This window comes from Equus asinus, chromosome 25 (assembly GCF_041296235.1).
Source record: "Equus asinus isolate D_3611 breed Donkey chromosome 25, EquAss-T2T_v2, whole genome shotgun sequence".
Classification (NCBI taxonomy): Eukaryota; Metazoa; Chordata; class Mammalia; order Perissodactyla; family Equidae; genus Equus; species Equus asinus.
This window is the reverse complement of record NC_091814.1, coordinates 34020282-34092370: the sequence shown is the minus strand read 5'-3', so window position 1 is coordinate 34092370 and position 72089 is coordinate 34020282. Positions and strand designations below refer to the sequence as shown.

The 72089-nt window shown below is 43.1% G+C and overlaps 1 protein-coding gene and 1 long non-coding RNA gene across 3 annotated transcripts in view; one reads left to right on the top strand and one right to left on the bottom strand.

The window, feature by feature from the left end:
* Positions 1 to 25592: 25592 nt before the first annotated feature.
* LOC123280829 (uncharacterized) lies at positions 25593 to 40514 on the top strand. Its single transcript, XR_006520080.2, has 5 exons — positions 25593 to 25681; positions 25816 to 25956; positions 26454 to 26669; positions 28752 to 28926; positions 36445 to 40514. It is a non-coding gene; the product is annotated as an uncharacterized lncRNA (long non-coding RNA).
* Positions 40515 to 56121: 15607 nt separating this feature from the next.
* The window catches only part of DTL (denticleless E3 ubiquitin protein ligase homolog), an 84459-nt gene continuing 68491 nt past the window's right edge, over positions 56122 to 72089 (bottom strand). Inside the window, exons 16-18 of one of the 2 annotated variants that reach the window (XR_001397063.3) lie at positions 60876 to 61341; positions 58766 to 58884; positions 56122 to 56724 (exon numbers count right to left, since the gene is read on the bottom strand). The gene's annotated coding sequence lies outside the window, so the exon portion shown is untranslated. Of the gene's footprint in view, positions 56725 to 58765; positions 58885 to 60875; positions 61342 to 72089 lie in introns of those variants that run through there. The other variant, XR_006519526.2, reaches the window with a different exon arrangement.

The window sequence follows — 72089 nt, the reverse complement described above, 5'->3', positions numbered from 1 at the left end:
AACAAGATGTATAACAAAATAGCGTAAAAAGTGGAAAGTCTCCTTCTTCCTCAAGCCTTGGAAAGTCACTAATGACCTGGTAATCCTGGAGAGCAAGTTGGAGAAGCAGTGGTGATCAATAAGAGGTCATCGGAGCATGCTGCCCTTCCTTCTGGGCACAGCGCACTGCTATCCTAGAGGCTGCTCCCAAGGTTAGCAGCTTGCCCCATTTTCTTCGGTGCTAGAATGCCTGGATTTAAACCATGGCTCCACCACTCAAATCTGAGAGACTTGGAGCAAATTACTCAAATCTTCTGTGCCTCAGGGTCCTCGTGGAAGATGAGGATAGTAATACAACCTACAGTGGGGTTCTTGTCAAGGTCAAATGAGTTGATATTTGCAAATCACTTGAAATAGTGCTGGCCCATTGCTAAAAGCAAGTCTCAGCTAGACCTGCTTATTACTCTCTGCATGACCGAGTGGTCTATTTTCAAGCAAATTTCAATCCAAAACAGTATCACTACTTCCCCAAAAAGTGCTAGTTTCTTAAACTTTCTCTTTGCTATTCCTTTCTACCCACTGTTTCTGGTGGACTCCTGGAAGTAATACTGTATGAGGGGGTGACACAGAGCAAAGAAGTTGGAGGTGAATGCCAGGAATCAACGGGGCTAGCTGTCAGCAGAGGAATTGGCCTACGTATAGAATCTGATTAGAGGTAGGAGAGAAAGGAAATGTTGAAAATTTTGTTTGTCTCAAAATATCCTATGAGCCTCAGCCCTGTGGTTAGTGAGTTATTCACACTAGTCAATTCCTTTCACTGGAAGGAAGGCATTTTCTCCAGAAGACCCCATTAAAATGTAGCAGAGCAAGTGGGGGAGCCATGTGGAGTGGTAGCCAAGCCTGTAACCTCTGATGCTACATGTCCTGTGTTCGATGCCCTGGTCTACCATTTTCCAGCAGGGGCACCTTCTACGGTTTATTGAAATTTCTTTACCTGATAGGGTTTTCAGGGGAGTTAAAGGAGATGAGGAACACAAAGTTCCTGGACAGTTAGCACTCGATAATCTAGTTGTGCACATAGCATGGACTTAGAGAACGCCTAGTTCATTAAGCAGTCCTTGACCAGAATTTCACATTGCAACCACCGGGAGTTTATTAAAATACAAGGGCCCAGGCCTTGCGCTGAAAGGGAAACCCTGGGGGCTAAGCAGATTTATTTTCCCAAGAGGAGGAGGGGTTACAAACAAGCCACAATTGTCCCCTGCCCCAGCTGGCACTAGTGCACCAGAATATTAAGTTGTTATCCATGTGGTGCCAAAAATACCGAGGCCAAGCAATATAGTGGGAAAGGCACAGGTTTTGGAGTCAGACAGGACTGTGATGGACCTTGGGCCCAGTCACTTGATGGCTGTGTGACTTTGGGGGAGGCACTTCATCTCTCTGAGCCTCAGTTTCCCCATTTGTGTAGTAGACATCACTATGGCTTCCTTTAAGCTTGTGGTGAGGATTGACTTAGGCACAGCAGTGCCTGGTCGTCAGCCAATGTGAGCATCACTTGCCTCTTCAGGATGGAGCCCTCACTTCATTCAACACCAAGGCCCTCTGAGAAGATGGGAAACGGAGCTTCTGGGAGCAACCCTGGCAGCAATTGAGCTGTCCTAGCCATGCAGCTGGCCTTTAGGCATTAAATGGGACTGAATTTTCTGCAGGAGAAGCAGCTGCCAGGTCACTGGTCAGAGTTCCTGGTGGGTGGGTTACTGAGGATTGGGACCAGCTCAGAGGTGTCAGTAGGAGGGAAGCTGAGTAGGGCAGAGACAGGGAATGGGGAGAGGTCTATTGGCTTCGTCCTCATTAAAAAGTAAACTCCTGTCCATTTGCAGAAGTTAGAAGCCTTCATATTAGACCAAAGGGTATTCCCTCCCTACCAGTGGAACAAAAACATCCCACCTGGGCTGAACCCTACTGAACAGGGAGGGGAGCTCTGTGGTTATTGGTGGTGATGTTCCCTTCTACCCAACCAGGGGAAGAGTCCCTTGATGTCTCCCTCCATTCATTCTCTGAGTTACAGTCTTGTGATGGAATGATCTAATTCTCAGCGTTAAATGCACAGATTCATACATGGTGTGATGCAAAAGCAATAACACACAGCCAGACCAGAAGAGGTTCCGAGACCTAATCAGTGGAGATGACAGACACAGCAATTCTCCCCTATTTCCCATATGTCCCATCCCAACACCCCAGCAGTGCTCCCCGATCTGTCCAGGAAGCCCCCAAAGGGAAATCTCCCCTGCTGCTCTTGGGGTCAGCTAGCTCAGGGTATGGCCAGTCTTTACCAAGATTTTCTAGCCACAAGACTTTTTAATTTTTTTTGAGGAAGATTTGCCCTGAGCTAACACCTGTGTCAATCTTCCTCTATTTTTGTATGTGGGATACCAACACATCATGGCTGATGAGTGAAGTAGGTCTGCACCTGGAATCCAAGCCTGCAAACCCTGGCTCCCTAAGCAGAGCGGGTGAACCTAACCACTATGCCACGGGGCTGACCCCCTAGACACAAGACATTTTAACAGGAGATACTGGGAATGGGGGCAGAGATCTTAGAAGTCAAATCCAGCATTCTTTGCAATTGCCTCTTTGTTGTTCACATTACGACTTTTCTTGCTTTGGGGATCTTATTGACATTTTGCTTTTATTCTGGCCATTGCTGCCTCCTGCCCTGTTTCCAAGAGCACATGCACCCCACCTCTCTCTCAGGTGTGCAGCAGAAACATCCAGAAACCTCTACAGGAATGTGAGTTCCTTGCCTGTCTTATTCCTCTTTACATCTCCAGCAATCAGCAGAGTACCTGGCACCAAGATGGTCCTCAGTCATGCATGCTAAACGAGCGGAGTGGCTTGTTATTGCTCTGGAAGTGAGACGGCTTAGAGAAGGGAAGCTTTGTTATGCTTTCTCTAAAAGGTGGCTCTGTCCATCTCTGGCTTGACTGGGCAGAGGGCAAACGACGGGGGCTGGGAGGAGAGGTCCCAACAGCTTTCCAGCTCCTCCCGCAGGCGATGGGAAACACTTGGGATCTGGAACCTGAAACCTGAATTCAAGAGGCAGACCTTCCACTTAGTAACTGCATGAACCTTGAGCCATTTACTTAAACCCTCTGAACCTCAGTTTGTGTATTTATTTCCAGGAAAAATGTAAGATTTTCCTTTCCTGCCTCACAATCAAAGAAGTTGTGACAATTAAAGAAATAAGGTTTATGACAATACTCTGTAAAGAAGTATATGAATGTCGGCTATTGTTTTTTGTAAAGTGCTTTCACTAGTGGGCTCCAAGTGTTGTGGTTCAAAGGTATTAGGCACCTACTCTGTGCTCAGCCCTGTGCTAGGGGTTTCAAACAGTAGCTGATCGAGAAGTGAAAAGAGTGCTGTGAAGGAAGCCCAAAGAAGGGAGCCATTCACAGACCGCACTCAGCCTGGGGGTGTCCTGGGTGTTTCTGTTGCTAAAGCAGCAGCAGAGGTTGAAGCTGTAAATAACACCCAAAGTCATTCTCTTTTGGCTTCAGGACACCCCCAGGCTGAGGCTGTGAATGGTTCCCTTCTTTGGGCTGCCCCCATTTGCACCGGTTCTGGCCACCATCTCTGTGACTATTGAGAGATGACCAAATATAAACACAGCTGAAGCCACATATGGATCATGGACACTGTGTGATTTCAAGTATCAGTGTCCATTCTAACAATAGATATTGGAAGAGGAAACATTAATAAACAAAACTTCTGCTATTTCCCTCCTCTCCCACCTTACCTCAGATGCTATAGATCTGCCAACTTCCACGCTGAGAGCTGGCCCTACTGATGCCTGGCATTCACCTCTTACTTCTTTTCTCTGTGTCACCCCTCATACAGTTTTGTTCTTAGGAGTCCACCAGAAACAGTGGGTGGGTGAAAAGGAACAGCAAAGAGAAAGATTAAGAAACTAGCACGTTACTGGTGTCGATGAAAATAATCCATAACCAATCTATAAATGAAAATTTGGGTGAGTTTATTCTGAGCTGAAATCTGAGGACCATGGCCCGGGGCCTTTCTTCCTGAAGGAAGAAAGGGCACCAAAGAAGTGGGGTGCACAGAGTGGTTTTATACCCCCAGAGAGGATGTTTCACATAGGATTGAAATGTCCCTTTTACAAAAGTCGCGAGTCTGCTCTGTCGGCACAGTGATTGATGGAAATAGCAGGTAGGTCTTCTGTCTCAGTGAACACAGCAGGGTAGCAGTCTGTTGTCTCCAGCTGACTGGTCACAGGTGAGCTGGGTGGTCAAAGGTGAGTGCAGCAATCAGTTCCTAGCCTAAGGAAAGATGCTTATCCCTAAGGAAATGCCAATGTGGGAGGGAGAGGGAAGTTGCACCTTTATCTCAAGGGCCTTTGTTCTGGCCATAGGAAATGTCTAAGCAGATATACAATACGTGCTCAATAGCCACAGTCAGGCCCTTTTGGAAAACACAAAATCAGGCCGAATTAGGTTTATACCAAATGGTTTCCTCATATACTCCAATATATCCTATTGCTTGCCATTTTTATTTGTCACTGGGAAGCAGTGATACTATTTTAGATTTAAATTTGCCTGAAAATAGACCATTCAGTCATGCAGCCGGTAATAAATTATATGTAAACACCAAACACTCGTGCATATTTTATTCAAATAGCCATGTGGCCCTCCTTGACATTTGGAGATGGTCTGAGAACATCCTAGGTATAGCCCAACGATTAAGAACTAAGTATTGAAGTCTATCAGAGCTGGGTGTTGACCACTAGCCCTGCTGATTACTAGCTACATGACCTCAGGCAAGCTACATGACCTCTCTACGCCTCAGTTTCCTCCACTATAGAATGGGAATAATATAGTACCCACCTCATGGACAGATGGTGAGGACAAAGTGAGTAAAGCACTGTAGACTCTCCTTTAGAGTGGTCTGGAAGGGAACAGTGACACTAATGGGTCCCATTTCTCTTCTCTGCTTTCTTCTCTCCTTGTCAATGACTTGTTTTCTCCCCCCGACACAGGAGCACCTGATTCAGTGCAAACTCTTTCTCCTTCAAGGTGTCTACCCAAAGGACTTGCCTCCCCTCCTTGGATGTGTTCTTGGATTTGAGACAGATTTCTTAAATTGTCTTCCTTGGGTGCAAGTGACTCAGCCGTTGCTTAGGGATTTAATTAACCAGCAATAGGAGGCTTGAAAGAGACAAACCCCTGGGGACTTGCACTCTTCCTTGGTTGGCTGTGAGCAGGGTGAGAATGGAACAACAAGGAAGCTTCCAGAACTTCACTGTCCAATACGGTAGCCATATTGGCTATTTAGCACTTGAAATGTGACTGTCCAAATTCAGATGTGCTGTAAGTGTAAAATACACACCAGATTTTGAAGATTTGTATGAAAAAAGGAATGTCAATATCTCAATAATTTTTTATACTTGTTACAAGTTGAAATAATATTTTTGATATATTGGTTTTACTTTTGTTAATGTGGCTACTAGACAAGATAAAATTTCCTATATGGCTGTTCATTGGTGCTTTTCTAGAGTGTTCATGACTTACTAATGTCTTAATAACGTACCAACACTTTTTAAAGGTGACTTTAATATAGATCTCCTTTTACCTTTATGAAGTACGCATTGTTATAACCAATTTTTCAGGTAAGGGCGCCAAGATCACAACTCAATCTGTGTTTGGAGAATCGGTAGATTTGCTTGGCTGGAGCAGATCCAAGCTGGGGGATAATCAGATGGAAGAACACTGACTTGGAAATCAGGAAACTTGGCTTCTTCTAGTCCTTGCTACCCCACTAAATAGCTGTGTGGCCTTGGGCAAGTACTGCTGCTCTCTGGACCTCAGATTTTTACTTAAAAAAAAAATGGATTGGCTGGATTAGAATTTAAGAGTGAGAAACTAACAGCCTGTGGGCTGAATAGAGCCACAGATTTGTCTGTGTGTTTTGGCTAACTCAGTGTTTTACAGTTTATTTTATTTACATACTTTTAGGTAGGGGTCAGGCACTCTCCTCTTGACAGGGCTTCCTACTGCTCGGCTTAGACTCACACTTCACACACTTTCATCACCTGCCTCGAAACCTTTGATTTGGCTCATATGTGGAAGATAAACACACAGATAAGGAGAACAGATTAGTGGTTACCAGAGGGGAAGGGCCTGGGGATGTGGGCAAAAGGGGTAAAGGGGCACATATGAACGGTGATGGATAAAAACTAGACTACTGGTGGTAAATGCAATGCAGTCTACACAGAAACTGATATATAATAACGTACACCTGAAATTTACACAATGTTATAAGCCAATATGACCTCAATAAAATAATTTTTAAAAACCCAAAAACCGGGGCCAGCCTGGTGGTGCAGCGGTTAAATTCGCATGTTCTGCTTCTTGGCAGCCCGGGGTTCACTGGTTTGGATCTCGGGTGGAGACATGGCACCACTTGGCAAAAGCCATGCTGTGGTAGGCATCCCACGTATAAAGTAGAGGAAGATGGGCATGGATGTTAGCTCAGGGCCAGTCTTCCTCAGCAAAAAGAGGAGGACTGGCAGTAGTTAGCTCAGGGCTAATCTTCCAAAAACAAAAACAAAAACAAAAACAAAAAAACCCAAAAACCTTTGGCTGCAAATTTTAAACTCTGGGTGGAATGACTCCATGGAGGGACTGCTAATTCCTCTTTCTGTTCCTGCTAATACTGACCACTGTTAGAACCCATCCCAGGCAGGCAAGGCTAAGTGGTGATCGCCAATCTACTCCAGGCCACTTTTTTTTTCTTCTTGGTGAGGAAGATTGGCCCTGAGCTAACAACACCTGTTGCCAATCTTCCTCTTTTTGCTTGAGGAAGATTGTCACTGAGCTAATATCTGTGCCAATCTTCCTCTATTTTGTGCGTGGGATGCCTCCACAGCACGGCTTGATGAGTGGCATATAGGTCCTGGCCCCACATCCGAACCAGTGAACCATGAGCCATGCAAGAGGAGTGTGTGAACTTAACCACTATCTGCTGGGCTGGCCCGTGGGCCAAATTTTTGTCTCTCCCATTTTTTTTTTAAATGATGTTACCATCTTGAATTTCCAACAAAAACAGCACCATATCCTCCTGTAGAATCATAAATATTAAACTAGAAGGAAACAAAAATTATTCAGGGCAAACCTTTCATTTTACAGACAAGGAAACCAACCCAAATTGAGGGCATATAGTGCTTTTATACTTGTCTGTGTCAGCGATTTTATCATCTGTCTTGGAAAATAAGATAAAAAAAAATAAGATAAAATACAATTATTTCTTATTCAAATCTTACATTTATTTGCAATTCCTTTACATGAAATCAGGTAGAATTGTCTTCTTTTTCTTTAACAAAAATTCAGTGAGCTGACTGGCTAGAAAAAGAAATTGTAGTATAGAACTGCTTCCCTTTCCTTGTGATTATGCCATATAAAACTTGCAACAAAAAATAGGTAAGTGTAACCCACACAATGAAAGTAAATAGCTAAAGGATTTTAAGGCTTGAAAGAAGTCTTTTTGCAGGGAGAAGAGCAATTTGGATGTGAGCTACTGCTTCTGCATATTAAACACGAAGCTTTGTCTCGTTCAACTCAGTAGTGTGAGAAAGCAAAATCTGATTTGATGGGGGAAAAGGAAAAGACCGTAAATAAAAGGGTGTGTTGCTTCCTGAGGGACAATCTTCCTAATGGCATTCTGCCCAGAAGTCCTTTCTTCTTGGTTGAACCATGTGATTGGAATAAGTTGAGTAACCAGACTGAGATCCCAAACCAGGAGAGATCACAAAGTTGATCAATGCCTTCAGGGTCGAAACTTGAGCCAGTTCTGACCCTGAGGCCAGACTGGTCCCTGAGGCTATCGAATAAACACAGTCAGGGAAACTCCAAATGTGATCTTTGTCTGGAGAAGCTCAAGGTCAGTGATGGGGGAGATCCTCCCCAAAGTTAGCTAGTCACAGGCACCCCAGATGTGTCTGAAGATACGATCACCCCTCAACACTATTCCTAGGCATTTCTTGCCAGCGGAGAAGTCTACCCTTGGGTACATGGCCAGATTCAGGAAGGGAGCACCTCCCTGTATTTTTCCCAGACACATCGCTCATCATGGCCATGACCTCTACCCTCAGGAAACCAATGTTCAAGAAGCGAAAAAGATGGGGCTGGCCTCGTGGCCTCGTGGTTAAGTTCGTGCGCTCTGCTTCGGTGGCCCAGGGTTTCGCCAGTTTGGATCCTGGGCACAGACATGGCACCGCTCATCAAGCTACGCTGAGGCGTCCCACATGCCACAACTAGAAGGACCTACAACTAAAAATACACAACTATGTACCGGGGGACTTTGGGGAGAAAAAAGTAAAAATAAAATCTTTTAAAAAGAAGGGAAAAAGACATGTGTTTCTCATCCACAGAAACATAAAAAGTAAATGCTGGAGGTTGCCTTAGAAATTTGAGGAGAGGTGGAAGCAAAAAACAGCCTTTGCAAATGACGAAAGCCAATCCAACCAACTCAAGTTCAGGCGAAGATGAAAATTAATAGTAAAATGATTTGAGGAGATAAAGGTTTTCTTAACATGCCCTGTTCATTTCCTGCTCTGCTTATATGCTTTCCCTGGCAGCAGGCCCTTAATTCTCTGTTTCTCTGACAATCCATCCATCTTTCGAGGTGCAATCAGGAATTCCACTTCTCCCATGAAGCTTTCTCTGATCCTCCAACCCACAGAGTTTCCGCCTTTACTATCTGTTTCATTCATTTGCCACTTAAATATGGCCTCGAGTTGCTTTTTAATATATTTATATATGTGCATCTCACCTTCCTGACCAGGGTGTAGAGGCTTCACAGGCAGAGCTGTGTCAGTGACAGTGTCTAGCTGAACTGAGCACAGAACTTTCCAGAGGAGCCCAGGGGAGCAGACTCTCTATCAGCCCTGGCTTGGGTGGAGCCTTCCCAGCGTGCCCTGGGAGACTGTCTTTCGCTGACTCCCTACCTGATTGCTTTCTGGCCAAACAGGAACTACATTTGTCTTGCTTCTTTTCTCACCAGAAGGACAAGAGAACCTAAGAGATATTTATCTTTTATTCAAAAGATAAGGTAGCAGGGAATCAGAAAGTGTTATGAGCTGTCCAGGGAGGTTTATGATGGCAATTACCATTATCCAGATTGTTACAGTTTTCTTAGAAAACCAAACCTTTTCTTGTTGAACAGAGCTGGACTATAGGAAAAAAAAAAAGGAAACAATGAAAAACCTTCCATAGCCTCTTTCTGGATGTTGTTACCAGGCATCTGAGGACTCGTTGTTTTTTTTTTTAAATAGATAAGTATACATTGTGTTTACAAGTTCACAAGTTAAATGTGGGTAGGTCCATAAAGCAAGCATTAACAATAAAAATACAGTCCGTACTGTACACTGAAAATGGTTCAGATGATAAATGTTACGTCACGTGTATTTTATCACAATTGAAAATTTTAAAAAATGCTGTCTGTGTGTGATACCAAGCACTAAAATGAGAGTAGCAAGTTGAAAATGGAAAATGTGAGAGCACAAATTTATGGCGGGAGATGGGCTAAGCCGTTTTAGCCCAATTGAAAGGCAAGTGCCGTCAATACCTATGACATACCACAAGTTAGGTAAGGAAGAAAATGACCATTAAAGTTAACCATGGAATAAAGGGAGGCTTTTGTTAAGAAATCAAAATTTTACTTGGAATTCAAATGGAATTGAATTGCATAGCTGATTGCTATATTTATCAGATGTCTGTTTTTGTTTATATAATTCACTGGTTTTGGAAAAGAATATGACGTGAAGCCAAGAACTCTGATATTATATAGTGGAATATGTAACCTCATCCTTTTTCCCCTAAGTTAAGTCAGAACGTGCCAAGAACATAGAATTCCAGCTGGACAAAGGAGGTGAGGAACAAAGGGAGGAAATGGCGACTTTGGCCGGTGTCTTTGATGGGCATCTGCAGAGAAAGTAGAACGCTGGAGGCAGACCTCCCTGCTTAAAACCCTCCTCAAAAGCTTCCCCATAGTTTGTTGCAGCATTTCTCAAACATAGCTGACTGCAGAATACTTCCTATACATCATAGATTGAGAAAAATGCCAGTAGGAGCTCAAGAACGACTTCATAATAATGATAATAGCTCGTGTTCACTGATACTTACATGCCGAAACTGTTCTGAGCACTTTATATACGTTGACTCAGAGCAACCTGCACGGTAGGTATTGCTAATAGCTCCCATTCTGCAAATGAGGAAACAGAGGCACAGACAGTCACAGAGTAAATTGTTCAAGGTCACAGAGCTAGTAAGGGATAATGTCAGGATGTGAATTGAGGTCGTTTGACTCCAGGGCCTTAATCACTGTTGTGGACTAAATGGCAGTGTTCCCTCAAAATGTACATGTTGAAGTTCTAATTTCAATGTGATGGATGGTATTTGGAGGTGGGGCCTTTGGGAGGTAACTAGGTTAGATGAGGTCTTGAGGGTGGGACTCCCATGATGGGGTTAGTGCCCTTGTGAGAAGAGACACAAGAGAACTCTCTCTCGCTGCATGCCCACAATGAGGTGGAGGCCGCCTACACCAAGAAAAGAGGTCTCAGAATGAAATCTACTGCCAGCCTCCAGAACTGTGAGAAGTAAACTGTCGTTTAAGTTGCTCAGTCTATGATATTTTGTCATGGCAGCCCGAGCAGACTAAGACAACCACTACACCACACAGCTCCTTCTGCCCAGCATGGAATTTTAAGGAATGGGTGTGTAAATGTTTAGGCCACAAGAAACATGGAATAGCATAGCAATGAATGCTGAAATCACAGGATGCCTAATGAGAGATGATTGTAGATTGGGAAGTGTTGCTGCCTCCCTTAGGATCCCACTGAGCATAGGCCCCCACGATTTCTAAAGGCAAGTGGACACTTACAGGGTAGAAACCATGTAAGTGTGTTAGTGTGTTCAATATCATTTTCAAAAATAAATTTTGTTTTTCAGAATACTTTTACATTTATAGAAAAATTGCAAAGATAGTATGGTACATTTGTTACAATTAATGAACCAATATAGACACATTATTGTTAACTTACCTAATGTCCTTTTTGTGTTCCAGGATGCCACATTACATTTAGTTGTCATGTCTGCTTAGGTTCCTCTTGGCTATGACAGTTTCCTAGACTTTCCAGGTTTTTGATGACCTGACAGTTTTGAGACATCCTCGTCAGGTATTTTGTAGACGGTTTCTCCTTTGGGATTTGTCTGATGTTTTTCTCATCATTAAACTGGGATTATTGGTTTTTAAGAGGAAGACCACAGAGGTAAACTGTCATTTTCATTACATCATATCAAGGGCACATACTATCAATATGACTTATCACTGTCGATGTTGACCTTGATCACCCAGCTGAGGTCACGTTTGTCAAGTTTCTCTTCTCCCCCTTTGCACAATGTTCTCTTTGGAAGGAAGTCACTATATGCAAGCCACACTTAAGGAGTGGGGAGTTATGGTCCTCCTCCTTTAGGGTAAAGTATCAACATAAATTATTTGAAATTATTCTGAATGGGAGACTTGTCTCTTCTCCTCCATTTATTTATTTATTGACAATATCTTTGTTCTTCATCCCCAAACTTTACTTCTTAGAGCATTCTTAGGTTCACAGCAAAATTGAGCAGAAAGTACAGAGATTTCCCATTTACCCCCTGCCTCTCTCCAACCCACCCCATCATCAACATCCTGCACCAGAGTGGTATATTTGTTACAACTGATGAACCTACGTTGAAACATCATAATCTATATGGGTTCACTTAGGGTTCACTTCTGGTGTTGTGCTTTCTACGGGTTTTGACAAACATGTAATGACATGTATCCACCACTGTAGTACCTACAGAATAGTTTCACTGCCCTAAAAAATTCTCTTTGTTCTGCCTATTCATCTCTCCCTACCACCACATCCCTGGGAAACACTGATATTTTTATTATCTCTACAGTTCTGCCTTTTCCAGGATGTCATTTGGTTGGTATAATACAGTATGTGACCTTTGCAGATTGGCTTCTTTCACCTAGTCACATGCACTTAAGATTCCTCCATGTCTCCTCCATGGCTTGATAACTCATTTCTTTTTAACACGGAATAGTATTCCATTGTCTGGATGTACCACAGTTTGTCCATTTACCTACTGAAAAACATCTTGGTTGCTTCCAAGTTTTGGCAATTATGCATAAAGCTGCTATAAACATCTGTGTGCAGTTTGTTATGTGGACAAAGTTTTCAATTCATTCGGATAAATAACAAGGAGCAAAATGGCTGGGTAGTATGGTAAGTGTATGTTTAGTCTTATAAGAAATTGCCAGACTGTCTTCTGAGGTGGCTGCACTATTATGCATTCCCACCCAGCAAGGAATGAGAGTTCCTGTTGCTCCACATCCTGGCCAGCATTTGTTGTTCTTGTCACTGTTCTGGATTTTGGCCATTTTAACAGGTGTGTAGTGCTAACTTATTGTTATTTTAATTTTCAATTCCGTAATGACATATGACGTTGAACATCTTTTCATATGCTTACTTGCCATCTGTATAACTTCTTTGGTGAGATATCTGTTCAGGTGTTTTGTCCATTTTTAATCAGGTTTTTTCTTTTCTTATTGTTGAGTTTTTTGTTTTTCCAATTGCGGTAACATTGGTTTATAACATCATATACATTTCAGGTGGACATCATTATATTTTGATTCCTGTGTAGATTACATCATGTTCACCACCCAAAGACTAATTACCATCCACTACCACACACATGTGCCTAATCGCCCCTTTCATCCTCCTCCTTCCCCCTTCCCCTTTGACAACCACCAATCCAATCTCTGTCTCTATGTGTTTGTTTGTTGTTGTTTTTGTCTTCTACTCATGAGTGAGATCATACGGTATTTGACTTTCTCCCTCTGACTTATTTCACTTAGCATAATACCCCAAAGTTCCCTCCTTATTATCACGAATGGCCAGATTTCATTGTTTCTTATGGCTGAATAGTATTCCATTGTGTCTATATACCACATCAGCTTTATCCACTTGTCCCTTGATGGGCACCTAATTTGCTTCCAAGTCTTGGCTATTGTGAATAATGCTGCAATGAACATAGGGGTGCATGTATCATCACACATTCATGTTTTTATGTTCTTTGGATAAATACCCAGCAGTGGAATAGCTGGATTGAGGGGCCAGCCCCATGGCTGAGTGGTTAAGTTCACGCGCTCTGCTGTGGCAGCCCAGGGTTTCGCCAGTTCAAATCCTGGGTGCAGACATGGCACTGCTCATCAAGCCACGCTGAGGTGGCATCCCATATGCCACAACTAGAAGGACCCACAACTAAGAATATACAACTATGTATCAGGGGGCTTTGGGGAGAAAAAGGAAAAAAATAAAATCTTAGAAAAAAGAATAGTTGGATTGTATGGTAGTTCTATTCTTAATTTTTTGAGGAATCGCCATACTGTTTTCCTTAGTGGCTGCACCAGTTTGCACTCCCACCAGCAGTGTATAAGAGTTCCTTGCTCTCCACATCTTCTCCAACGCGTGTTGTTCCCTGTCTTGTTAATTATAGCCGTTCTGACGGGAGTGAGGTGATTTCTCATTGTAGTTTTGATTTGCGTTTCCCTGATAGTTAATGATATTGAACATCCTTTCATGTGCCTGTTGGCCATCTGTATATCTTCTTTGGAGAAATATCTGTTCAGATCTTTTGTCCATTTTTTAATTGGGTTGTTAGTTTTTTATTGTTGAAATGTATGAGTTCTTTACATATTTTGGATATTAACCCCTTATGAGATACATGGTTTGCAAATATCTACTCCCAATTGTTAGGTTTTCTTTTCATTTTGTTGATAGTTTCCTTTGCTGTGCAGAATCTTTTTAGTTTGATGTAGTCCCTTTTGTTTATTTTTTCTATTGTTTCGCATGCCTAGTCAGACGTGGTACTTGAAAATATGCTGTTAAGACTGATGTTGAAGAGCATACTGCCTATGTTTTCTAGAAGTTTCATGGTTTCCGGTCTTACACTCAAGTCTTTAATCCATTTTGAGTTAATTTTTGTGTACGGTGTAAGATAATGGTCTACTTTCATTCTTTTGCATGTGGCTGTCCACTTTTTCCAACACCATTTATTGAAGAGACTTTCCTTTCTCCGTTGTATGTTCTTGGCTCCCTTGTCAAAAATTAGCTGTCCACAGATGTGTGGGTTTATTTCTGGGCTCTCAATTCTGTTACATTGATCTGTGTGTCTGTTTTTGTGCCAGTACAATGCAGTTTTGATTACCATAGATTTGTAGCATATTTTGAAATCAGGGAGTGTGATACCTCCAGCTTTGTTCTTTCTAGCGTTCCTTTGGTTATTCGAGGTTTTTTGTTGCTCCATATAATTTTAGGATTCTTTGTTCTATTTCTGTGAAAAGTGTTTTTGGAACTTTGATAGGGATTGCACTGAATCTGTAAATTGCTTTAGGAAATGTGGGCATTTTAACTATGTTAATTCTTCCAAACCAAGAGCATGGAATATCTTTCCATTTCTTTGTGTCTTCTTCAATTTCTTTCAACAGTATTTTATAGTTTTCAGTGTACAGATCTTTCACCTCTTTGGATAAGTTTATTCCTAGGTATTTTTAAAAAATTTAATTTAATTTAATTTTTTTTGTGAGGAAGATTGGCCCTGAACTAACATTTGTTGCCAATCTTCCCCTTTTTGCTTGAGGAAGATTGTCACTGACATAACATGTGTGCCAATCTTCCTCTATTTTATGTGAGATGCCACCACAACACGGTTTGATGAGTGGTGTGTAGGTTCCATGCCCAGGATCTGAACCTTCAAACCCTGGGCTGCCAAAGCAGAGTGCACAAACTTAACCACTACACCACCAGGCCAGCCCCCCTAGGTATTTTATTATTTTTGTTGCAATTGTAAATGGGATCATATTCTTAATTTCTTTTTCTGCTATTTCGTTGTTACTGTATAGAAATGAAACTGATTTTTGTATGTTGATTTTGTATCCTGCAACTTTACAGTATTCATTTACTATTTCTAAAAGTTTTTTGGTGGATTCTTTAGGGTTTTCTATATATAAATCATGTCATCTGCAAATAGTGACAGTTTCACTTCTTCCTTTCAAATTTGGATCCCTTTTATTTTTTTTTTCTTGCCTGTTTAATCTCCACATATTTGTGGCTTTTCAGATTTTCTTCCTGTAGTTGATTTCTAGTTTCATACCTTTGTGGTGAGAAAAGATGCTTGGTATTATTTCAATCTTCTTAAATTTATTGAGACTTGTTTTGTGGCCCTAATATGTGATCAGTACTGGAGAATGTTCCATGTACATTTGAAAAGAATTTGTATTCTGCAGTTTTTGGATCAAATGTTCTGTATATATCTACTAAGTCCATGTGGTCTATTGTGTCGTTCAAAGCCAAAGTTTCCTTATTAATCTTCTATTTGGGTGATCTATCCATTGATGTAAGCAGAGTGTTAAAGTCCCCTCCTATTATTGTGTTACTGTCAATTTCTCCTCTTATGTCTGCTAATAGTTGCTGTATATATTTAGGTGCTCCTATGTTGGGTGCATAGATATTTACAAGTGTTATATCCTCTTGTTGGATTGTTCCCTTTATCCTTATGTAATGGCCTTCTTAGTCTCTTGTTACAGTATTGTTTTAAAGTCTATTTTGTCTGATATAAGTATTGCTACCTCAGCTTTATTTTCATTGCCATTTGCCTGGAGTATCTTTTTCTACCCCTTTACTTTCATTTTGTTAGTGCCTTTAGGTCTGAAGTGTGTCTCTTGTATGCAGCACATATATGGGTCTTGTTTTTTAATCCAGTTACCCATCCTATGCCTTTTGATTGGAGCATTTAGTCCTTTGACATTTAAAGTAGCTATTGATAAGTTTGTACTTATTGCCATTTTGTTACTTTTTTCCTGGGTGTTTTAATACTTCTTCTCTGTTCCTTTCTTCTTCTCTTGCTCTCTTCCCTTGTGATCTGATGGCTTTCTTTAGTATTATGTCAGGTTCCTTTCTCTTAATTATTTGTGTATTTATAATGGGTTTCTGGTTTGTGATTAACAGGAGGTTCATATATAATAACCTATGTATATAGCAATCTATGTTAAGTGATAGTCTCTTTAGTTTGACCTCTTTCTAAAAGCTCTTCTCTTTTACTCCCCTCCTCCCACTTTTTATGTTTTTGATATCATATCTAACCTCTTTTTATCTGTTATCCTCTTATCATGGAAATAGGTAACTTTAGTACTTATGTCTTTTAACCTTCATATTATCTTCATAGGTGGTTGATCTGCTACCTTTATTGTATTTTTGCCTTTACAAGTGATTTTATTGCCTTTTTTTGGGTAATTTTCTTATTCCTATTTGTGGTCTACTCTTTCCCACTTAAATAAGTCCCTTTAGCATTTTTTGTAAAACTGGTTTCTTGGTGATAAACTCCTTTAATTTTTGCTTGTCTGGGAAACTTTTTCTCTCTCCTTCCATTCTGAATGATAACCTCACCAGTAGAGTATTCTTGGCTGTAGATTTTTTCCTTTAAGCACTTTAAATATATCATGCCACTCCCTTCTAGCCAGTAAGGTTTCTGCTGAGAAGTCAGCTGATAGCCTTATGGGGTTTCCTTTATATGTCACTTGTTGCCTTTCTCTTGTGGCTTTTAGGATTCTCTCTTTATCTTTAATTCTTGACATTTTAATTATAATGTGTCTTGCTGTGGGCCTCTTTGGGTTCATCATGTTTGGTGCTCTCTGTGCTTCCTATACCTAGATGTCTGTTTCCTTCTTTAGGTTAGGAAAGTTTTCAGCTGTTATTTCCTCAAATAGGTTCTCTGCTCCTTTGTCTATCTCTTCTCCTTCTGGGACACTTATAATACAAATGTTAGTGCACTTGATGTTGTTGCAGAGGTCCCTTAGACTGTTCTCATTCTTTTTAATTCTTTTTTCTTTTATTGGTTCAGCTTGGGTGATCTCCTCTAGTCTTTCGTCCAGCTTGCTGATCCATTCTTCTGTATCACCTACTCTGCTATTGAATCCCTCTAGCAAATTTTTCATTTCCAATATTGTATTCTTCATTTCTGATTGGTTCTTTTTTATATTTTCAAATTCTTTGTTGCCATTCTCACTAAGTTCATCCATTCTTCTCCCAAGATCATTGAGCATCCTTATGACTTTTTGTTTGAACACTTTGTCAGGTAGATTGTTTATTTTTGTTTCGTTTAGTTCTTTTTCTGGGGTTTTGTCTTGTTCCTTTACTTGGAACATATTCCTTTGCTGCCTCATTTTGCCTCTTTCTCTGTGCTCATATCTGTGTATTAGGTGGGTCAGCTATGTCTCCTGATCTTGGAGAGGTGGCCTTATGTAAGAGATGCCTTATGAGGCCTAGCAATGTGCTTCCCTCTCATCATCAGTTCCAAATGTTCCAGGAGTGATCCCTGTGGGCTACATATGTCCTTCTGTTGTGGCAGGATTGCTCTTGCTTCAGATGCCTAGGGAGCCTAGGTTGTCCTCCTGGCTGGCTGGTTGTAATGCTCAGCTGTGTGTGGCTGCTGTGGACACTTCAGTCACTTTACTGGGTGTGGGTAGCCCCAGCACAGTTTGCTTCAAGGTCTAATAGAACAATCCTGTTGCAGGTTTTCTGCTAAGTGAGTAGGCCACCAGTGTGGCTGGTTGCTAGGCTCAGGGGCTTACAATTTCTGTAGGCCTCCAGGCTGCAAGGCTGTTGTCAGCTCTCTCAGGATTGCAGCTGAGCAGGGTTGGCCCCAGGTATGAGAGCACCCAAATGTTTCAGGCTTTGGAAGGTGGGGCCAATCCCCTATGTGGCTGTTTGAGAAGCACAGGTCTTCTGCAGCTGACAAGCCCCACTGCCCACAGGGCCACACACAGTGTCAACACAGTCCTGCCCTGTGCATGCACCCCAACCCCCTGAAGCAGACCCAGATGCCCCACTGCAGAGGCCCTACACACTCCACCAACACCCCACACACCCCACTTGCTCCTCATGCATGCCCTGCCCCACAGAGGTGGGCCTACTTGCCTGGCTGCAGAGGATCCAGGCTCACAGCCTATGCAGGCCCACAAGTTTCCTGAGAGCTTACTCTTGGGTGGGGCCAGCCCCAAGGGCAGGCTGCCTGCCTGGCTGAGCTGGATTAAATCTGTGCTCTATTGGGTGGGGCAGACTCGGGGCTAACTAGCCAGGGGAAGAACTCCAATGGCTTCTGCCAGTGTTTGTGTCAGCACACCTGTACTAGGTCACAATAATGGCTGCTGCCAATGTCTCAGTCCCTGGAGAGGTCTCACTTCTCCGAGATGCACTCAGAGCCTATTAGGTGAGTACCTTTTCATCAAAGGACTGTGCACCTTTCTTTCTGGTGATTTTAGGTTGCTTTCTGAAACAGGTGAATTTGTGCATGGGCCCTTTAAGGGCTGGCTTTTTCCCCCTCATGTCCTATCGCTTTTCTGGGGATATTTCTTGTTGTTGTTAGTAGCCAGCAAACACAGATATTATGATATTCGTCTTGGTTGTGCTGAGTCCAAAGGATGCTTATAGTGGTAATGCTCCTCTTCTCAGGTCCTCCACTCCTCCAGGGTAGGCTGTGTACCTTAGGATTTCTCCTGCCCAGCTGTGAAGTGCCATGGCTTGCGAAAGTGGCCTTTTTTCTCTCCAAAAATGAATTTCTGCTTCTTCCATCTTAGTCAGGACTGTCTCTTGTTGTGGAGGTTCTTTTTATCCAGTTTTCAGTTCTCTCTCAGGGGTAATTGTTCTCAGAGTAGTTGTAACTTTGTTGTGTCTGTGAGAGGAGGTGAGTTCAGAGTCCACCTATGCCACTATCTTGACATTTTTCTTATTGTTGAGTTTTAAGCGTTTATTGTATATTTTGGATAAAAGTTCTTCATAAGATGTATCTTTTGCAAATATTTTCTCCCAGTCTGTGGCTTGTCTTATTCTCTTGACATTTTATTCACAGAATGGAAGTTTTTAATTTTGGTGAACTCCAGCTCATCAGTTCTTTCTTTCCTAAATCATACCTTTGGTGTTGTATCTAAAAAGTCATTGTCATACCAAGGTCATCTATGTTTTCTCTTATGTTATCTTCTAGGAGTTAGTTTTGTGTTTAACTTTGTGTGTGTGTGTGTGTGTGAGGAAGATTGGCCCTGAGCTAACATCTGTTGCCAATCTTCTCCCCCCGTTTTTTTCTCCCCAAAGCCCCATTAGATAGTTGTATATTCCAGTTGTAAGTCATTCCACCCACTCCATGTGGGATGCCTCCACAGCATGGCCTGATGAGGAGGTGTATAGGTCTGCATCCAGGATCCGAACCAGTGAACCCCTGGTTGCTGAAGTGGAGTGTACGAACGTGGACACTTGACCATGGGGCTGGCCCCTGTGTTTAACTTTTAAGTCTATGATATTTTTGAAAGGGTACAAAGTCTGTGTCTAAATTAATATTTTTCACATGTTGATTCAAGGTTGTTCCACATAATATCTTTATATATATACATTTAAATAAATTTTGGAAGACAAATATTGATAACATCCTGTAACCTCTCATGGCATGTAGATGGCTGCAGGGCAGTTTGAGAAATATTGATCTTCTAAATAAAGACCCTCCACAGCCTTGTCTCTCCCAACTCTGCAGACTTGGCTCTCAGAACTTTCTTTAGACATTCGGTCCTCCAATCAGACTGAGCTCTACCTTGTTTCCACCAAAATGGCCCCTGCTAAAAACCCTTCATCCTGGAAGTTCAGCTTTCACAATGGAAACTTCCCTGGCTGCAGCAATGTCTGTCTCCTCTGGGCTAACAGGATATTCTACTTATACCTCTGGTATAGCATTTTTCAAGTTGCATAGTAGTTGGTTCTTGATCTATTTTTCCTCTACCTTCTAGAATCTGTATTTTCTTTTTTACAACACCCCTTTTCAAGTTATGAGGCATATTTCTTCCCTTTTATTACCAACTGGGTAGGTGGGCCATAGACAGATCCATTCAGGTACAGTCTTGCCCTGCCTGGGAACCAGTCGATATCAGGATGGTCATTTGGCTCTCTGCAGATGTGTGCATTTTGGGTAAAACAAAAACATTTGTGGGGTACATGCAAAAGCACACATGGAGTCCCATGTACATACATCTAAATATTTAAAAGTTATGCCTTGAGAGAATAAATTGTTAAATAAAATATGTTTTATTCTCCTACCTTGACAAATATACCTTCATAATGACCTGGAAAGGACAATTTCAAATGCAAAATTCTTTCTTTATTTTTTTTGAGGAAGATTAGCCCTGAGCTAACTGCTGCCAATCCTCCTCTTTTTGCTGAGGAAGACTGGCCATGAGCTAATATCCATCCCTATCTTCCTCTACTTTATATGTGGGACGCCTACCACAGCATGGCTTGACAAGCAGTGCACAGGTCCACACCTGGGATCCGAACTGGCGAACCCCGGGCCACCAAAGTGGAATGGGTGAACGTAACCACTGTGCCACTGGGCTGGCCCCAAATGCAGAATTCTTAAACTCCTTGGAGTTCTGTGCTGGAATGGGGTGGTGCAGGAAAGGATGACTCTCATTCCCCCCTTCATCTGTCTGTGCTTCGCTTCCTGCTCTTGGCTCTCTCTGAGGGGCCTCATGTGCAAGACTGTGGGTATTCCAGCCTGTGGTCCAACCTCTGTCCACATCTGCAAACAGCTGCCCTGAGGCCACCTTTCAGGCCCAGAGATCTCACACTGGCAGTGAGGTTGGCCCTGGGAGGATGTACCTCAGGAAATGTCACACCGGCCCTGGAGGAAGAATCAGGGAGAGCCATTTGTGCAGAGGATTCTGGTGTCCCAAATACCTGGAGCACGGTCTAGAAGGGGAGGTGGGCTCTGGGTGGCCAAATCTCCTTGGCCCTGAGGATTCTTCATCCAGTGAGGAGAGATGCAGCTGGAGGAAACACATTTCTCAGCCTTTAATATGCATGTGAATCACCTGGGATCTTATTTGGTGGGTCTGGGGGTGGAGCCTGAGATTTTGCATTTCTAACAAGCTCCCAGGTGATGCCAATGCTGCTTGTACGAGGATCATACTTTGAATAGTAAAGCTCTAAAGCATGGGTCCAAGGCAGAGGTCCCTCTTGCCTGGGCAGAATAATACTTTTAGCCAAAAAAGATATATTTGAGAATAATTTAATCACTCCCATGAATAAATTACCAATAGAACTTAGTACACATTCAAGTCACACAAAAATAATGTCTGTGTAATACAAACTTGAATGTGGCATCAATGCCCACACTTGGGGGGGTTCTTTAGTCTAGCATGATCAGGTGAGTGTTACAGTTTTCAGCCCTACCAGTTGGCATTTTCTTCCCCTTCTTGTACCCTGTGACCCCTTCCTGCATGTGGCTAACCTTGCGTCTCTCACTGACCAGTTATGGACATTTCTCTTAGGGATTTCTGTTCTTTCTGCAGACTCAAACACATTTTCTTATTCTTCCTCATCATTTACTTCACTCTTTTCTCCCATGTGCTTCCCCACACTCTCAGAACATTTCTTCTGGCAGTTTCTCCAGCAGACTTGCTGCTTTTCCAGGTTCTTTTGCCCTTTGCCCTCAGCCCTCAAGCCCACTTGGCGAGCCCATGCTGCTTCTCCTGCAGCTGCTGCCTCCTGTCCCCAAGCTCCTTGACACGATCCCCTTTCCTGATGCTGGAAAGCACCCTCCTCAAAGCCTGCCTTCTGGCGTGTGGAGGCAGCTTCCACCACTTCCATGTGGCAAGAGAAGATATTTATGCCTTTCAGAAACCTCATCGTTGGGGCAGGAAGTGACCAACTTCCTGGCAAAGAACTCCCAAGAACATCATTCCAAAGGGAAAAAAGAGAAAACATATCTCTGACGTACATGGGTGGTTTCCTCACTTTTAACTGGCCCTGCCCCAGCCCAGTGATATGCTAAAGGCTGAAGAGCTGCTGCTGGTGACAGAGGCCCACCCTGTGTGACCCTGTCAGGCTCAGGGCCTTGGATGTGGCAGGTGTTTAGCTGGCCTCCATTGAATCGAGTTGAATTTCCTGGGGCTAGAACCTTATTTCCTATTTACTCTCTGCTCCTGTTGATACTTTCACGGGGCACTGCCAAATAAAGTTAATGCATGAAGTTAATTTTTTGCTACAACTGAGGATTCAGCATATGTCAGAATGCTGAGTCAAGCAGATCGCACCACAGGGAACAGAGAGAGAATGCAAACTTTCTTTAGAAAGAGAAATGGTATAACACGGAGCTGGAAATTTCCCCATGCCCTACACAGACACACACACACACAAACCCACCAAAACCTGAAAACCAAAAAAATCTTCTGTGTTGACTGGAACACAAGAGATGTTTGTCTCAGGATTATGCAAGAGATGTTGGGGGAGGCAATAAACAGGCTCTTCCTAAACAGTGACATAATGATGTAAAAGGAGAGAAAACTGGTGCTCTCTCTATGATTGTTGTAGATGCTATGAGGGTGTGTTATATGCTAGCAATGACTGCAGGGGAAATCACTGCTGACTTTGGTGTCATTTTGAATTATTACTATTACAATAATTTTTTTCAAATCTGCCACTCCAAATTCTAATAGTCAAAGGTGTGCCTCCAGCTCAAAAAGATTAGGAACCACCACGCTACTACCATACAAGACTCATCAGGACTAGTCTGAAGGGCAAGACTGAAATAGGAACATTGGTCTTCAGAGTATAATTCCCTGTTCCTGCTACAACCTTCTTGCCCGCTGGTGCTGGCTTCACCTCAACATGGAAAACTTACTGCTCAATAGTTCTTTCTCCCAGGGTTAGTGGTTCCAAGGTATTGTCCAGCTAATCTAATTAACTCATCCATGCTAACATGCAAATGGAAGTGGGGCCTTCCTTCCATTCAATGTGCATTTTCATGGTGGGCTCAGGTGACCCCACCTCTGTAGTGCCTGTGAGGGTAGAAGACTGACACTTGAGGAGACCTTGGCAGGGGAGCTATTTCTGCACAGCTGTGGTCTTGGGACCCTCTTGTTCCATCCCGGCACACTGGCTTTCTCTATACACAAGTGGTGCTCATTGCTGTTATTTGCCTGATGGGCTGGTTGATTGACAGACTTTTCTGGGTAAAGGTCCAAGGGCGTTTTCCATAGCGGTGTCCTTTAGGATAGTGTTCAGGAAGTTTATCCTGGGGGAGTGTCTGGTGTAGCCATGATTCACACTGTAACTCCCTTTTCACATGAGAGCCTGCAGTGTGAGCCTAGCTGAAGCAGGTGGCTTTCCTTCACCCAAATCAGGAGATTGGGAGATGTATTATTCACCTGTGCTGGTTGGACAGTTTAAGTTATTTGTTTTCTATGTATCCCATCTGTGCTTGCTTTCTTTTCTCCTCTTTGTCTTCTTTTGGATTTACTGAGCATTTTTTTGTGATTTCATTTTATCTCTACTATTAGCTTACCAGCTGTATCTCTTAAAAATTTTTTTGTTTTGGTAGTTGCTCTCTATGGTTTACAACACACATCTTTAACTTATCACAGTTTACCTTCAAATAACTTTATAATTTTATATCACTTCATGTATAGTGAAACTTACACTTCCATTTCTTCCCTCCTATCTTTTGTGCTATATACAGTTTACTTCAACATATTCTATAAACCCCAAGATACATTGTAATTATTTTTGCATTAAGCAATTATATATTTGCATTAATCAATTATATATATATATTTTTTTTTGAGAAAGATTAGCCCTGAGCTAACATCTGATGCCAATCCTCCTCTTTTTGCTGAGGAAGACTGGCCCTGAGCTAACATCCATGCCCATCTTCCTCTACTTTATATGTGGGACACCTACCACAGCATGGATTGCCAAGTGGTGCCATGTCCGCACCCAGGATCAGAACCGGTGAACCCCGGGCCACCAAAGCGGAACATGCACATTTAACTGCTTAACTTAATTGGCCAGCCCCCAATTACATTTTAAAGAGATTTAAAAGCAAGAAAATTTTCTTTTATTTTTACCCTGCTATTTATCATTTCTGCTATTTATCATATCTTTATTCTTTTATGTAGATCCAAATTTTCATCACCTTCTGCCTGAAGAATTTCCTTTAACATTTCTTCTAGTGCAGGTCTACTGCCAACACATTCTTTTGGCTCTTCTTTGTCTGAAAAAGATATTTATTCTGCTTTTGTTTCTGAAAGATATTTTCATAGAGTATAGAATTCTAGGTTGACGGTTTTCATTTTCAGTACAGTAAAGATATTGCTCCACTCTCTCTAACTTGCAAAGTTTCTGGCAAGAAAAATGCTATCATTCTTGTCTTTGTTCCTCTGTACATTGTCGTTTTCCTCTGACCATTTTCATCTTTGTCACTAGTTTTTAGCAATTTGATCATGATGTCCCTCGATGGGACTTTATGTTTGTTCTGCTTGGATTTTATTGAGCTTCTTGTATCTGTGAGTTTATAGTTTTCATCAATTTTGGGAAATTTTCAGCCATTATTTTTTCAAAATTTTTTTCTCTCTCTCCTGGGACTCAAATTACAGGTGTGTTCCACCCCTTGATGTTGTCTCACAGGTAACTGAAGATCTTTTTTTTTTTTAAGTCTTTTTTCTTTGGACAGTTTCTACTGCAATGTCTTCAATTCACTGGTCCTTTCTTCTGCATTATCTCATTTGCTCTTAATCCCATTCAAAGCATTTTTCATTTCAAATATTGCATTTTTCACCTCTAGAACTTTCATTTGGATCTTTCGTATCTTCCATTTCTTCCTTCATTGTGTTTAGGTTTTCCTCTGTCTCCCTAAGCATGTGAGGCACTTTTCTAATAGGTGTTTTAAAGTTCTTGTTTGCTAAATCCATCATCTCTGTCATTCCTGGGTCTGTTTCTATGGATCGATTTTTCTCTTGGTTGTGGATCGTATTTTCCCATCTTGATGCGTGCTTGGCAAGTTTTGCTTGGTTGCAGTATATTGTGAATTTTACCTTCTTGGGCACTGGATTTTGCTGTAGTTCTTTAAATGGTGCTCTACTTGTTCTGGCAGGCAGTTAAGTTGCCGACAGCAGTTTGATTCCTGTGAGGCTTGCTTTAAGCTTTGTTAGGGTGCTTCCTGAGCAACAGTGAGTCTCTGGGCTAATTTAGCCCCACTACTCTGACAATGCCCTTCTGAGGACTCTACCTGATGCTCTGTGTGTTATGAAGTCTTTCCACTCTGGCTAATGGGAACAGAATTCCATGAGCTCCAGGAATTTTGAGGGCTCTTGCTTTCCAGTGTTTTGTGTCTCCCCCGGTCCCTGCCCAGATTTATGTAGCTTTCTCTCACATGCACAGATCTGTACTCAGCCAAAGGCTCAATCTGCACATCTTTGGAGCTCACTCTCTGGGCGGGTCCCTCCTCTCTAATATGCTGCCTCTCAAACTCCAGCCATCTTGGCTTCTCTGAACTCCTATCTCTCAATCCAGTGAGGCCACCAGGCTCTGTTTGAGTTCCCCTTCCCAATGCTGCAGCCTAGAAACCATCTCCAGCTAGTCAGCTAAAGCAATCATAGGACTGACCTTATTTTTTTTTCCCCCTTTTTTTCAGGAACCACAATCCTGTACTGACTATTGTCTAAGGTCTGAAACCATTGCCTCATAGTTTGTCCAGATTTTTAGTTGTTTAAGGTAAGAGAGTAAATCCTTGGAGTCTTTGTTAACTCCATCATGGCCAGAAACAGAAGTTCTCTCAATGCATATTTAAATATATAATATATGACATTTTACATCATGATGTCTTCACTTATTTTTGTCATTCGCAGATTTTTGTCATTTTTTCATTTTATTTCGTGATTTTGGTAAACATCATTTTAAACTGGGAGTCCATTAATTCACTTATCAAACAGCCATCAACTGAGTAACTCCTATGCTCCAGGCTCTGGATAAAGCAGTGGACAAAACAGGTAAGATCGCCACTCCCTGGGTGCTTTTAGTCTAGGGGAGGGAAGACAGGCCAAAGACAAGAAATAAATGAGCAAAACACAGAGTAATAAGAGCTGTACAAGGCGGCGATATGTTGGAGAGTGACAAGGGTAGGTACTGAAGACGGTGTTTAGGGAAGTCCTCTCTGAGGGAAGATATGAGATCTAAGTCCTGAAGGAGTTTAGGAGCAGCCATGTGCAGGAGTGTTCTGGTCAGAAAGAACATGAGGGCAAGAGCCCTGGGAAAGTGGCAAGCCTGGCGTGTGGGAGGGACAGAGGGAAGACCAGTTTGATTAGAGGATAACGAGCAAGTGGGGAAAGCGGTTCCAGATAAAATCAGGCAGGTAGTCAGGGGCCAAGCTTTTGTGGGACAAAGAAGGCCATGCGAGTGCATAATTTATTTACTTAATTATACCATTACATAATTGACTTATTCTTGCCCTGTTGAAACTTCAAGTTTTTGCTTTTTTTTGAGGAAGATTAGCCCTGAGCTAACATCTGCCACCAATCCTCCTCTTTTTGCTGAGGAAGACTAGCTCCATGCCCACCTTCCTCTACTTTATATGTGGGATGCCTGCCACAGCATGGCTTGACAAGTGGTGCATAGGTCTGCACTGGGGATCTGAACTGGTGAACCCCAGGCCACCAAAGTGGAATGTGTGAACTTCAGTGCTGCGCCACTGGGCTGGCCCCAGGTTTGTGCATTTTAAAATGTTTTATCATAAACGACACACCAATAAACATCTTTGTTTGTTTGTTTTCTATGCTTAGAAGTATTTCAATATGGCAGAATTCCAGGACTGGGATTAAAGTGTCAGACGGTATGTAGCAGAGGCCGTTGGACCCCTGGGATTCCTTTTACAGTCAGGGGCGTCCTTCCACCAGCTGCTGCGGGGGCTGCTGATGACTCACACCTTGGATGACAGGAGCCTCCTCCCCAGATGCCTGAGAATGACACTCTCCACAGCCTACAGCTAGTGACTGGCTGGTGTGGGGATATAAAAACGCCCACCTCCTTGCCTCAATGCAAGACAAACTCTGCGGTGCCATTTATACTCCCCAGAGCTCCCAGAAGGACCAGGTTGAGGCCACATTTCTCCTGAGGCCACATTCCTGTTTAGCTTCTTCTCTTTCATTATTCTGTTCCCCTCCCTCCCTCTCAAGTTTCTTCTAGAGCACTTCTCATAAATATCACCTGCACAAGGATCCCCACATCAAGATTTCCCACTAGGGAACCTGACCTAAGACAGGATATGAAACTTTTGAAGATTCCTGACTTACTAAATTCTTATTAAGAATTCTATCTTTAGAAACATTATGTTCACTGAAGACAATGTGCCATTTACTTAGTTACCATGAAGAGCAGGAAGCACTTGCAGGTGGCTGATGGGTAGTTGAAGGATAACTAAAGGTCGTGAGTTGAAGGACTAATTGTGGTGGAATGAAGCTACATGTAGAATGAGGATTAAGATTCCATTGGATTTGGACAGGTTAGGAGTATGTTTGTGAAGACTTAGGAATAGCCAGACTTAACCTCAAATGAGAGTAGGCCATGTGGAAACATCCAGGTGAACTTGTTGCTCCTTTTTCTCAGCAACACTGAGAGCCTGCAAGTTACCTCACTGGTCCCAGAGCACATATTCCATTTTCCCCTAAAGGAGTCTGCCAGTTGATCCCAGAGGCCCTGTGGCTTTAAGATAGGAGGACAAGAGAACAGAAACACTAAAGCCAGGGGTGGGAGCAATGGTCAAAAGAAAGAAAGGGACAAATTGAGAGTTGGGAACGAGAGTTCAGACCAGGGGAGGAAAACTCAGGATATCCTGACAACCTGACACTTCAATCATGATTCTTCTTTTCTTTCCTCAATGGAGAAGAAGGTAGTTCTCCGAGAAAGCTGAAGATGAGCAGTAGCTATTACACACACACATACACCGTCCCCCCACCACCAATTAGTCTTCCCCAATGCCCCATCTCCCCACCATCTCCCTATCCATTGAAGAAAGGATCTTAGATAAGGGAAGTACCCTCTTACTGAGAGTCTGGGCAGATTCCAACCTGGCTTCCAAAGTAGATGGTAGTTCTACTGCCAAGCATTTCTGAAGAGGCTGAGATCTAGAATCATTAACAAATTCAACCAAATGTGAAGAAAATGAGAAAAGACTACGTGCAGGAAGGCAGTTAGTCTTACTCTGGATTCTTGTGCTATGTCTCCCTACGTCAGAATGAGAATAGCAATGATTAAGTACACACCTGAATATACCCCTTATGTACTCAACACGGTCCTTCAGACTCTAAGGTGGCATGTCCATTGAGTTAACTTTCCAGGACTGTGGATGGGTCTCACTGAGCCAGTCACGGTTATAGTAATAACTAAAATTTGCACAGGACTTTACAGCTTCCAAAATACTCTCCAAAATATTGTTATTTAGCCACCATTCATCCGTAAACTAGTTACTCATTATTGTTGTTGTTTTAATTTTTTCAGGTGAGTACACTGAGAGAGCAATTAAATAACTTGCCCAAGATCCCATAGCCAAGAAGAGGCAATCCTTTTCTTCTGAGTCTGAATCCTGTACAGTTCTCACCCTATCCACCTGCCTTGTTCCCTTCTCTGCTTACTGGAGTCTTGCATCCTCATGTTCAGGGCTGAGTTCTAGGATTCTGGAAAGGGTAAGAGGGAGTTGGCTATCTATGGGCTGCTGAAAGCCTACTCTCTCAAGGGGACCTTCCCATATTTGCTGGAAGAGGAGAATTTATCCTACTCTTTTTTATTTTAGGGTACAGCTCCCAACTTCCTGGACATAAGAAGTACTTCTTTCTCTGCCTGATTTGCTCCTCTGTTGCTCCCAAGATGGCGGACCTCTCCATAGCAATGGGAAGACAGCAAGATGTATGAACCTACCCCTGGAAGCAAAAGCACTGACCTCACGTAATTCCCTGGACATGTAAGAAGTGAGTGGGGGTATCTCTGGCCACTGTGAATGTTGAGCATATTGTTTTATAACCCTGTCCTACAGGCTCTCCTTTTCTCTCCCACATCCAGACCTAACTAATCTGCGATGATAGAACGCCATTTCTTTCTCTCATTACCATTAATTAAGTGCCATTAGGAAGGCAAATACTCTGCCTAAAACAAATAAATCACTTAACACATTCCAGAGACAAATTTAAATTATTTAAATTATTTTTAGATAATCTGTCCCTTTAGATTCTCCAAACCATTACTGTGTTCCCTAGTAGGAATAATTGAGAACTGACACAAAAAGAAACTCAAGGGAAGCTCAAAGTCCTGGGGCTATAGCTGACTTGCAGAGCAAAGCCTTGCTGTGGAAGGAAGTCTACAGTGATAGCATTTGGGAGAGTTTGTCATTCCGAGGAATACAGTGGTAGTAATTTCAGGATTTGTCAGCTCTGACTCATAGTGAAGCATGCTGCGCTGTGGGTTTAGACCGAGCTCTGGATTGGACGGCTTCCCAAGGCAGAGTCACCCAACAGGCCTGGGAAGCTCATTAATCCTCATCAGGGCGTGATTACTGTAGCCAAATCAAGCCATCCGTGAGCACAAATGCCCTGTTGAGACTCCCGGGCTGGGATGTCGGGGGCAAGACTGGTGCAGAAACGGGTATAGAAGAGCCTCTAGACTAGAGGCCCCCCTCCCCTGCTCAAAGGAGCAAAGGCAGCTCAGTTCAGAGAGGGAAGGGCTGGGGCTGTGATGGTGGCAGAAGGGCGGAGACCAGAGGAGGATGAGTGGCTTCCCCTCCCCCCGAGAGTAGTCATGCCTGTCATTCCTTGGCGTGACAGAGGCAAGCTAAACAGCCATGCCCGTGCCTGCAGGTCTGTTGGCCAACCCAAGAGGTCCTTTGGGGGTGAACAGAGCTAGAAGATTCTGCTTCTCTGGTCAGAAACATTGAGCACTGACTTTGGAGAGCCCTGCCTCAGTTTTGGAGACAACCAGGCAGAGACAAAAGGAAAAAGAAGAGGTGGTTGCCCTAGGAACTGCTGGGGTAACAAGGCAGAGTTCTGGGTCAGATACCAATGCTCTGAGAGGTATTTAGGAACAGGCTGTGGAAGTGCTTTGTGAACTAGAGTCCCCCTATTCCGAACATTCTATGCTTCCAGTTTCTTGGAGGAGACTGGATAAATATACATTGAAAATACACAAATGCTAAGCAACAGGAAATATAATGATGGCGTCAAGCCTCGGCCTTCTGCCTTGAGCATAGTCTTCATAGATTGTCGCCCTTAGCCAGGCCCCAGACCACTGACAGTAGGGCTGAAGACTGGCCACAGCGGACAGAGGGTGTACATGGGGATTCTAGCCGAAATTTCAGAGAGCTGCTTATAGAGCAGACTGGAAGGAGAGAACTGTATAAAAAGGACTCTTTTTTTCTAACTTGAGGCTGAAAAATCTCCTCTTCGCTCTTGGGGAGAGAGACTCTGCTATTGTTTCGGTTAAGACATGAGCTTCCTGAAGACTGAGAAGATGATTCAGGTACCTGCCCTGGAAAGGTGGCTGGTGGTGAGAGGGGTAGGTGCAGAGGATTCAGGGCTGATGTGGGATTCACTGCCTCGTCTGCAGTGATTTAGGCAGCCCAGGACCCTGCCTTCTGTGGGCCAAAATCTTGAGATAGGTTTCCCCATGCAAACACGCAGGCAGTTGCCATGTGGATTATCTGAGATGCTTCTGTGTCTGCCCTGTAAATGTTTCAAGGGAAAATCATTTAGAGGTTATGGTAGGAAAGGAGAGAGACATCATGTCCAAAAGCTAAGCAGATTCAGGCAGGGCCAGGAAGGTTTTCTAGAAAAGAGGATTTCAAATCTGCTTGACTGAGGAAGGGGAGCTATCTTCTGTCTCACGCACGATCTGCAGATGCATCTCCGTGTAGCTCACCTCGTCTGCAGTGGTGGTACAGCTTTTAAACATTCAAATTGGTCACATCTCCTTGGGTGGATTGGAGCAAACTGAGGGAGTTTACTGAGCTCCTGCTGCTTGAGGAGGCTGTGTAGTGCGTTGGAAAGCACCTGGGTTCTGGTGCCAGAAAGAGTTGGGTTCAAGTCCTGCCTGGGCCACTTATCAGTCGTGTCTCAAATAAGTCGCTTGACCTCTCTGATTCCCCAGGGTCCTTAACTATAAAATGAGGATAATTACTCTACAGAGTTGGAGTGAGAATTAAATGTGACAATATACAGCACTGGGCCAAAAGCAGTTCCAGTTATTTCACTTCTGTGCATGTTAAAGCAGTCGGAGGGCAGGACCTGAGATGGAGATGGATTAAGGAGTTGGATGAACAGACATGCCCAACTTGGGGCCTTAACTATGCCTTTCTCTAATGAAGTGCCATCTGGAGGAGAACCCACCTGAACCCAGGCTGCCCATTCAAGATAGTAGCCCCTCACTCCAGAGACGCCTCCACATAGAACCTGTGACAGGCCCAGGACACACGAGCCATGTGGCCCATGCCTCATCATTACCTTTGGCAAACAGGGTCTCCCATAGGAACTCCCACTAAGCCCAGGCTCTGTAGCTGTGCCTGGACAACACAACACAATCTCAGCATTAAGGCCCAGGGGTTGTGCCGTGGCCCTGTCTGTGGTGTGTCTCCTTGGCATTAACCATATGGGCTGAGAAATGAAAAGTAATTTCAAAAGGGGAAATATTAGTTAAGATCATGTGAACAAACTTCCAGTAGATAAACTTTTTTCTTCTCATTTTTCAGCGCTATTTGTGTGTCATGTATGAGAATATGTCTGTCAAGGCTTCAATGTGCCAAATAAGAAAGAGGAATCCGAAGTCCTGGGTTACAGCTCCAGCTCTTATGAACCATGAGAGACTTTGGGCAAATCCTTTAATCTTGTTGAGCTTCACTGATCTCATCTGTAAAATGGGGAGACTAGTGCCTCTCTTAAAGGGCTGTGGCTAAGATCAAATAAAATAACGAATGGAAAAGCTGTTAATTAACTAGGGGTAAGAGTGATACAAATGGCAGCTAGTTTTTGCATGTCAAATGTTCACTGATCATCTGCTTGAAGCATCTATAATTATTGGGTTGACTTCATAGGCTATCTAATGATATCTTGGCAGACACTTGAGCCTGCTCCTTCTCTGCTCATTCAATCTTTACCTCAGTCTCAGCCCTCCGTTGGGTCAAAGGAACTGAGACACTGTTGACCCCATTGTGCCTGGGGCAGGTCAGATATTCCTGGATGGTCATTAAAGATCTTAGGGACAGAAGTGATGATTAGAATCTGCTGGCGTGAGTGTGAGGAGCCTTTCTCTGCTTGCCTTGCAAACCCTCTCAAGGCTCAGGTTGCTCCAACCTTTTCTTCAATAAGGGTAACAAAATAAAAGAAGAGAAGAGAAGAGAAAAGATTCACGGGACACTGGGAATGGGATGCTGACTGCCATGGCCTCCAAGTTGCCCCACCCACAAACCTTCTATAAAACACTTGACTGCGACAAAAGAGAAGTGATCTTCTCTCTCAAGTTCTCTCTCTTAGCTTTTCTTCCTCATGCACTTCCCTCTCAAACACTCCAAAGTTTATAGGCAGCTGGCCCTGTGGTCGGGTGGGAAATTTCCGTGTGCTCCGTGCACTCTGCTTCCATGGCCTGGGTTCACAGGTTTGGATCCTGAGCACAGACCTACTCCACTCATCAGCCATGCTGTGGAGGTGTCCCACATACAAAGTAGAGGAAGACTGGCAACGGATGTTAGCTCAGGGCAAATCTTCCTCACAAAAATACCGAAAAACAAAAGAAGTTTGCAGAGAACAAGGCTATAGCTACCTAGCTTGAAAACCAAAGAGTGGATGCAATTTCCAACCATTCTGCATGTGAGTTTACTGTTACTTGCTCATCTTGCTTTGAGCATAGACTACCCTGTCCTATCAATTTTCTTTCATTAAAAAAGTAAAACTATTTTCTAGCTATAAAATAATATATACTTGTTGTAGAAAATTTAGAAAATAAAGGAAATGATAAGAAAGAAAAAAAGAATTATCCATAATTCCACTACTGCTAACATCTTGGGTATATTTCCTTTCAGTGTTTTTATAGCCACAAAATGTGGATGATGTGTATACAGTTTTGTGTATTTTTCCTCTTAATGATATGACACGGAAGATTTCCTGTAATGCTAAAATTTTCAGGAAAACATGGATTTTAATGGCCACAATGTCCATTGTACAGATGAATCCTGAGTTATTTAACTGATTCCCTATTGTTCAATACTTAGGTGATTTTTATTTTTTTCCATTAAAAATAACACTCCTCTTAATATCCTTGTACATAAGTTTCCATGTCTCTGATTATTTCCTTAAGATTTATTGTTCTTAGTGCCATTGAATCAATTCTGACTCCTAGCAGCGCTGTGTACAGTAGAGCGGAACCCTGCCTGGTCTTTTTGCGCATCCTCTCACCTTCTGGCACTATATCAGACAATGTTCTGCTGTTATTCATAGGGTTTTCCTGGCCAGTGTTTCAGAAGTGGGTGGCCAGGTCCTTCTTCCTTGTCTGGAAGCTCTGCTGAAACCTGTCCACCATGGATGTCCCTGCTGGTATTTGAAATACTGGTGGCGTAGCTTTCAGTGTCACAGCAACATGCAGCTGCCACAGTATGACAACCGACAGATCAACCGACAGGTGGTGTGGTTCCCTGACTGGGAAACAAACCTGGGCTACAGGAGTGAGAGGGCCAAATCTTAACCACTAGACCACCAGGGCTGGCTTTGCTTAACATAAATTACCAGAAACAGAACTACCCGGTCAAAAGAGTAGGAACATTTCTGAAAATCTTGACATAAGGTGCCAAATTGCCCGCAAGAAAATAAGTACCAATTTACCCTTCCACTAATAGTGTATAATTGTACTCATTTCACCACATGCCCACCAAGGCTTCAAATTATCTCAACTTTAATCTTCGCTATTGTAATAAGTGAAAACTGGTTTGCTTTATTTTTCTGCAGTTCTCTTGTCCTGTCATTCCAGCCAGGGTACTCATTTGCTTGTTTGCTGCCTGTTTGTTGTGTAAGCCCTGCCCTCTTCCAAACAAAATCAGAAGTGTTCCAACTAGATAATGAGCCCTGAAAGCCAGTAATTTTCCCTCTTTGTGGCTTCTGTGACCGGCACAGTGCGCCTCACATATGTGATACTGATACATGTTTGGAGGTTATTTTTGAACCACACAGAGACGCTCAGTAACAGAATAAGGTATTCTCTCTTCTGCTGATGTCCGTGGCTCTATTACGTTCCCTTCGCCCAATTCTCATTGCTCCTAAATTTAATCTTAAATGCATATAACTATTTAGTAGTTTTGGGGGAGAAAAAACAAACAAAAAACTCCATCTCCTCAATTGGATTATCAGTCACTTGAGAGGAGGGGATGTGTCCTTTATTTCTCTTAGAAAAGATGAATACAGCACTGAGCATATGTGGACATTTCATTTTTCATTCGATAATTCACTCATTTAACAAGCATTATTGGGCACCCATTATATGTTAGGCGCTGCACTCCATGCTGAAGAAACTAGTTCACAGTCTGATAGAAGGAGTCGGGTATCGGGGCATACGGGATGTTACAAGAGCATTAAGAAGGGACCTCAAGCCCAGACTGGGGGAATCAAGGAGAGCTTCTTGAAGGAGACAGTAGCTGACAGGAGTTAGCCAATAAATAATATAGCTGAGGGGTTGAGTGTTTCAGGAAATGCTGGAGATGAGGCTGGGGAGTTGGGCAGAGGCTATTACTTATACAATGAGAATGAAAGCGACCAGTTTAGGGCTTTACCAGGCTGTGTGTAGGGACAATCCCACTAGCATCAATACCCAGCCCTCACAAGCTCTGCATCCCACCAGCTTGACTAAAGGAAGTCAAGACCCTTGCAAGAAATCAGTCATTTTAAGGGTCTTTTCCATCAAGTATAAGGGGACTCTCTGGAGAGAAAGTCCACGTTTCGATGAAACAAACTAGGTTATCACGTGCTACCACATCTATCCAGGCTGGAATTCTGCAGTTCCAAGTCTTAATGCTTCAACAAGGGTGCCAACACAAGGCTGGAACATTTTTCCTGTCATTGGCAAATAATACCCAGCAGTCTATTGAGCTTCATAATGTTGAAATTGGAGCATCATTGCTGCACCTGAAGACCAGGATTATTGCCACGGCTCTAGCAAAGTGGGACGGAAAAAGCTCTTACTGGGTACAGTTCAAATAAGGGTTCTACAGCAAGGCTGCCTGACTCCACAGTAACAGCTCTTTAAACTTCCACACAAGCCCCCTTTCTTCCAGGAGCCACACATGCTGCCAGAGTGGCTAGGTGAGACAAGTTCCAGTGTTAGCTTCCACAGTGAACCCAGAACACCATTCCCCTTGGGCTCTCTGGCCCAAATGCTGGATTTGATTCAAGAGGCCAGTTGCCTTCTTCTGTGTGATGATTTAGTTCCCAGGGCCTCCCCTACTTGTAATCATGCCTCCCTCAGGCCCACCCCAGTCCATCAGATGACTGAAATCCAACCAGAAACAAGGCTCAGACTCTTTCTCAGAGGCTGTACTGTTCAACTTCTGTGTAAATCAATGGATGTAAAAGGATATATGGAGAGAAGGTGGTTGCCTAACCATTCTTATCAAAGGCATTTGAACCCCATTTCCTGCCCAGACAACACTCCTGGCTTTGTTAAAGTACTTAGATTTTATTCTGGAGGCAAAGAGGATTCAATAAAGTTTTTATATAGCTTATTAGTATACTAATTAAGGATTAATATCCATAATATACAAAGAGCTCTCAGAAACTGATTAGAAAAGACAACCTAGTAGAAATGGGTAAATGACGTGAATAAGCAACTCATAGGAGAAAAAGTCCGAATGTCCAGTAAATATATGTAAAAGATGCTAATGAAAATAAAAATTAATGTAATATTACTTTATATCATTCAGACTGGTAAAAATTAGGAATGATAACACCTACTAGTGGTGAAAATGAAGAGGAAACAAATTCTCATACATTCCTGGATGAAATGTGGATTGCTACAAACTTTTTGGCAATCAGGCAAAGACTGCAAAATTTTAATACATAGCCCTTCAACTCAGTAATCGCATGGCTGAGAATCTAGCCTATAGAAATAAAAGCACCAGCACAGAGGATGCATGTGCAAAGGTGTTTATTGCTGCATTGTTGGTGGTTGGCAGAAGACTGAAAACAAAGTGAATGCCCAGCATTAGAGGAATGATTGAATAAATCACAGTGTGCATGTGCCATAAGGAATTATGCAGCCATTTAAAGGTATAAGTTGATCTATAGTAACTGACTTGGAGGGATTTCCTTGAAGTGTGATTAACTAAGAAAAGCCATATGCAAAGGTGTATATGTACTCTGATCCAATTTTCAGAAAATGAAGACATCTAATAGCAAAACAACAACTCTAAAACCTTTTATGTGCTTCTGTGTGTCTGTGTCTATTTTTCCCATTGTGTCTTGCAGATAGGAGTGGCCAATGAAATGTAAGTGGAAGTTCTGGATGAAGTGTTTGGTGAAGGTTTTTTTGCTCCTGGTCTTCCCTTTTTCTTATCTGAAATAAGGATGTGACAGCTGGCACTTTTACAGTCATTTTATGGCTTTGAAGATATGACAGTGTGAAAGATTGCAAGGCAGACAGTTTGAAAGAACCTGGTTCCCTGATCACTTTGTGGAGCCCTGGACATAGTACATACAAGAACCAACCCTCAAGGGATTAAACTTCTGTAGTTGGGTCACTATTATGAGTAGCCAAACACAATATATGATTATATGAGCAGGAGGAAAAGGTATGAACGTATACACACCAAGTTCTTAGCAATGGTTACCTGGGGTGAAGGTGGGGGTGCAGGGAGTAGAGAAAGAGAGAGAAGGAAAGTACAGAAAAAAAGGATTTAATAAAAGGTGCCCTTTATTGAAGACAAAACAGCATTATATTATCCCTTTCGTTTACAATTATATATTGACTCTTTCTGGGCCCTCTTTGGTCCTACTTAAAATTATTCCTCCCTTAGGGCCATCCTGTGGCATCTGAATTCCAATGAAGGACAAAGTTCAGATAATTTTCTCATATGATTGATGGACATAAAAAGGTGCCCAAAAGGATGATCATCAAAAAGTTGATGGAGGAATGGGGGTATTTCAGGGTCATGGGATGTCAGGTGGTCATTTCTTTCTTCCTTCAATTTGTATGATAGTTTTAATTTTTATATTGATCTTGTATTATTTGCATAATCAGAAAAGAACAACAAAGCTATTTTCACTGTGAACAGCAAAAACAACAAAAGGTTGGAGTGAGGCAAGACTGGAAACAAAATCAACAAGGAGAGTATTTTACTAATCCAGGTAAGAACGATGTGGGATGAACGCAGGTGACAACAATGGAGATGGAGAGATGTCAAAAGATTTAAGAAATAATGAGGTAGAATCAATAGGATGTACTGATTAATTGGAAGAGTGGGGGAAGGCAAGGTTTCCAGCTTAAACAAGTGGATGGAGACATTTGCCATTTCCTGAGATGAGAAACAGGAGGAAAAGCAACTGTTGAGGACATGGAGCATCTTCAAAATATTGATCCTATGCCTGACTCCAAATCAGAACAACGAGGCATGTGTTGCAGGTGATTCTAAGGCACAGAGGTGTCTGAGAAACACTGGTGAAGACCCCAAGATGGGACCAGAGGACTAGGAACTGTGAGACTAGGAAAACATGGTCAGAGGAGAAGGAGGAAAGCAAAGGAGGATATGTCCTGGAAATCAACAGAAGAGGAAGTTTCCGATGATTAGCACTGTGCTTGGTGCATAATTGGTGCTCAATAAATATTTATTAACTAAACAACTGAAGGAAGGGACAGTGGTGTCAAACACTGTCTAGGAGTCAAGAAAGATAAGGGCTGTAAATTATCCATTGGATTTAGCATCGAAGAGTTTACCTTGAAATCCTGTGGGGTCAGTTTGCGTTGTTGAGCGGTGAGGCATGAGAGTAAAAGTGCAATGAGTTGATGAGTGAATGAAAGATGACAAACTATCACATCATAAATCTGGGTTATGCCTGGGAAATCATATTTCTAAAACATATTTTGTGATATTGAAAAATGCTCACTCTACCTATAATATATATAACTCTGATTCCGGTATAAACTAGAGGCATAAAGAGCTGATTTAAGAGTGTATGCTCTGGAGCCAGACTGCTTGGGGCTGAATCTAGACTCTGACACTGAGTCGATGTGCAACTATGGGTAAGTCCCTCACTAGGTAATGGTGAGCCTGGCACACAGAATGCACTCAGTAAAGAGTCAGCTATTAAATATTAGATATATACACATGGAAACCCAAAAATGAGTGGCAAGATTATATAGTAATTTACTGTATAGTTTTGTGCAAATGTTCTGTAATGAACGTGTACTACTTTTATAATTAGAGAAAGATGTAAAATGATATTTAACAACAACGAAAAAGCTTTGCTGTTAAAGGAAAGATAAAGAAAAGGGATTAACTAAAGGGTATATGGTTGATGTTTCATATGTTCATGATAGGACAGACATTTGCCTGTTCCTGGCTTTTGGAAAAGAGCCTGAAAGGAGTTGAGGGTGACAGCTGTGGCAGCAATGTTTCTGAGGGGAAGAAGGGAAGGGAGCATGAGTGTGATTTGAGGAATCAGCCTTGGACAGGACGTCTTCCTGCGATAGGACTGGAAAGAATTTGTGAGTAGGTATGCCATAATTTGTAGGTGCAGAGACAGGAAGTTGAGGAAGTTAATGACTGATAGTCTTGATGTCTATTACAGATGCCAGCAAGGCTGTCTTCTGAGAGGGGGAAATTTAGAATAGCCACCAGAGGGAATGAAGGAGGAAACTGACACACAGAGACATTGCCAAGTGGCACCAAGCCTCTGGCTCTGGATGGAGACGTGACTCTGCCACAGCCCTGACCTATGTCACCTCCAGAGTAGCAGATGTATCCACTGTTCTGTCACACAGCTCTGGCATGCTTGTGGCTTGCTCTGGATCCTTGATTGAATTGCTTCCCACGTGAATTCCACTCCTTCTCCTTCTTACTTACAGAAATCCTACTCAGTCTGCAAGGCCCAGCTCAGGTTTGCTTATTCACTTATTCAGATATTCGCTCATCCAATTTCCAGTTGGTCTCTCAGAACCCCATGGCTTCTGGGTTCTAGAACATGCAAAAGCCACCTATGGCCTTTTCTCATTGATAACTGTGCTATCTGATCATGAGAGAGTCACTTCAGGACAGGGGCTTGCCTTGAAGTCTGACTTCCTGATGATTTTTGATTGGGGGCCAGTATTATATTCAGTCTGTGTATGAATGTACATGTGCTTCCTTTACTTCTGCTATTAGGGATTTCATTTACTGGAGGGGAAGCACCTGTAATCCCTGTTTGGAAAAATGTCTGCTTAATGGCAATTCTCCCGGATGTGACCCACTTGACAATAAAAGTTCCAATGGAATCAGGTCTCACTGTAGCCCAGTTGATGTGTAGATACAATCAGACATTTGGCTAGCTGGTTGGAAATGACTAGGTTCTCCAGAGAGCTTAATCCCCACCATACCTTTTCTCTGATTTTATCAGGATCTCCAGTGCTTCCATCTCTCCATTTTCTACCAATTCAGCCTACCTCCTGGCATGTTTCTTCTACATCCTGCCTGAAACCCATGGCACATCTTCTGGCATTCTTAGCATCCAAGCTCCCTGATTTTCCTATCACATCTTTTTTTACAGATCATCAGCCTTGGATCAATCCAGCCATCTCTTCTGCTTCTACGTCAGGGCTACTGAGTCCTTCATCAGGGCCTAGGTTTTTGCTCCAACATGGCCAGTAGGGATTTGAAGGGCCAAAAGACAAGGATTCAGCCCTGATGTCACTGGTGGGAATTAGCGGGACTGCAGGACCAAGGACTGGCCCCACAGTAGCCAGGACATTGGTTACATACAGGGAGATTGAGCAAATATATAATATATTGAGGATAATGAAAGCCAATTTTCCCAATGTTACTGAAGCGAGATACAAATACAGAAGGGGGAAGGCTAAAATAAACTCTGTGATGTTGGATTGAAATTAAAGGTATTGGGGAAAACTCATGGTTTTTAATAGATAGATGTGGAAATAGATATAGATGGGCATGCATGTATATATATTTCCTAGCTCTGTCCACTGAAAGGACAGGAGCCTAGAAGCAATTAATGACACCCCAGTAGCAATGTGCACACTGAGTACCCCGATTCTGGTTTATGAATATCACCTCCCACTAAAAGGAATCAAGCCTCCTTGGAGAAATGGCTGATTTCAGGACAAGGACAGGGAAGTATAAGATGAACCTAGAGCTTGTTACCAAAAGTAACAAAGTGCTCAAAGAACGATGGAGACATCATACCAAAAGGACACAGGAGATAACTTGAAGGAATTCCTATGGGCCAAATGTGGGGCAATTTGAAGATCAAAAAAATAATAATAGCAATAGATTATAAGTCATTGAATAAAATAGGAATCTATGAGTCCATACAATTGACTTTTAACAAAAATTAAGAATTTGTGGGGCTTATAAAATATGTAGAAATAATTAAATGTATTACAACAATAGCACCAAAGCCAGAAAGGTGGTAAATATAAAGATACTATTGAGGGGTCTGCCTTGTGGCGCAGCAGTTAAGTTTGTATGTTCTGCTTCAGCAGCCTGGGGTTCGGTGGTTCAGATCCTGGGTGCAGACCTACACACAGCTTGTCAAGCCATGCTGTGGCAGGCATCCTATATATAAAGTAGAGGAAGATGGGCACGGATGTTAGCTCAGGGCCAGTCTTCCTCAGCAAAAAGTGGAGGATTGGTAGCAGATGTTAGCTCAGGGCTAATGTTCCTCAAAAAAAAAAAAAAAAAAAGGATACTATTGTGTGTTTCTTATATTATACATGACGTGATGTAATATTATAGTATGATTTCAAGATATATCAGTGATAAGTTATGGATGCACACTATAATTTCTAGAGCAACTACTAAAATAAACAAAACTCCATGAGAAACAGCTAAACGCCAATAGAGAAGATAAAATGGAATGCTAAAAAGCTTTTTTGCTTTATATAAAAGAAAGCAGGAAAGGAGGTAAAAAAGAACAGAGAACAGATGGGATAAACTGAAAATAAATAGCGAGAGTGGACTTGAACCCAGCTGTATCAATAACTACACTAAATATAAATGGTCCATTCACTACAATTAAAAGGCAGGCTGGATATAGGACAGTCCAGGAAGCCCTCACTATGAAGGTGTAATTGAGCAAATACTTGAAGGAGAAGAGGTAGCAAGACATGTAGATAACTAGGGTCAGAGTGTTCCAGGCAGAGGGAAGAGCATGTGTGAGACTGATACTGACTATTTCAAAAAGGAGAGCTGATTAGCAGACACTGCTCGGAGATGAGGCTGCCTGAATTCTTAATGACTGAAACATCCAGAAATATTCCTAGAATATATTCTGGCAAGTTATCATGGCCTCAGAACTTTGCAGGAATAGCCCTTAGAACATGACTAGTTCTGATTCTCAACTATGCCTTTTCTGAGCTCATTTGTTTTCTATATTCTACCACAAGCTTCATTTGGAAGGCTTCAAAGTTTATGGTGATAATGATCACAGAGTCATGGGAATTAGGAATTGGAAGATATCTTAAAGGTCATCTTGCTCCAGCTTCATACTTGTGGCATGGCTGACAGATAATGAGTCCGAGTCACATCCAATGGACCTCCCAGGGCTGACTCTTCATCTGATGGAAAGCTCTATTAGAAAGTTCTTTCTTCTGTGGGGCACAAACCTGCTTCACTGTAGCTGAATTTTTCTGCATCTAAGTGACCCTGATGAATGTCTTACCACATCTAGTAATTGAGACACAAAGTCCAAGAGCTTCAACTTGACCATTTGTTTCTTGGCTTTCATCACCTTCACAGGGCCTGTCAGATGGTTTAGGTTTCAAAACTTAAACCCTTGGCCTTCACTAAACCTTGCCAATATCTTCTGTCAAGAGGCTTCCTGGACTGTTGAAGGGAAAGTAAACCAAATGGGCGTTTGTTTCTCATCAGTGAAAGCAAAGTGCTTGCAGAGGCCAGCTGATCTATTTTTGTCTGTGGGTCATGGATGATTGCCAAGAATGAATAGAGGTGTTTGCCTGTGGTAAAGACCGGAGACAGGGGTTGGTGGAGATGGTTACTGATGCAGAAGAAAGGTTCATGAACAGGATTTGGAACCTGGGAACCTTGTTAAAATGGTCTTAGCTCTACCACTTTCAATCCCAGACCTCTCAGTCTCCTCCTCACTTGCATACTCTTATCTGTGGGCTCAGGACCACTAAGGGATTCATTCCCCTCCTAACAGGAAGTAGACATCAAGCCTTTGGTTGGGCCAGGTTTTGCAGTATGCTCATCTTACTGTATGATGCTCTGATTGCTGGTACCCTGAGTCCAAAGTGTCCTCTCTGCTATCCTCACTAACAGGGCTTGGCACTGCTTTGACTGGATGCAAGAGGCTGGGGTGGGAGGACATAACCACCTGAAGCAGCACAGAATGTCAGAGGAGTCAAGTTAATCTGAAGGATTTGGAGACTGACTCAGATTCAAAGACTGAGAGTAGGCCAGAGAAACCCCAACTCTACAGGTCCCAGAATGAAGGAATTTGAGAGCCATGAATTCCAGATAGTGGAATTAGGTCAACCTACCACCACTAATCCCTGGAATCTCTCCACCTCTAGGAAGCTTCCTGTTTGCCCCCATTGGGTTCTCACTTGGTGCCAGTCTGACTTTCTTGGGTTTGCTCTCTATTCCTTTGGCAGGAACTGGAGCAGGTGTAATTCTCCTCGTGTTTGTTTAGAAATGCTCTCCACCAGTTGAGAGGAGTTCGGCCTTCCACTCAGTGTTTCGGTGGTTTGTTTCCATTCCTTTATGGCTGTGTTTATGATTGTGGTGCAACCAGTTGGAACTGAAATGTAGTTTCTTTGGAGACAGGGGTATTCTTTAGACACAGCATGAAATTCCTTGGACTGGGAGGGTCCTCAGAATGTAATACGATATCTCTACTGGCTCTGGAAGTATCAAGAATGGATAGGATCCTACTGTTATAACTAGAACTAGGGTAAATGCAGGATTCACTCATTTGTTCATTTACTCAGCTAACGTTTATGAGCACTTTTAATGTGCCGGGCACTATACTCATACCAGGAAGAAAAAGAAGGCCCCCGCCATTCCAGCCAAGATCTTCAATGTCGTCTCTCAAGTCCATCGATCATAGCACTGCCAGGTGAACCTGCACTCACTCATATTCACAGTTACTGAACACCTACTGTGTGCTGGGCTAAAAAGTTGGTAGGATATAGTTCCTACTCCCAGGAACTCACAGTTTGGTAGGAAAGCAAGCTTAGAAACACTTATCCTATTTCAAGTCCTATCTGGAATGAGTGAAATATGCTTGTTCTACCAAGGGCTTGGTACTAAAATAGAGCTATAATAGAAATGTGTGCAGAGTACAGGAGCATAAGAATTAAATTTACTTCAAAAGAGTCATTCATTAACAAGCATTTACTGCATACCTACCACATGGCTGGTGCTGTGCTTGGCAATCATGAAAAACAGCCTCTGCTTTTATGGAATAGAGTTCAGAAGTGTGGGCTTTAGAGTAAGAGAAATCTGAGTTTGTATCTTGGCTTTATCACTTACGAGCTGTGTGACCTTGGGCTAGTTACCTATGTAGGTTCTCCAGAAGTGAGAACCTCAGATTTCTCATCTATAAAATGGAGGCAATAACATCTACCACGTAGCATTACTGGGAAAGTTAAATGAGACTTTTTTTTAAAGCACTTTCACTGTATTCCCCCTTTATTCTAATCTACTTCCCTGTGTAAGAGTGAGTTAGTGCTTGACTGTTGCCCTAGGCTGTGAGCTTCCTAAGGGTGGTGTCTGTGTCATATTTAGTTTTATATCTACTGTGACTGCTGCTTCTTGTATTGACTGTCCCCAGCTCACATCTGGTTTAGAGTCCCTCACAGCTGCTTCCTCCTCCCATGCTATGGGCAGCATCCCTTGTCCGGGACCCTCTGGCTAGCCTGAGTTGATTCTCATCAGAGAGGAACAATATAAATACCTGGGGCATGGAGCAAGAAGCTGGTATGGTTAAGCTTTCTCTTAGTTTCCTGCAGGTTTCTGCTATACCCCTTCAATTTTAACTTCCACCCACACCCAGGTTCTTGAACCCAGCTTGGCCCGACCCCTCCCTTGCTGTCCACGTCGTACTGCCTTGTCTGCCTGCTGCTGACTTCCTGGCTGACCTGATTCTCCATATCCAAGCTCACTGGCTCTCTGGGCCTCACTGATATAGCACTGTCTGCCTCAGACTGTGGTCACACAGGAGCCACCCCAACGGACTTCGAGCTCTCTCACCCTGACCCAGTGCCCTAGTGGACACCTTGCTATCAGCTTTTCTGCCTCAGCTGGACTTCTGTCCCACCCTGACCCACTCAACAAACATGCATTGAGTTCTTAAAGTGGGCCAGGCTCTGTGTTATGGAACACACAGAAGAATGACATGACCCTGCCCTGAACGACATCTATGACTGCCCCTGTCTTCAACCTCCTCAGGCTAAAAATGGTGCTGTTGGAAAAGAATTTTCCAGCCTCCGCAACGAGGTTTTCTTGCCCACTTTGATGAATAGACAGCAGTGTGCCTTCTGGCACGGCCCTAGAACCAGCCTTCTTTACCTGTTCTGCAAGAATTGCCCAGGGCAGGAAGCAGTAAATTGTAATGGTTATTGAGTACTTCCCATGTTCCAGGTACTGGGGATACAACAGAGAATATGATATACTTTCTGCCCTTGCAGAGCTGGGAATTTGTGGTAGGCAGAATAATGGCCCCCGAAGATGTCCATGTCCTAATCCTTGGATGCTGTGAATATACTACACTACACGGCAAAGGGAATTACAGTTGCAGACAGAATTAAGGTTGCTAATCAACTGACTTTAAAATAGGGAGAGTATCCTGGGTTATCTAGATGGGCCCAATGTAATCACAAGATCCTTAAATATGGAAGAGGGAGACAGAAGAGTCAGTGTCGGAGTGACGTGATGTAAGAAAGACTCTACTGGCCATTGGCTTTGAAGATGGAAGAAGCCATGAGCCAAGGAAGGCAGGGAGCCTTTAGAAGCTGGAAAAGGCAAGAAAACGGATTCTCCCTAAAGCCTCCAGAAGGAACACACCCTTGCCAACCCTTGATTTTAGCCCAGTGAAACTCATTTCAGATTTCTGACCTCCAGAACTTTAAGATAATAAATTCGTGTTGTTTTAAGCCACTAAGTCTGTGGTAATATGCTACAGCAGTGATGGGGAACTAATCCAGAGCTTGACTGGGAAGATGGGAATCAAAGAGAAGACAACAGTTCCATGTGATGAGTGCAGTGACAGGAGAAGTAGCAAATGCTTGGGGGAGCACACGGAAGGGCTCCCGGTCTTAGTGGGTATGGTGGGAGGAGTCAGGCAGTGCTTCCTGGAGGAAGAGGACTGGGCACCTGCAGGACAGGGAAGGAGCCAGACAAGAATCTGCTGTAACGGTGTGAGGGGGACAGTGACCCGGCCCAGTGAAGAGGTGGGGGAGGGTCTGGACTATGAGGCTGAAGGAGGACGCGGAGGGCTACTCCGGGCTGGCCTGTCTGCATGCACTTCCTCCTTTTTTGAGAGAAATTTGGCTAAAGTTTTTAAAAGGTAGATAAATAAATTGTGGTATATGCATTCAATGTATTATTATGTCTCAATTAAAAAGTAAACAAAAATATTATTTTCACAGAAAAAAATGCAAAAGGCACAAACCCTTTGACCTAGCAATTTTCACTGCTAGGAACTTATCCTGCACCTGTGCCCTCACAGGATCTCAGGAATGAATGTACAAGGAGGCTCTCCGCTGAATGGTTTCTAACAGTTAAAAATTAGAAATAACGCATGTGTCCATAGATGGGTGATTAGTTACCTGAGGTGTCCACGGTGTGACATCCCATGAAACATTAGAAACAAAAAGGCAGATCCATTTGGCCTGACAAGCAGAGTGGCAGAACCTTTATCCAAACCAGGATACTTTGAGAGTGGAGAGGGATTCTACTGATAATTATACTGGGCCAGAAGGTGTAAACCAGGACTGTTGCAGGCTAACTGGGACAGATGATCATACTACTGAGAAACAATAATCTCCAAGGAAGATTTTTAGGTGAAAAAAGCAAGATGTATCACAATATACATGGCATGATTCCATTTGCATGTGTGTGTTTTAAGAAAGGATACGCTCATAGTTACACATGCGTAAATGCTTTTTTATAAAAATATATAAGGAGCTGATTACCTCAGTCACATCTGGGGAGGAGAACAACTCCACACTAGGTACTTATATTCACTTTCTACTCTACACTGTACTTAAATTACTTTTATAATAAAAAAACAAAGTTGACTGGGTACATATATTACTTTCATAATAAAACTGCAAATTCAAATAGTCACGGAAAGCCAAACATATTTTAAATAGGAGTTTGCTCCCACTCTTCTTCTGGTTCTTAAGTCAGCTCCCTCACCAGTTTCCTCCCTCTGGGTCCAGGCCTCATGTCCTCACACACCACCGAGTCTGAATCTCAACAGGTGCAACAGGAGGTGATGAGAAAACAAACTACAGTCATGCGTCACTTAATGGGGATCTGTTCAGAGAAATGCATTGTTAGGCGATTGCGTCGTTGTGTAACATCACAGAGTGTACTTACACAAACCTACCATACACATAGGCTACATGGTATTAATCTGGGGGGACCACCATTCTATATGCGGTCCATCATTGTCCAAAACGTCTTTATGCAGCGTGTGACTGTATAGTAAATAAACACATGACTATCACATATGATAAACCCCCCCTAGGTTTCCAGTTGGGACAATTATAAAGGTAGAGGCTGTTTTCCAGAGAAGAGCCTCTTCAAAGCTGCAGACTCTCCACTCACATCAGAGGGAACAGCTGCCCGCTTGTAGATAGTATTTTTCCTTTATATTCTCAAACCTATTGCTGGGTAGTAAATTCTTCCTCCCACTCCTTTTTCCCTCTGCACTGAAAAACGAGCACGTTTTACAGCTTTCCTCCTTTAGATGAGAAGTTTCTTCCAAGAAGGGAAGGGTTGAATTTTAGGTCATTTGTCCACCCACTTCCTGAGAAAAGGTCACTTCCTCCGGCCTTATTCCGGACCCCGCCTGAGAGCAACGGGGAAGGACTGTTCTTTGGCTTGGTGGTTTGGTCAAATGGCCTTTAGAGGGGTCGAATTTGTCTGAAGACCTTTTGATTTCCATGAATTTTTGTCACCCTGGAACTTCTCTCTCAAGGAAAAGGAGGGACTAAAAACAAGCAGTTCAAAAGATTGAGAGGGTGGAGGTAGTTTAACTGTTTCCTTGAACAACTTTTTAGTAGAAAGAACCTGTCAGACTCATTCTTTTCCTGCTCTTTCCCTACCCCTTATGACCACTTATCTTTTCTGGCCTGGGAGAACTTCCCCTCACAGCGAGGGGGCAGAAGGTGGGGGGAATAATAACACTAGTTAGTCGCTGAACTAGCGTTTTACCTAGTCTGTCTGCCTCAAAAGCCTGTGAGATCGCCACACATCTGGCCAGGCCCCTCTTCTCCTTATGGGAATTCAGCGCCCCCTTCAGGCAGGGCTCCTTTCAGCTGTAAACGCCCCTGCTCCTTTCACCCTCCAGACTGGTCTCTAGTTGCAAACCAACCCCATCCTTCCTACCCCTACTCATCATCCAAATACCACCCTCTTTTCACTGTACCCTTCCAGTCCTATCACTTTCATGAAGATTTCCCTGAGCACTGATGTTAAGCTAAAAAGATATTGGATTAAAAAATTCTTTAGACACAATGTGCAAAAGATTATTATCATCATTGACGATAATAAAATCATTGACTTTAGCTGTGGGGCACATTCAAGCTTCAGGCTTAGCCCAGTGGCAGCCTGTGGTGGAAGCACTGGATTCTTCAGGCTGCTTTTCTAAACTGTGACCTAGAGCAGCAGGCAGTACTGATGGCCTGGAGGGCCAAGGAGCTCTCCAGCTCAGGGTGAAAGCTAAGCCAGCCAGAACCAGCCCGATGGCAGGAGGTACAGGGAGAAAGCAGGCTGTAGTTTGCACATCAAATCCCAAACTGTTTTGCCTCAAATACAAAGGAGTCCTTTCCAAGAGGAAGTCCATGCCAGCTGCTTACCTGATGCCACCAAAACAACTCCTGTTCACTCTCTCTTGGAGTATGGCAGGGTAAGGTGTGGTCTTAAGACAGAAGGTGGACAGGCATTCAACCAGGTCCTCTGACCAGGGCATTCTGGTTGTCACTGCTCAGACCCAGGGGTTTCCATTTCCAGCTGTTAGTAGGAGAATCTGGGCTTGACTCAGAGAATCATAAAATGTTAAGAGGTGGGGAAGGGAATCAAGGAAAAATCCAACACCCTCTGATAAGGTAAAGGAGGCCCAAAAAGACTTCAGAAGTGGTTCCCAAATGTCGATCCTGGTATCTGTCAGTCTTCTGAAAAACGAAGAGAATAATGACAAAGTAGTGAGTTTAAAAAACAAGCTAAATTTATTTAATTTAAAAGATATGCCCTTTATTCTGATTTTACAGTCTTTCCTTAGTTTTAATGTTAAAATGCCTTTTCTTTTATGAAATGACGTTGACAGTAGATGGTAAGTGATTTTAATGCTCTTAAAAAGACAGTAACGACTGTACTTGAAATTCCAAAGTTTGGATACCCTGGGGTCAGGTTATTCACCAGTGGCCATGTACATCTAGTCAGGGGCAGAGCTGAGTTTGAATTTCTATTACTCATTGTTTTCTTCTAAGCCACAGAGACACTTCTGTATGACTTGAGGTAAATGATTTTACATCCTGAGCTTTAGATTTTGCACCTGTAAAACGAAGGATAATAAAATCTGCCCTGCGTCACAAAGTAATCATGAGGCTAAAATGGGATGATGGAGAAGAAAAAACTTTGAGAAGTAAAACCTTCACACTGAACAAGGGCTTGGCGTGATTATCTTATGTCAGTCAGTTGATTCTTGAGGCTCCAGCTGTGTGGATTATTTGCTTTGAAGACTAGATTAGTTTCCTAGGGCTGGCGGAACAAAGTACCACAAAGCAGTGGCTTAAAACAACAGGAATTTATTCTCTCACAGTTCTGGAGGCTGGAAGTCTGGACTCAAGGTGTTGGCAGTTGTCATGCTCCCTCCGAAGCCTCTAGGAGATGATCTTTCCTTGCCTCTTCCAGTTTCTAGGGGCCCCAAGTGTTCCTTGGCTTCTGACAGCATATCTCCTATCTCTGCTTCCATTTTCCCACAGCTGTCTTCACTCTGTGTCTGTCTCTTCCAGTGATGGTGTTCTTTTTATATGGAAACCAGTCATGTTGGATTAGGGGCTCGCCCTACTCCAGTATGACCCCATCTTAACTTGATTTCCTCTGCAAAGACCCTATTTCCAAATAAGGTCACATTCTGAGGTACTGAGGACTAGGACTTCAATATATCTTTTTTGTGGGGGACACAGTTCAACCCATAACACCATCTTGGTAAATTTCAAGTTGTATTTTAAGTGGCACCAGCTGCCCCGACTTTAAGGAAAGCAAATTTCATTCTTTCCACCCTTCCAAGAAGAAACACAGTGAGGTAGAAACAAAGGGAAGTGGGGGAAGAGTTCTGGAGGGAAATTAAAGCAGCTGGTTAATCAACAAACAGAATCTTGGCTTCTGAGAGACTGAGCACAGTGAAAGGCAGTGACCAAAGCTTGAAAGCAAATTCCAGGCTGTGCTCACTCCTCGGAGAGCTCTCAGCTGGAGTGCGGCTCCCCCACAGCAATTTGCACTGCCAGGGAAAGGTGAAGGAACCACAGCTCCTTGAGTCAACACGCTTGAGCCTGAAGCAATATTTATTCATGGAGGGTCTGAGCTGGGTTCTGCTCTGCCTGGAGCCAACACACTGGTGGCAGGGGCACTGGTGTGCAGTCAAGCCTTGCCAGACCCTGGGGCCAGTTGAATCAACACCAGCGCTCTTCTTTCCTAGCTGCAGGCCTCCACTTCCTTCCCAGAGAGCTTTTTTGTTTGTTATCCTGATTCAAAGGTCAAAGGCAGCTGTGTTCAATTCTCCCAAGAACAAGGAAGGACGTGGTCACAGCAGGAATTCTGCTCAGATCTGGGGAAGAATCCACTCTCCACTAAGTTTGTGGACCCTTAAACACATTCCTTGAGGAAGACAGGGCTGCATTATGGCTTTCACTGGCCCTTGGCACTTTGGCCTTTGTGGGCCCCTTCTTCTGCAAAAAAATACTAAAAATTATATTTTATATATTTACATTATATATATTTATATTATATAAGTGGTATAAAGATAAGTATAATCCATACTGGATTCATTATTATATACCCAATATTATTACATTTCTTTCGTTCTGGTTTTAAAAGAACTTAAAATTGAAATATTTTTGTTGGCCCCTAAAATAGCATGAGCTCTCAGCACTGTGCCTACTGTGTCTATGGATAAGTTGGCCCTGGTGAAAGGCTATGCTTTTTTTAAGCATGTGGGCGTGCGGTAGGTAGAGTGAGAGGTGTGTGTGAGTGTGTGAGCGTGTATTAGATCTAGGAGATGATTTACAATCAATGCAGTCTGGACACAGGGGAATGACCAAGTTGACATTCTGAGACCCAAGTAAACTTGTGTTTATAAACTGTGGTAGACATCGGTGGCCCCCCAAAACCATACCTCCCATTAGTAACACTTTTTGAAGTCCTTTCCCACGTTGACTCTGGGGTTGGTTGTGTGACTTCCTTTGCCAATGAGATATTAACAAACATGAGACAAGTAAATAAGTGTTTGCACACTAGGGCTCTACTTCTTGAAATGCTTCCTTTTGGAACTCAGCCGCCATGCTGTAAGGAAGGCTAACCTGCTAGAGAGGAGGCCATGTGGAGAGGCCCTGGAGAATGAGACACCATATGGAGAGAGATGCCAGTCAACTCCTAGCTGTTCTAGTCTCCTCAGCTGAGGTATCAGAGATGTGAACGAAATGCACTTGGATCTTCCCATCACTGTTGAGCCTCTAGATGACTCCAGCTGCATGAGACATCAAGCTGACCAGAAGAACCACCCAACTGATCCCAGCCCATACTGTAGAGTTGTGAGTAAATAGTCATTTTAAGTCACTGAGTTATGGGGTGGTTTGTAAACAACCATAGATAATTGATACAAACACTAATTAAGAAGAGTGCACACACACACACAGAAGAAGCTAACCAAGAAGCCGCAAGATAGGATTTGAATATGTGGAAAAGAGCAACCTAAGCAAAGGAACAGCCAGAGCATGCCTCAGAACTGACTAATGACGCACTCCCAGGAACAGTGACATAAAGAAGCATTTTGCTATGTGGCTGAGGCACCCTCTCATTTCTCTCAGAATACACACATAGGTGGCAACCTACTCCACTTACTCATAAAGCCAGTCCTGATAAAAATTATTATCATTTTAGAAAACTAGGGCTAAATCCCAGGACCCTAAGAGGGGCTTCTCCCTTAGGAAGGGTAGCCAGGAACAGCTAGGTGTACACCTTCTACTTTATAAAATGGCCAAATGCTAGGTCTCAGGGTCTTATTATTACCTATCCTGGTCCATCTTGCTTACTACCATGATTTGGTTTCTTGTTTATCTATGCACTACCTAATCTTTGGAGGTTAACTGCTTCTCTGCTATCTGACTTTTTGGTCCTCTGATGGCAGCACCATTGCCTGAGATCCAGAGCTGGACAATTAGCACATGGTACTGTAGTCGGCTGTTCACTTCTCTGCAATCCCCACTAGAGCACGAGCTCCTCAAAGGCAAAGATTTCTTCTGTTTAACATTCTGTCTCCAATGCTTACATAGTGGCTGACATATACTAAGTGTTCAATAAATGTTCAATGAATTAATGAGAAACCCAGAAATATGACAACCACAAACCCAGGCAAATGGGAGTGGAAGGCATACTGGGCATAAAACATCCCTAATATTTACTGGCACTTCTATTCCAGATTCTGTGCTAAGTACTTTATGAACCTTTTGTTTGCTCTTTTTGTGTTCAGCAAGTCTTAACCTCTGGAGAGGTTAAATTATTTATCCACAGAGCCAGAATTCAACTAGGATCCTCTGTTCCCAAGTCCATGCTACACTTTTTAGCTCTCCTCCTGGATATTGAATACTACCCAGCTATTCCTATTTGAGGCTTCACCAAACAGGGGCAGATGGACGGGAGACTGACAAGGGGGCTCCCTTTGAGAATTTTTACTTGGGTCTCAGGAAAGAACTTATCCTTGAGCTCGTGCTGGGGATGATTAGGTACAGACAGAAGACGCCCTCAGTCTTTGTAGATCTTTCCATGGGCAAAAGGAGGGAGAACTTGGCACCCAGCCGATGGTGGGAATAATAAGAATGAGCCCCTCCCAGACTCATGGCTCTTACTATTCTCTGGAAGGAATGACAGGCAGGAGAGGGCAGCTAGACCTGCCTATTCATCGGGTGGGGCATTACCACTTGACCCTATTTCTCTAAAGTTCCATGATTAAGATCGGGAGCTAGGGGTGGGGCAGGGGCTTGGCATTGGGGATGAGGTAAATGAGGTAAATTCGGGCTCTTGAAGGGCAGGGTGGAGCTGTGGTGACTCAGGGGGCAGGACCCAGTGTGGGGCAGCCTTTGGCAGGCAGGGGCAGATCTGAGGAAAGTGTCTAATCACATACCTGTGCCTGTGGCTTTGCAGGCACCATTTGGCAGCTGCAGTGCAGTAAGGTAACCTGTGGCTTGGTCTCCGATATCCTAGGCTCAAATCCTAGCACGGCCATTTACTATCTCAATGGTACTGCCAAAATCATTTGACTTTTCAGAGCTTCAGTTTCCCATTTTATAGTGTGGGACTAAAAAGCTGGGTTGGGATGATGAATAAATGAGAAAGCAGCTGAAGGTCAGTTCCCCTCCAGCTCCCTGTCCTATTGGCCCTTGATATTAGGCAGAGCCTTCAAGGTGAGCTGTATCAGGAAGGGCCACATTTTGACTTTCATGGACCGCTTTTGCTTCCTGGGCTTGCTTCTTCCATAAAAAGATATTAAAAATTCCATTTCATGATTGCACTGATACAAAGATGAATATAATCTAAGCTGGATTTATTATCGTATATTCATTATTGTTGCACTCATTTTTCTTCTAATTCTAAAAGAAATTAAAATATTTTTGTGGGTCCCTAAAAGTATCATGGGCCCCTGGCACTGTGCCATGGATAGGTCAGCTCAGATCTCTTCCTTCTTTCTAAATCTTTGAGTCAGGTGACTCAATCAGGGTGACTCAGGACCACGAATTTACAATCGAAGAGACATTTTTCCCATAAGAGGTTTATTGGGTCAGTGAGAGTGTGCGTTGTACATGACTAAGGTGTTCCTGTGTTGGTCTTGGTGTATCTGCATTTCAGGATGTGGCTATTTTGGAGTAGAGGCAGAGTAGTATGAAAGCCTAAATTATAAAGTCCCTGAAACTTATTGGTTCATTCAACATATATATATATATATATATATATATATATATATTTTTTTTTTGGTGAGGAAGATTGGCTCTGAGCTAACATCAGTTGCCAATCTTTCTCTTTTTGCTTGAGGAAGATTGTCGCTGAGCTAACATCTGTGCCACTCTTCCTCTATTTTGTATGTAGGATGCCATCATAGCACGGCTTGATGGGTGGTGTGTAGGTCCATGCCCAGGATCCAAATAGGCGAACCCCGGGCCACCGAAGCAGAGTGCACAAACAACCACTATGCCACCGGGCTAGCCTCCAACCAATATTTTTTTTGAGTATCTACTACATGCTAAGCCCTGTTACAAGAACCGGAGATAGAGTGCAACGAACAAAAAAGACAAAGTCCCTGATCTCATGCATTTTACCTTCTAGTGAGGGAAATAGACAAGAAATCAAAAAATTATGTCAGGTGGTAAATGCTAAGCAAGGTGGGTAGGGAGAGTGGGTGGTGGAAAGGTGGGAGTGGAGTTTGCTATTACATGTAAGATAGTCAGGGAACATGTCTTAGTCAAAGGTGATAATGGAGCAGAGCCCCAAAGAAATTGAGGGATGTGGCCATCTGGGGAAATAGCATTCCAGGAAGGAGGAAAGACAAGTACAAAGACCCCGTGGCAGGAGCATCCTCAGTGTGCTTGAGGAACAGCATGCTGGCCAGAGGCTGGAGCAGGGAGAGGGGCAGAATGGCAGGAGATGAGGTCAGATGGGTGGCACAGGGCCAGATCATGTAGGGCTTTGTAGCCTGTTGTAAACATTTTAGCTTGTAGTCTGTGTGAGGAGAAGGCACTAGAAGAATTTGTTAGAGGAGTGACATGATCTGACTTAGCTCTCAACAGGGTCACTTTGGGTGCTTGCATGGAATAGACAGGAGGGAGCAAGCGCAGAAGCAGGGAAGTCAGCTGGGAGGCAATAGTGTGCTCCAGGTGAGTTTATAGTGAGTTGCAGAGGGTCAGCAGTGGTAGGGCTGAGAAGTGGTCAAATTGTGGATATGAAGGTAGAGTCCACAAGATTTGCTAGTATATTATATGTCTGGGGAACTAGATAAAGAGAGGAGTCAAGGAAAATTCCAAGATTTTGGACTGGACAACTGGAGGCATGGAATTGACATTTACTGAAATGGGGAAAAGGGAAAGGTGTAGGGAGGACTCTGAGTATGGTTTTGAATGAGTTAATTTTGAGACACTTCTTAGACAGAGAAGTCTCAAGCTGAAGCACTGACTAGGGCTCTGTAGCTCCACATTGACTAGTCTTTGGATGTGGGCTGCCCCCAGTGAAAGAGTGCAGAAATGAGCCAAGAAAGCACCTTTCAGCTGACAGCATTGCCCAGAGAGGCACACAGCTGTGAGCCATCAACAGGCAATACTGCTGGCTGCTGAGGGAATACGCATCTTAGTCCTGAAGGGCAGACCTGGATGGCACATCATAGTATCCACTGCAAACGACCTCTTGCGCTGTTCAAATCCACTCCATCTGGGAACAGCTTCTCTAGGATTCTGGTCGGTCTGTTTCCTTGGGAAACTTATGGCAGGTTAGTGAGATGAAATAGCCATCCCTCCCACTGTCCCACTACTGCAACTAGTCTTGAGGCCACAGCCAATACTCAACATCTTCCTCTCGTACAACCTATTCTACAGTCCTCTCATCCTTGGTAGACACCTCCACTGTTCCAAGTGGCTTACTTGGTGGTGTGACCCAGACCCTCATCCCCAAGGGATCTGAGCTGTGGGTCACCATGCCCTTCTCAGATCAAGGCTGCTGCACTTTCCATTTACCTTTACAATCAAGAAGGGGAGAATCAGGAGACATCCTAGTGGATTACATGAGTGCCAAATATATTCTTCCTTGCACCTCCCCATGTAACACAGCCTACCACATCCTGATGACCAGGGTCAATCACCTGAGCCAGTGTGGTGAATCCTTCTTTGTCTGCTGATCTCTTGGCATGAGGAGCCTGAAGTGACTAGTCGGAAGCCATGGCTTAAAACTTACTGGAACTCCTACAATACTTCCTCCTGGTAGAAGTATTCTCCCTTTGGGAACCAGGGCCTCTAGATCCACAAAGCCCAAAGCTGCAGGGACTGGAAGGACAAGGTCACTGGAGTGATGGTGAGTGAGTCCACTTCTTGGTTCCCGGACCAATGTATGCTGCCTATTGGAGACACAGCACCATACAATGGTTGTTGATTAGGATGAGTCTACATCCTAGAGGAAAATGCCCCAATTCTGCAGGATATCAACTCCAAGTTGGTGTCTCAATTGCATCTTTAAGCAGCCACTTCACCATTCCATCAGGCCAGCAGCCTATGGGTATGAGATAGGACTAGGGGATACCATGGTCGTGTGCCCACTCCCATACCTCCTTTGCTGACAAGTGAGACCCACGGTCCAAGGCAAGGTTACACTCGATCCCAAGTCAGTGATCTAATGCTCTGTAAGCCTTTGGATTGTGGTGTTGGTCAAGGCTCTACTGGCAGGTAAGACAATACAAATCTAGAATATCAACCAGGAATATATTCTTGTTCAGTTAAATCTGTATTTGATAATTGTAAATGCACATGCAGTTGTAAAAGTTAAAACAGAGGTCCCATGTACTCTTTTACCCAGTTTCTCTCAATGGTACATCTTGCAAAACTATAGTACAATGTCACAACCAGGATATGGACAGTGATACAACCCAGATTGCCCCAATTTTACTTGTACTCATTTGTGTGTGTGTGTGCATACGCTTAGTTCTATACAATTTTATCACAGGTATAGGTTTGTGTATCCACCACACAGCGAAGATACAGAACAGTTCCATCCTTACAAGGATCCCTGTGTTGGCCTTTTATAACCACACTTGCCTCTCCCTCCCTTCCCCTATCTCTAAACCCTAACAAACATTAATCTGTTTTCCATTTCTAAAATTTTGTCATTTCAAAAATGTTTTATAAATGGAGTCATACAGTACATAACCTTTTGGAAATGGCTTTTTTCACTCAGCATAATTCCCTGAAGGTTCATCCAGGCCGCGTTCATCAATAGTTCATTCCTTTTTATTACCGAGTATTCGGTGGTATGAATGTACCAGTTAGTGTAACCATTCACTCAGTGAAGGACATCTGGGCTGTTTCCAGTTTTTTGGCTGTAATGAATAAAGCTTCTGTGAACATTTGTGTACAGGTTCTTGTGTGACAATAAGTCTTACTTTTCTCTGGGATAAATGCCCAAGAGTGCAATTGCTGGGTAATTGTATGCTTAGTTTTATAAAAAACTGTCAAACTGTTTCCCAGTGTGGCTGCACCATTTTACATTCCCACCAGCAATGTGTGAGTGATCCTGTTTTTCCACATCCTCACCAGCATTTGATGTTGTCACTATTTTTCATTTTAGTATGTGTGTAGTGATATCTAACAGCTAATGATATCGAATGTCTTTCCACGTGCTTATTTGCCATCTGTGTATCTTCTTCAGTAACATGGCTCTTCATATTTTTTGCCCATTTCCTAACTGGATTTTTTTTTTACTGTGGAGTTTTAAGAGTTCTTTATGTATTTTAGATACTAGTTCTTTGTCAGATATGCGCTTTGAAAATATTTTCTCCCAATTGTAGTTTGCCCTTTCATCCTCTTTACAGGATCTTTCACAGAACAAAAGTTTTTAATTTTGATGAGGTCAAATTTATCAATTTTTCTTTGTATGGATCATGCTTTTGGCATCAAGTCAAAGAACTCTTTGCCTAGCCTTAGTGCCCAAAGATTTTCTCCTGTTTTGTTTTCTAAAAGTTGTATAGCTTTACATTTTACGTGTAAGCTCATGATCCATTCTGATTTAATGCAATATGTTTAATCCCAGTCAAGATAAGTTGTTCCCTCTTCCAGGGTGAAAAAGGCCCAGCGTAATCAACTTGCCACAAGTGGCTGGCTTGTGTCTTTGAAGGATGGTGCTGTATTGGGGGCTGAGCATCAGTTTCTGTTCCTGGTAGGTTGGTCATATGTGGCAGCAGTAGCTAGACCAGTCTTTGTGATTGGGAGTTTGCACTGAGGTGGCCAATGACAGAGGCCATCTGACATCAACTGGCTGAGTCATTCTATTTGGGTGTTTGGAGGCATTCTATTTGGGTGCTTGGCTTCTGGTGGTCTTCATACTTCATGCCCACTCCCATAGGTCTATCCATGTCTCTCCTCCAGACCTCCTTGTCCCTTATCTTCTAATCTTTCTTCTCCCTAGTCCCCTGACCAATATAGCCAAGCCATTCACCACTATGAATTCTTCTATATTCTTCACCTCAGGCTATTCTCTTTCTTCACAAGGAAATGACAAATACATGAAAGGTCTGTCTATTATGAAGATTTGCCCTCACCTGTGTTTCAGGGCTGCCCCTGGATGGGCTGTAATGCAGCACCAATCCATTTGTGGCTTGACTAGTCCATGAACCAAGACTGGCCTTTTCTTCCTCTATCAGCTGATCATGAGGGCCCCCCTGTGCGGTCACAAGTGTGAGCTGAGGGAGAGGTGGTAGATGACATGGGTGTCTGGAAGCTACATAGCCTTTCCAACTTAGCCTTAAAGTCAACACAGAATCACTACCATATTCATCTGTGAGAAGCACTCACAAGCTTTCCTAGATTAAAGGAGAAGAAATCAGACTCTACCTCTTGACGTGGGAAGAGCAAGGTCACATTGTAGAAGAGTAGGTGGGATGAGAGCTATTGGGTCATCTTTAGAAAATGCTCTGCTACAATAAGGTCTCTCTACTTGGGCTGGTGGGAACTTGAATGATTCCCAGCCCCATATGAGCTCTAGGAATTTTTCAGCTTACAGCTTCTCAGTAATTGTTCTTTCCCTGGCAGTTTTTCTTAGGCCTGGACTAATGAAGTGTCATCCTATGCGCACACAGCCTGGTATTCAGCCAAAGACTCCACTCCTTATACAGAGCTCATTCTCCATGTAGCTCTCTCCTTTTTGGCGTTTATCTAGCGAATTCTAGCTGACCTGGCTTCCCCAAACTCCAATCTCTGTCTCTTCAACTCAGCAAGACCATGGGGCTCTGTTCGGGTTTTCCAAACAATCTGTAAAATTGCAGTGGTGCTGTATCGGGGGGCTGAGCAATCTGAAAATTGCCTCCACCACTGAGGGCTCACCTCATTTGTTTCCCTTCCCTTAGGGACCACAGTCCTACTTACTTATAAGATTACTGCTTCTTGTCCAGTGTCTGGAAGTAGTTGTTTCATATCTTTGATCCAGTTTTTCAGATGTTTATGGTGAGAGAGTAAGTCCCGCTTTTCATGGGTGGAAGCAGAGCCTGAATATATTTTAAAGATAAAGCCAACAGGATTTGATTATGAGTTGGATGTAGGTTGTCACAGAGATGTCAAGGATAACTTCAGGGTTTTGGCCTGAAACTGGAAGGGTGGCATTGCCATCACCTGAGGTTAGATCAGATTTGGGGTGGGGTTGGGGTGGGGGTTGGGGGGGATGGGCGGGAGATGGGGAACGTAAAATTAATCTAGTTTTAAAAATGTTAAACTTGAGATGCCTGTTAGACATCCAAGTGGAGATGTCAACTTTTCAGCTGGATATACGAGTCAGGTGTTCAGGTTGGAGGTCAGGCTAGAAATATAAAATTGGGAATTGTCTCTGTTTAGATGGTATTTGAAGCCATGAGTCCAAATGAGATCATTAAGGAAGTGGGTGTAGACAGAAAAGAGAAGTCCAAAGACTGAGCCCTGGGGCACTCCAATATTAAATATTTGGGAAGATGAAGAGGAATCCTTGACTTGTTTGTGCCAACTCTCCCTTTCCCCCATCCCCACAATTTCTTCTCACTCCCATGACTGGGAGTCATCCTGTATGCTCAATCAGCCTACTCTTACTGCTTTTCTGTCACTGACTTCTGCTGATCTGTTTTGTCCTGTGGCCATCCAAGTTTGGGCCTGACAGATCAGTTCCAGGACTGATCTTGGGCCTTGGAAACTGCTACAGCCAATCTATGTCCTTGGAGTCCCCTGGAATTATTTAATATCCATCTGGCTCCATTAGGACTGACTCTTCTACCAAAGTCTAGGTTGGGAATAAGGCAAATGGCCCATGACTTTCAGAGAGAGTAGTGCCCTGCAGCCAGAACCCCTTATCATCTGCGGTGGTACCTCCCATGTTGAGAGCTCAGAAGAACAGGGAAATAGCAGATATATCATCCTAGACCAAGCCAGTTTCTTCTGCCTAAGATTCATCCTGCACAGTATTGCTGTGTGGACAACTTGGTAGTTTTCCTCTATTCTATTCACCTCAAAACTCTAAATTTAAAGGGAACTTTGTACTTTCAACTCTAACAATTAATGGCTAGATAGAGAAGGATGAGCCTGCAAAGGAGACTGAGCAAGAGTGGTTAAAGATATAGAAATTAAACAAGAAGAGTGTTGTATCACAGAAGACAAGGGAAGATGTTTTTGTTTAAGAAAGAGGGAAAGGTCATTCAACCATTCAACAGAGTCAAATGCTGAAGAGGCAAGATGAAGACTGAGAGATGACCATTCTACTAAACATGTATATCACTGATGACCATTGCAAGAGCTGTTTCAGTAGAACAGTGAGAGCAAAAGCAAGATAGGAGTGGGTGGAAGGGTAAATGGGAGGTGAGAAAGTGGAAGTATTTTGAGGAATTAGATTGCGTAGAGGAAGAGACAAAGAAGGCCACAGATGGAGGATTTGTATTCAGGAATTATTTTTTATTGAGAGAGCTGAGTTTGTTTAAACAACCATAAGATGGATCCATTAGAGACAGAAAGACTGGATACACAAGAGAGAGACTGGATAAATTACAGGTAAGGTTCATGAAAAAGTAGAGGATGGGATATAGAACACAAGTGGTGGAAATGCTCTTGGTTAGTTAGCAGGAAGAAAAACTCCTCAATTGTAACAGGAAGCAAGAAGGAAGGGTGAAGGTGTAGGCAGGTTTAAACATTTGATTACATATAGGAAGAACTCAAAGATGATGACTTGTGTGGAGAATGAGTGGGGAGGTGGGAGCACCAGAGGAGTTAGGAGAGTGGGGAAGGTTTGAAACAGTTGTTGATAGGAGTGTGAGCTGACGAGTGAAATGTAGTAAAATTTTCAACCACTCTTTGGTCTCACATGGAGCTAGGGATCCTGAATTATAGTAGAACCAATCTGCCTGATGGTAAGACTTTCTTCAGCAGTATTTGGTTGCTTGGGTGCAGGCAGGAAGGAAGCCGATGGATTGGTTCATTTGGTGTTGGGATTTAGCCATACAGGGGAGATGAAAGTCTCTCTCACCTGCTTGCAGGCCTGGGTAGATGGGGATGAGGCAGCTGCCTGGCTCTTCTGTGGAGGCACAGTCAAAGGGAAATGGGAAGAGGGTGGTTCCTCTGTCCTCACTGAATGAGTTTCCCTGCAGTTCACCTTCCAAACTTCCTGTCCCTGGGAGAACTGGCCCTTTGTTAGCTTGACAGATTCCCCATGTAGAGCTCAGCCCCCCTATAAGCCGTCTGCTGTTCTGCAGGCTTGTCAGGAACAATCCCTTTCAGTCTTCAGTGAGGTCTTTTTATACGTGCTGCTTCTTGATTCACACTGTGCTTGTGAGTACATGGGAGGGACAGAGTTTGACTCCTCGAGGAAGGTCACTGTTAAGGTCTAGTGAGGACAAAACAGCTTTCTTTAATGCTCCAACTCACTTGATACTCCGGTGCAAACACTGCCTATAAAGAGCAATGGGGCTTCTCTTTCCTCTGGCCCTTGGCTTCTGTGGAGAGTAAAATAGAATGGAGACACTTATTTTCTTCAGCTCTGGACTTTTTACCCAAGGAGGAGAAATAGGGCAGCCAAGTTATAATTTGCGCATGTGTGATATTCCTAACCTGGTCACTGGGCCAGAGTTGGCGTTAGGAAGGTAAGGGCTGGTGGTGGAGGATGGAAGGAGTGGTGGAATCAGGTTCTAGCTCAGGCACAGGACTCAGCTGTGGCTTCTACTGCTTAGAGAACAGAGGCAAGAGGGTGAACACAAGAGTGAGCCACTGATGGCTCTGCTGAAGAGTGGACAATGTCCCCCAAACGGGCTGGCTTTGAGAATAGGCTGGCCTTGGGAAGATAGCCATCCCCTACCCTGACCCTGACATACACACTCCACCCAGGGAAAAGCCAACCCGTGTTCCCTGTGTGTCTCTGCTCCCTCTGGGCAGGGGAACCCCATTAAATGATAAGCCACTATCGAACTGCTGAGGACTTGGAGGTGACTTGCCATCTCTGGGCCTGTTACTTCATCTACAACTCGAGAGTTGAACAGGATGATTTCTAACCTCCTTCAATTTGGGCTATAAATCTGACTGAACTGGAATGATATCAGATTTCAATTGTTTTATGGTCATTGGGTCCCAGGTCTTAATGCAAATTGGATGATAAATAAAGAGTCCCAGCACTGGTCACAGGGCCGGTGGAGGGAAAGAGGGAGAGGAGAGAATAATTTAGGATGGCTCTGCCCTGAAGAAAAGGTTGAGCTCTCATGGCTCTGACTCTACTTTTTAGGCCTCAGTTTCCTCAACCAGAAAATGAGACTTTGAAGTCTAGATCTTTAAGATGCAGTTCTGATTTTCTGTGCTGAATCTGTCTTCTGTCTTTTGAGCCCCAGAGGATAAATACTTACTGAACTATTTGCTTCGCATGTGTGCAGGGCTGTAGTGGAACATGATCCCTACGCTCAAGGAGCTCACAATGTGATTAAAAAGTAATAAGCCACACACACAGGAAAATATAGTATAACATGCAATATCAATTGCCAAATGAATAATACAGACACCCACAGGATGGCTCTCTCTGGGCATGCTGCAGGCTGAGGGAGCCACGATTAGAGCTTGCTTCCCCCCTTGGCCTCCTGCTACTTCAGCTCTCAGAAGGGGCTTCGTGGGGACCACACTGCTGGGTTCAGTTCCGGCTGTACCATTATAAACTTCAAGGAAATTTACAACCTCTCTAAGCTTTAGTTTCCAGATCTTTAGGAGGGAATTAATAGAAGCACCTCCTTGCCAGTTGTTGTAAAGATTAAGCGAACTCTTGACAAACTAGGTACAGAGGGAATATATCTCAACATAATAAAGGCCATGTGTGACAAGCACACAGCTAATATCATAATCAACTGTGAAAAGCTAAAAGCTTCTCCTTTAAGATTAGGAAAAAGACAAGGATGCCTACTCTTACCACTTTTATTTAACACAGTATTAGAAGTCCTAGCCAGAGCAATTTGGCAAAAAAAAGAAATAAAAGACATCCAAATAAAAAAGAAGAAGCAAAATTGTCTATATTTGCAGATGCCATGATATTATACACAGCAAACCCTGAAGACTCCACCAAAAAGTATTAGAACTAATAAACAAATTCAGTAAGTTTGCAGGATATAAAGTCAACAGATAAAAATTGTGTTTCTATACACTAATAATGAACTATCAGAAAGAAATTTTTTAAAAAATCCCATTTACATCAAAAGAATAAAATCCCTAGGAATAAATTTAACCCAGGAGGTGAAAGATCTATACACTGAGAACTCTAAGGCATTGATGAAAAAAATTACAGAAGACACAAATAAATGGAAAGATATTTCATGCTCATGGATTGGAGGAACTAATATTGTTAAAATGTCCATACTACTCAAGGCAATCTAAAGATTCAATGCAATCCCTATCAAAATTCCAATGGTATTTTTCACAGAAATAGAACAACGATCCTAAAATTTGTATGGAACTGCAAAAGATCCTAAATAGCCAAAGCAATCTTGAGAAAGAACAACAAAGCTGGAAGCAGCACACTTCCTGATTTCAAGCTATATTACAAAGCTATAGTAATCAACACAGTATGGTATTGGCATAAAAACAGGACACATAGATCACTGGAACAGAACAGAGAGCCCAGAAATAAACCCACACGTATATGGCCAATTAATTTTGACAAAGGAGCCAAGAATATACAATGCGGAAAGGAGACTCTCTTCAATAAATGATGCTGGGAAAACTGGGCAGATACATGCAAAAGATTGAAACTGGACATCTATCTTACACCATACACAAAAATCAACTGAAATTCATTAGACACTTGAACGTATGACCTGAAGCTTCATAAAACTCCTAGAAGAAAACATAGGGGGTAAGCTTCCTCACATCAGTCTTGGCAATAATTTTTTGGACTTGACACCAAAGCAAAGGCAATAAAAGCAAAAATAAACAAGTGAGACTACATTACACTTGATAAGGGGTTAATATCCAAAATATATAAAGAACTCATAGAACTGATTGGCAAAAAAATCAAAAAAGCCAATTAAAAAATGGGCAGATGAACTGAAGACATTTACCCAAAGACATACAGATGGCCAACAGGTACATGAAAAGGTGCTCAATGTCATTAATCATCAGGGAAATGAAAATCAAAACCACAATGAGATATCACTTTATACCTGTTACTGTTAGAATGGCTATCATCAAAAAGACTAGAGATAACAAGTATTGGTGAGGATGTGAAGAAAGCAGAAACTTTGTGCACTGTTGGTGGGAATGTAAACTGGTGCAGCCACTATGGAAAACAATACAGAGGTTCCTCAAAAAATTAAAAATACAATTACCATATGAACTAGTAATCCCACTTCTGTGTATACATCCAAAAGAAATGAAAACAAGATCTTGAAGAGATATCTGCACTCCCATGTTCACTGCACCATTATTCACAATAGCCAAGATATGGAAACAACCTAGTGTCTGTCAACAAATGAAAAGATAAAGAAGATGTGGCACATATATACAGTGGAATATTATTCAGCCATGGAAAGGAAGGAAATCTTGCCATTTACAACATGTGTGGACCTCGACGGGGCATTATACTAAGTGAAATAAGCCAGACAGAGAAAGACAAATACTGCATGGTATCACTTACATGTGGAACCTGAAAAAAAAAAGGTCAAACTTATAGGAACAGAGAGCAGGAAAGTGGTTGCCAGGGGCTGAGGGGTGAGGGAATAGGGAAAGGTTGGTTAAAAGGTACAAAGTTTCAGCTGTAAGACGAATAAGGTCTGAGGATCTAATGTAAAATATGGTCACTATAGTGAAACACTGTATTGCATAATTGAAATTTGCTAAGAGAGTAGAAATTTTATGTTCTCACCAAAAAAAAAAAAAGAGACAAATATGTGAGGTGATAGATGTGTTAATTAACTTGATGGGGGGGGGAGAATCCTTTCACCGTGTATACGTATAGATCAAATCACCACGATGTACACTTTAAATATCTTACATTTTATATGCCTATTAGACCTACATTTTTTTTTTAAAGATTTTATTTTTCCCTTTTCTCCCCAAAGCCCCCTAGTACATTGTTGTATATTTTTAGTTGTGGGTCCTTCTAGTTGTGGCATGTGAGACGCCACCTCGCAGTGGCCTGATGAGCAGTGCCATGTCTGCGCCCAGGATTTGAACCGGTGAAACCCTGGGCTGCCGCAACGGAGCCCACAAACTTAACCACTCGGCCACGGGGCTGGCCCCCCTATACCTACATTTTTTTAAAAAAGGAAGTATAAATTAAATTTTAACATGCTCCTAATGAGAAGGCATTCCTCTTTTTATCAGCAAGGAAAGTTTTTAATTAGAAACAAACAAAAAGTTATGATCCAAACAAACAAAAAAAGTTGGGGAGATTATCCACGTAAGACATTTACATAGTGCCGAACACATAGTTAGTGCTCCATAATGGCCCCTTTCCCACCCCGACTCCCAAAGAAGCCCAGCTGTGGGAAAGTGACTCTAGATTAGAGAGGGCTCAGGACAGCTGGCCTGGTCTGATACGACCCTGGCTTAAGGCAAGATCACCCAAAGTCTACGTCTGTGTGTACAGAGGACCTGCAGTGGCAGGAGTAGAAGGAGTAGACCATTGTCTAGGAAGAGACCATGTCTAGGTCTAAAGGTGATTTCTGCTTTCCCAGGAAAAGGCTCCAAGTGCAGGTGGAGTCAGGTCACGATGAGAGCAAGTGAAAGAATGTCAGGCAGTGAGGACAAGAAGGAGCAAGATGGTGGGTATACAAGGTAGGGTCACAATAGGGCCTGGAGCTTGTTCCAGGCACATAAAACAGCTAGTTCTGCCTGCATTTAGTATGGGATCATGGCTCTCTTGTTAAGTTCAGTTGTTTAGTCCTAGTATTTACCCAAACTTTTAAAGTTGCTCTATTTCACAGTCACACGCACACCCACGATAAGTCTGGAATTGAACTGGCCATGGATGGTATAGGACCTTCAATTTGTCTCCTTCCAACTCAGTTCATGACATGAAAAGACCTTGAAGCCATGGCCAATGGAATGCCTGAGTGTGGATAACATCTGAATCCATTAGTGTGTGGTGAGAAAAATATACAGTGTCATAAAGGGGGGGGGGGTGGCTGGTACCAAATTATGTGTGTGTGTGTGTGTTTGTTAAGGAAGGTTTGAGCCTTATGGTAAATAGTACCTAGTATAGTGCCTAGCACACAATGGACATTAAATATGTTTTTTGGATAACTGAACAAATGAGCAGACGTATGACACTCAGTAAATATTTGCTGCCTATCTTGGTTCATGTCTTTAAAAATGGGGAGAATATAATTTCCTCCATAAACAAAGTTGATATTCCTGACTCACCATTAAAAGACCGTTCACTTGATATTTATGTGGTGTGATCTAGGCTCTAGTCCTGGCCCCATCACTAATTAGCCATGTGACCTCAACTAAATGACTGATTTTCTCTGTGCTTCTTTTTTCTTTTTAATCTATAAAAAGAGGAAGTTGAACTGAGCACATGCTAAACCTCCTTCCAAGTGTGAACCTTTGAGATTATTCTGTGGTTTTGAGATAAGAGCTCTTGTGTGCAAGGTCAACTCAACCACAAAGGGACCAAACCCATGAAACTTGTTCCATTAGCATTGTGCTGGAGCTGAATTGCCCTACACAGCTTGAGTCAGGTATTCTTAAACACAGGTCTCTGGAGATCCTAGGGTCCATCAATGGGCTTCATAAGGTCTATTAACTTGCAGCCTCTCCTCACACTCTTATAAGCAACATTTTGTGTATTCTTGTGAATTCTTCTGGAGTGTATGTCCCTAGATTTCGAAGATTCTCAAAAATGTGGCTAACCCCCAAATGTTTAAGAAATCCTTTAGCTTTTCAGAGGACAAGTGTAGAAACCTATGCTCCTAATACTATTGCATTTAATCTGATAAATGAGTAAGTCTTGGTTGAAGCCATGGAAAACTAATGGAAATCAGAACAAAGCTCTGCACATTTCTATGCATGAGACAGTCTTTCAGACTACAGGTGAGTCTGAAACCCTCTTGACAGATCAATGACAGGAAAATCCAACAGAAGTCCTGACTGAAGAACAATAATCTTTGAGCTGGGTAGACTTCCACCCAGGTGGGGTTATCACAGAGAGGTCTGTGTCAGAAAAGTTCCCCAGTGTAATGATAACCTCTATCCCATGTAGAGATGTCCAAGACTGTCACAGACAGGTGGCCGTGATAGAGAATGGGCCCACGCCTGTAGCCATCAATGGTTTGGTTCCTAGACCGGCACAAACCAGAGACAAGCAGGCGGAGGGTGAAAGAGGCAGAGACCCGGTTCAGCTCTAATCACTGCTGTGCTGTAGAGTTCTTATGATGATTCAGTGCAAACCACTCAACCCTACTGGATGTCAATTCCTTTATTTCATAGGGGTATTCAACGTAAGAAGAGAGAACTTGAATTCCTAAGAAGAAATCCCAGGGAATTAACAGGGTTTACTTTTTAAGAAAAGGGGGAGGTAAATAGGAAGTCAAGATATTAATGGGGATTTACCTCAAGTCCAGACTTGGGGGTCGTGAATGGGTCTTAGGGAGATTCAGGGTTCAGGCAACCAGATCTACTATCAAAGAGCCACGCGTGTCCCCAGTGCAGAGTCTTTGGATCTATCTGTTCAGCAGCAACTACCCAAGGGCTTGTTGCCAAGGCTCTTAAGGCAGGTTAGCTCAAGATGCCAAAGCCTTGTGCTCACAGGGTCACAGATTTGATCTTGATGTACACGCCACTGTTTCCACACTAGACTGAGCCCTCGCCCCAGCCAGCAGTTACACATGAGCATCACAGGGGACTGGCTGGGAGAGTGGAGTATAGATCCCCACCTTTGGAAATCAGCTCAAAGTACACTCTAGCTCAAGCTACACACCTTGACACCTCAGGTTTGGAGCCAAGTGTTTATATCCCGCACGTCATCGTCATTTTGCAGTAATTTTAAAAGAACATATAAGCAGGGAGAGAAGACAAGGTTTATTCCTATGGGCCTTTAGGCTGAGGGACTAGCCCAGAGGATCGACAAGTTGGACTGACTGGCGATTTCCTTCCGGAAGTGAGGACTCAGAATTCCCTGACTTCAGGGAAACCGCAGAGCTCTTCTTTCTTGCAGGGCCTATCTCTCTGGGCACTTCAGCCAGAGCCTGCAGGGCTGGTCATCCAGGCTCACAGCGAGAACTGTAGCTGAGTGTCAGGCACACAGAACTGGAGGGCTGGGCCTTTGACGACAGCTCCCAAAATAAGGTGCCAAGTCCTACTTCTCACTTTCCCCTTGCGCCCTGTGAGACACTGGCACTGGCTGTGGGGCCATTACTCAGCAGCCTGAATGTACAGAAATAGGCCGAGTGCACTGACCCAGGTGGTGACAGCTCTTTCCTCTGGCAGGTCCTGTCCTGGGGTGGGGGGCCCAGGCAGGGCTGTGTGGGGACATGACCTGGCCTCCCACTCTCATTTCTCGTCAGGCTGTAATCCTATTAAAGGACAGGACTTCACTTAACTTTCTAGGCCTTTGAAGGTGTCTCCTTGCCCCTGGGCAAGTTAACTGGTGAACACACTTTCTTGCCGTCTCCACCTTTTCAACACATACTCTTCCTACCTTCTTATCCTAAGTGAAAACCTGGTCTGCCTTGTTCTCCAGCCTTCTCCAGAGCAGGCAGCTTCTCTCCCTCCTCTGGTTCTCAAGGTTAGAACAGGTTGGCATTCTCCGAGCTCCTGTTCCTTCTCTAGGTCATGGCTCCCCCATCCCTCCTGGGCACACCATCTCATCTTACTGGCCACCACGTCCATTTGACTGTTTACTGATCTCCAGTACTCTCTTACCCTCCTCAGTGGCTTTAACACCTGCCTCACAGCTTTCCTGGCCACTGCATCCCTGCCACCTCAATTTTTTTTTTTTTTGAGGAAGATCAGCCCTGAGCTAACATCTGCCACCAACCCTCCTCCTCTTTTTTGCTGAGGAAGACTGGCCCTGAGTTAACATCTGTGTCCATCTTCCTCTACTTTATATGTGGGATGCCTGCCACAGCATGGCTTGACAAGCAGTCTGCACCTGGGATCTGAATCAGCGAACCTGGGGCCACTGAAGTGGAATGTGTGAACTTAACCACTGTGCCAGCAGGCCAGACCTTTTTTTTTCGGAGGAAGATTAGCCCTGAACTAACATCCGCTGCCAATCCTCCTCTTTTTGCTGAGGAAGACTGGTCCTGAGCTAACACCCGTGCCCACCTTCCTCTACTTTATATGTGGGACGCCTGCCACAGCATGGCTTGATAAGAGGTGCATAGGTCCGTTCCCAGGATCCAAATTGGTAAACCTCGGGCCGCTAAAGCAGAGAGCGCGAACTTAACCACTGTGCCACTAGGCCAACCTCCCTGCCACCTCTTTTTGATCCTTCTGATACCCGGGCTTCACTGTCATTTTGAAAAACTACAAATAACCCCAAAGTTTGTCAAACCTGTCACTCACTGTGAGGAACGTAATTTGGACACGGGTGTCAGAATGACCCATGTCATCTCAAATTCTAATAACTCTATTCTGATCACAACCCACTTAACTTCTACCTTCTAGGTATTTCTTCTTCACCTACTCATCCTTCCCAGAATCTCTAGCTTCCTCTATATCCGGCCTGGAGCCGTCGGCCTGCCATTTCCAGGGTGTTAACAGATCCCTCATTCTTTATTCTTCCCTGCTGAGTTCCCATCTTGGGTAATCCCTAACTCGGCTTTCCTTGCCTCTGCTCCCAGATTGCTGAGCTCTGCTGGAAATGTACAAGCTTACTGGGGTGTCTGAGCTCTCAACAAACCATTCCATCAAGACCATGTGTGTCTGACTCTCTTCCCTACTATTTGCTCTTCAAGGTAGGAATTTTGGCATCCTAGAACAATTATAAAAAGTTAAAACTTGTCTAGGCACTTTACACATACTAATTCATTTAATTCTCCAAGGACAATGAGGACAGTACTGCTATAACTTTTCTCCTTTTTTGATGAGGAAACTGGGGCTCAAAGAGATTAAGTAAATTGCATAAGGTCACAGCATTAGTAAGCAGCAGAGTCAAGACGAGAGAATCTGGGTGAGATATTATACTATGTCTCACCACCAGATGATCATAAGCTCTGTGGAAAGTTTGGTGACTTTCATCAGAGCTCCTGCTGCAGTTCAGCAATCTTGAAATCATCCCTTGTTCACTCCTAATTGGACACATGTATATTTTAATTCTGACTACCGTTTCTGGTCAATTTAGATCAGAGACCAAAGGCACTGCTTCAGAAGTCCTGGTGAGCATCTAGAACTTGAGTCTCCTTCCATTCTCTCCTGCCTCACGGCTGACTGAATTAGCTCCCATGTGAGCTTCCCTCGGGATAATACACACCATAACCCCAGACCCCTCTCACTGTTCAGCTGGGCTGCAGTGTCTCGTCTCCATTTTCTAGGGAAAGGAGAAGACACTGCAATTCTCATAATGGTTATTTCAAGCCATTTTCATGTGAATGGGCTTCAGAGCTGGGACTTAAATCTCTCCTCTACTACTCACTGGCTTCCATGGGAAAATGATTTAAACTCAAAGAAGTTTAGTTTCTTTATCTGTACAATGGGAATAATAATACCCTTAAGAGGGTTGTATTATTAAGAGCCTAGCAGCACAAATTAGGCACTTTTTTTTTTGAGGAAGATTAGCCCTGAGCTAACTGCTGCCAATCCTCCTCTTTTTTTTTTTTTTTTTGCTAAGGAAGCCTGGCTCTGAGCTCACATCTGTGCCCATCTTCCTCTACTTTATACGTGAGACACCTACCACAGCATGGCTTGCCATGCTGCGCCATGTCCGCACCTGGGATCCGAACCGGTGAACCCCATGCCGCCAAAGCGCAATGTGCGCACTTAACCATTGTGCCACGGGCCGGCCCCAAATTAGGCACTTTAAATATTAGCTCCTTTCCCTTCTTTTCCCCACACCCACCCTTGTTTCTTCATTCTCTGCAGCTGACTTCAAAACCTTCTTTTTGGGTGATTCCCTCAACTTCCCTTATATCTCTATCAAAAACTTCTCATCGACAGTACAACTTTCTCAACAAGGAGTTGGCACTTTGAAGACAACAGCCTTAACGTTTTTCAGACCCTTTGTCACAGTAATTCCACTTGTAGGAATCTTTTAGGAACAAGTAGTTGGAAATGTGTATGTGTATTCTATAACATAATTATTCTATATATATTTTAAAATATTCTACATAATGTATAAGATTCTATATTCCATGTTTTTATAGACACACAAAGATATTTGTGGGGTTATTTATTCTGGAAAAAAATACAAAGTTTCTCTGTATCGTTGCTCATTATTTCTTCCTTCCCTCCTGCTTCTGAGAAACAAGTAGGCCCTTTCCTTCCGAGATTCAACTAGAAGTATTTTGTAAAAGAACTTTTTTAAAATGACAAAACTAATATATGCTTATAGAAAATTAGAAAATACAGCAAAAAAAAATCACTTATGAGTCCACTCTCCAGTGCTGACTACATTTCAATGTACATATACATATATATAATTCACTTATACCTTTTAAAACAAAATTAGACATTACGCCTATCACTTGATAATTTATATTATTTCCTATCTTTTTCCTGTCATTACAATAGCATCTTTCCTAATGGCTATATCTTAACCTATCTAACCAATATCCTATGATTGTTAGAAGCAGTTAAGCTGTTCTTATTTTTTCAAGATTATACACAGCACTGTGATTCTGCAGCTGAATCTTTGGGCTCTTCCTAAATTATTTCTTTGCCCATCTCTGTTCCAGATACCACGGCTCACAAGCCTCCATTTCTGGGGCCTTGAGCCATGGCTTCTTCATCTCTCCCATAGCACGGGCCCTTGCCTCTGGTCAGGCTCCTTCCCTTTGGCCTACAAGCATTATTACAAAACTGCTCCAGGCATATCTATCCTTCAAAACTCTCCCCATTGATTCTCCGGCCTTTCTCTGAAACCCAATAGCCCTTCTGGTCTCAGAGGTAGGGCTCTTCCTTCTGCTTAAGGCAAACTTCTGGATCTCCTTCCTTCCTGCTTCCATCAATTATCCCCACTCCTCTCTTTAAACTCTTCCTCTTTCCTGCCTCTTTTCTCCTAGCCTATACATTTACTTAATCTTTCCCATTCACAGATCTTTTCCTGACCTCA